This window comes from Vigna unguiculata, chromosome 2, assembly GCF_037176805.1.
Source record: "Vigna unguiculata cultivar grain cowpea cultivar isolate G323 ecotype 2 chromosome 2, ASM3717680v1, whole genome shotgun sequence".
Classification (NCBI taxonomy): Eukaryota; Viridiplantae; Streptophyta; class Magnoliopsida; order Fabales; family Fabaceae; genus Vigna; species Vigna unguiculata.
The window spans coordinates 28,450,494-28,522,582 of NC_140793.1; the positions used below are offsets into that span (position 1 = coordinate 28,450,494).

Consider the following 72,089-nt stretch of genomic DNA (forward strand, 5'->3'; position numbering starts at 1 on the left):
GCAGCATAAGAATTGCAATATCATTAACAATAAGCATTATAAACCATTTCTTTTGACATCATATTAGCTGCACAGACTATCCTTTAACCTCTCATTTCTTTTTGGGCAATAAACCAATACAGTCAAAGATATCAAAATGCGCTGTTGAGGAAGTAAGGTGAAGCATCAGCGCCTCTTGCAGTCTTGCTGATCAAATCACTGTTTTCAGCGCCACAGGCATGTATTTTTGGTTTCAGGTGAAACACACCCTTAATCAGTTTTCAACGATTGTAAAATAATAAGATCATACCATCTAATTTGCATTAGGCTTTGACACTTTTGGCGCAACCAACTCATGGTTTTGTGAAACGTCTTAATCTTTTAATTTTATTGTGAGCATTACCTTTATGGCCCAAATAGTTAATTTATATGGTAATACAGTGAAATGCTTACTCTTCTTTTAACATTCAAATAATACATCAATGAGAAATGCCCTTTTGGTGCCTTTCACCTTTAGATGTAAACCCCTACAACCTTTTGTCATTTTACTACCTTGTCTTTGAAAAATCGGCATTCATAAAATAATAATGTTTTCAAGGGAATACCTGTATTCTTGCAGGGCTTCGAACTTCAAATGAGGCAGATGCACTGAAAGACAAAGATGCAAAAGGGCTAGACAGTGTTGTGGAGTTTATAATGGTGAAGCTACTGGTATCAATTGTTTGAGAAATCTTTTCCACCTTCAACAAAGGCAATCTTCCTGCTGCTAGGAGAGGCAACAGTTCAGAAGATGCAGTGTACCTGAAAACAGTTTGGCAAGCAAAGAAACAATGACTTTAATTAAGAACTACTAATACAATACATTCTAAGTTTATTTCAATGTAAAAATGAAAATTAAGTGCTGAAGCAAGAGCAACGCCTTCAAAGGTTTGTAATTATGAGTTTTTCCTGTAGAAAAAATTACTTGTTAGTTGTTACACCGATTATTATCCTCAATTTCAATCAGCCAGCAATGTAAGCCCATTAAATTAAACATGGATCCAATAAAAACCCGAGAAACTTTACGAAACCAAAATACAAATGGCAATCTCCCTTCTATGTTTCATATAATGATGAAAAAGGAAAATAGAAAGAAACAGAGAAAAACATTATCATTCTTCCCCGTGGAATGTGGTTAACTAGTTCATTAAGTCGGCATTTGGTTCTGAATACTGCAATACTAACATTGACACTTTCAAGTAAAACTTCGCCATGACCTTTCAAACTCGATTTGCTGGTTGTAAGCCATTTCCAGGGCTGATTAGTTGAATTTAGAATAAAAATAACTGTATACTATAAAAAATGTCAATTAAATAAAATTTACTTCATCGAACACAAGAAACAAAATAAATCACACACAAAAATGACAACTCCTAAAGAAATTTATACTTACAGCAAAACCCAATTCCCATCCAGAAGTGCAGGTTCCTCCACGGGGGCAGGGGTAGGGTTCACCGCTTCCAACTGAGTCACCAACTCGGACACCTCAGCACGAACCTCCGACCCGGCTTGAATCCCTAACTCGGTGCCATAGACAGTATCCACCAAAGCACGCTTCAGTCCCTCCACCTTGTCATCCACTCCCTCCTCCGCCGGAGCCTCAGCGACCGGAGTTCCGTTACCGCCGTCGATATATCCGCCGGCGTCGGATGCTTCACCTCCTTCCTGCCATTCGTCCTCGTCCTTGGGAGGATCCGTGTCGGGAAGCTTGGACGACGACGCTTCGGCTTCAGGCTCGTAGTCTTCGCCCCACTCGTCAGAGATCTTCCCAGCCGGCTTGCCGGCGTCGTCAGCGGCGGAGGCGCGTATGCGGCGAGAAGGAAACCTGGGAAAGCGCGGTGAGATAGAAAGGCAAGACAGCGGAGAGGGGAGAGAAAGCGGTTTAACGTTCTGGGGAAATATGAAGGGAGTGGACGAAGTGACGGCGACGACAGCCATCGGCACAGGGTGGCGATAGGATGAAACCCAAACTGAAATCTGAGCCATTTTTTCTGCCTCTTCACTACTTAGTGTAGCACAATTATCCTTTCTAACCACAAACAACTAATTGAAAATGAACCATAAATAAAGGATCCAAATAGTTATTTAGATAGAAAAATACTATTTTATTTTTTTATTTTGGTTAAAAAATAAAAAATAATTTATTTTAATTCTATTTATGAAAACTTTACCAAATTTATCAAAAAAAAAATTGTCAAAACATAATAATCTCAATAAAATTCAACATATCAAGAGTTTATTTTACATTTATTAATAATATCAATTAATTTCTTTATCCTAACTTCATAAATTCAATCATCATTATTATTATAATAATAATTATTATTATTATTATTATTATTATTATTATTATTATTATTATTATTATTATTATTATTACTTAGTAATATATCACATTTTTGGAAGACTCCTATTTTATCTTTTTTTAAACTTTTATTGTAGATACATCTTTCCTTAAAATGCATGAATTCGACCTTATTTATTTAAAATCTTTGAAGTTTTCTTACAATAACGGTGTGTTTTTAGTAATGAATTTTATTTCTTAGGTTAAAATACTTCGTTGGTCCTCATTTTTGTTGCAGAATTTCAATTTGGTCATCGTATTTTTATTAGTCTCAATTAGGTCCTAATTTTCGTAAATTAGTATCAATTAAGTCCTTTTCGTTAGTAGATAACTAACATCGTTAAATAGGTGCCACGTGTCAGCGTTTTTTTGAATTTTTTGAATTCTTTTGAATTTTTTTAAAAAATTTTTTATTTTTTTTAAATATTTATGCCACGTGTCACTTCTGTAGTGTGCCACGTGTCAATCTAATATGTGACACGTGTCAAATTAATGTATGAATCTCAATTTGGTCTTCATATTTGTTAAATTGATTTGATTTAAGTCCTAATTTTTTTTAAAAAATTTCAATTTCAGGCACTCCAAATTTAGACCAAATTTTACTTGTATATAATGTTATGATTATTTTTATTAAAATTGATATTTTTATTAAATATTTTAATAATATTAATTATATTTAATATTAAAATTTTAAATATATTTATTTTAATTTTTTATAAAATTATTTTAAAATTTTACATTTGAATTTATAAAATTGTTATTTTTAAGCCAACTCTAAAATATTGTTGATATTGAATATTATACAAATATTTTGAATATAAATTTATTAATCTATATATTTATAATTTTAAAATAAAATTTAAATCAAGTTTAATGTAAAATATAAATTTAAATAAATTAAATGTTGTTAAAAATATGTAATAGAAATATCACTTGTAATAAAAGTATCATCATTACATTTATAAAAAAATTAAATTTGTTCTAAATTTGGAGCACATGAAATTAAAATTATTTTAAAAAAATTTGGGACTGAAATCAAATCAAATTAACAAATATGAGAACCAAATTGAGATTCATACAATAATTTGACACGTGTCAAATTGAAATGTGGCACACTACAAACTTGACACGTGGCATAAATATTTTTTAAAAAAAATTAAAAAAAAATAAAATTATAAAAAATTATAAAAAATTTAAAAAATTCAAAAAAACGAGAAGCTGACACGTAGCACCTAACGGTGTTAGTTCTCTACTAACGGAAATGACCTAATTGATACTAATTTACAAAAATGATGACCTAATTGAGACTAATAAAAATACGATGACCAAATTGAAATTTTGCTAAAAAACGAAGACTAACGGAGTATTTTAACCTATTTCTTATTTAATTTAAATTAAACAGTGTATCTTTCCGGCATTTAAAAGTTTAAATAACATATACTCTTATGATAACATTAACATTTAAAATAAAGTTTACTTTCTTGTAAATGAAAAAAATAGCATGTAATTGCAAACTTTTGTAAATCTTCCATTAAATGTCGTTTCAAAATTATCATAATTATGAAACTTTATTAAATGATTTATTATTTAATAAATGCACGTGAAAAGCAAATGATTAGATATCTACCAATATTACTCGAAATCTATAACATTAACCACATTTTAAATGGATGGACAGAAATAGAGGATAGAAATGAAAGAGAAACATGTGAAAAAACCTATTATGATTATAAATATAATTATTGATATTTCTAATAATTTTTTAAAGATTGTGAACATAGAGTTAATAAAAACTCTAAAGTATAATAGGTAAAGTTATATTCTTATGTCATACTCAGCAACAGAATATTCATAGTTTTTTTTTTTTTTATAATACTGATGCAATTCGATTTCAAATTTATTAAAGTAGTACAATTTTTTATTTTTAAATTTCCACGAAGGACAGAGTCGTGAAAATTTATTATGACTTCATTCTAAAAAAAATCATATCGGTCTAAGACAATTTCGATTAAAATAACTTTAATTTGTGATAAAATAACAAGATTTTTCGATGGAAAAGTGAAATTGTGTCATTTTTATATGACTTTAATTAAGTTAATCATTTGTTCAAAGTCGTGTGTACGACTTCAGTTAGTCTTCTAATGCATAAATTGTATGATATACGAATATTTTTAGTGTTAATGACAATGTCATATTATTTTTGGACGATTTTGGTGTTAGAAAAATAAACAAATGGGATTGAATAAAAATGAGATATTGTTTATTTAGTTAAATAACAAAGTGTGGTCAATAAATATGAAATATAATTAATGAAAATATTTTATTATGATTTGTTCATTATGAAATGGCATAAAAGTTATCTATGAGATCTTGTGTCACAAATAAGTCTTTTTCTTTATCGTCTGGGTTTCATTTGAGGAGGTTGAGTTGGATCGTCATCATTATTATCTTTATGTTGTGGTCTTTGATTGACATCTTCTAGCATTTGTAGCAGCATTGTAGGCCGATAATATTGTTAGAAGGATATGTGATATGTGGATGGAGGTGTTGATATGAAGTTGCAAACAAATTTTGTATAGGATCAGACAAAGTATTTGTTGTTGATGAAAAGTGTTGTATGTATATGGAACTTGCTCTAATGGAGTCTGTGAAGACATTGTTTGTGACACATCCATGTATGGTGGAAAAAACAGTGGTTCAAAACTATATTGATCAAACGACTAATATTGTGGTTGTTGGACATATGAAGAACACGTAACATGCTGATAAGGAGTGTATGGTGGAGGTTGGGTAGACTTTTATGGCCTGTTGTACTGTAATAAAAAAAAAGGAAAGTGTTAGTTAAATGAAAATAAATCCCAATAAATTGTTGAATATATGTGACTTACTTTATCGTTGGATGATGATTGTAAAGGCGAAATATAATGGATAACATGGTTGATGACATGTATGTTGTTGTTCATGTAGATGGCCATTTTCAGTGACATTAATACTTTCAATTGGATGATTATAGTGATCGTTCCACATTACTATCCATGCAGCATGGTACTGAGGTCAATTTCTTTATGTTCCGCCTCTTATGTCTTTTTAGTGAAGTTGATCATAATTCAAATGGTCAATTGGAATACTTTGGCAAAATTCAAATTACTGCATGGCCCAATGAGCTTAATGAAATTCCTATGTAGCACGTTGCCCAAACTATGGAATTGACTGCTAATTTAGAATTTGAACTTCATTTAGCAAAATCTAGAGACAATGCGAAATCAAAAATACAGAGGCGCCATATATATATGTTTGTCAATATATATTTTTGATGATCGAGTTAATTTAGACTTTGTCCAAATTACTACAATCATCGTAAATTTGGTAAAGTCGAATCCTTCGATCCTTATTAAAAGTTTGGTTGCTGAAATAAAAAATCATCTAGGATATACTGACATATAGAAAAGCATGGAATGCGAAACAAAAGGAACTTGCCATGGAATTCGGTGACTGAGAATAATCTTATAATAATCTTTTTAGATGGTTTTAAGTTGTGTAGAATAGAAATACTGACACAATTGTTAAATATGTCAATCGTCTTTATATTGTTGACAGTGTACAAGACATGTCATTATACATCTTACAAAGGGTTTTTTGGTCTTTTAAGCCTCACATTGATGGATTCAACTATTGCAATCCAGTAGTGCAAGTTGATGGTAATTTTTTGACTAGAAGATACAATGGCACATTATTGACAAAAAATGGTCGAGATGACAACTGCGACATCTTTCCATTAGCATTTGCTATTGTTGAAGGTGAAACAAATGAAGCTATGATTTGGTTCTTTCGACTGTTACGAGAATATGTGACACCTCAACCAAAAGTATGCTTGATCACTAATAGAGGCACAACCATACTTTCAGCACTACAGTCTTTGGAAGTTGCTTGGGAAGGAAATGGACTCATATCCGTTTATTGCATTTGTCATGTTGCCTCTAATTTCAACAAATGGTTCAAAAATGCAGGATTGAAGAGACATCTACTAAACATGGGTACCTATAATAATTATTTTTCAATTTTCAAATGCAATAAACTTTGTTATTTTGTTGCCTAATTCTTATATTGAATTTGTCACGGGTTATGAAATGAAACAACCCACACTTCAAGCAAAGATATTTGTTATGAGAGTTGAATTTCAACAAGCAACTTATTGGATAGACCAATTATCATTGGAAAAGTGAACTAGGCTTATGGTGGGGGAAAAGATCATTGTCAATTTGTGCTTTTGTTAAATTTTTTTTTGAAAAAACTAAAAAATGTTTCATGGAATGAGGGACAAAGATTGAATGCATTTTATGAGTTGGCCATGGCCACCAATATCTGGAGGATATTTATACTTTATTAAGAAAAAATTAACAACAATATGTCAAGTGCCGAGTCTAGAGATATAATCAGCAGAATTCAGTCTTCAATGTTTAGGGGATTTCCACTTTCCAACTTGGACGTCGTCCAATGCAATACCCTGGTAAGTTAAATGATTGGTGGTGTGATTGCGGGGAGTTTCATGTTTTTCACCTACCTTGTCCTCATATAATGTTTGTTTGCTCATCCTCCCATTTACCGCCTACAACATTTGTGGATCCTGGCATAGTCTCCAAAATATTTTCAAGGCTTATGAAGTGTAATTTCAGCCTGTTCAAAATGAATATTATTGATCTAAATTTAATTCCTGACCCCCACATGTGACACAAACAATCATGAAGACCAAGTACAAGTTGTATCCACAATGAGATGGACCAGTCACTTCCATACAAATCAAATAAATGTTCACTTTGCACAAATATTAGTCATAACAGAAGCAACTGCTCAAATAGACAGTTAAATTTAATTTTGTGTAACTCTTATCAGTGCATTACATCAACTTTGTTTACTTTAATTTCAATGTCATCCACTAATTAGTAAGCTGATGTACTTTGTATGAAGGAAATCTATTTTTCTTCTTCACCTATATATTTACTTTCTTCTCGTATTAATTATTCAACAAAATTTGTAATCTTTTATTAAATTTAATATTAAAAAATGAGAACATGAAAAGATTTATTTACAAATAAGTCGTACTAGATAACGATAACTTCAATAGAAATTCTATTCCATTAAAGTCATGGCGTTTTCAAATGACTTCATCTCATCAGAAGTGGTGTCTAATGTAAAAATTAAGTTAAGTGAAGTCGTTTATAACTTTGAAAATTTTTCTTTGATCTACTGGAATCGTTGTGAAATGATATAATTTTGAATATGCTTAATTGAAATTGCTCTTATTCCCATAATTTATTCATGACAAAGTCATGCCATTATCGTGCGACTTATCTTCCTATAATATTTTTTCCAAAAATGAACTTATATTGTAATTTCTTTTCAAATTACCTAACATGGTAAAAAAAACCAATGTTCACCACTACTTTTTCTCTTGCATAGTTCCCCTGTTCATGGCGAATGACATTTGATCAAATAAAAAACTCTCACTTTCCTTAAAAAAATAAGCTAAAATAAGTACTTATTTAACCCTGCTTCATGCACATGGTAATGGTCCTTGCAAAGTTTCTAGCTAGCTACAATGAGTACTTATTTAACCCTGCTTCATGCACATGGTAATGGTCCTTGCAAAGTTTCTTGCCACTGTACTCTGCAATAACACGTAAGTTTCAACCAACGAAAAAGTAGAAACATCAACAAAAGGTTCCGGTCTATTTGCTTCAAAAATAAATGCTTCTAGTCTAGATACCAAAAGATTGTGAACAGAGAGTAAATAAAAAAGAAGCTTTAAAGATAAAGTTTCCACACCACACAAGGCCTTTTATAAAGAAGTCCTCATCAAGTTTTATTTAGAAAGACAGTAGAAAAACAACTTTATAAAAATACGTTTAAATTTGTTCAATATACAAGTTATTAACACAAAAAACATCTCTATTAAACGTTGATAGAAAATATAACTTTAAATTTTTTCGTTTTATACTTTTAAAAAATAATAAATCTGTTTATTTTGTTTGATTATTTATTTGAAAAGTATCATGAAAGCAGTCTCATCAATTTTAGAAAAAAATATTATTAATTTTCTCTTTTAAACTCGAAACAGTTGAATTTTGTACTACAGAAAAATAATGTTACATTACTTTTTTCTTATAATTATAATATCAATAAGGTTTATTTATCATAAAGAAAATATTAATTTGATATTTTAATTTTTGAATATATGTTTTTTTAGAAGCAAATTAATTTTACATTATTCTGTTCTTATAAATATAATATTATTTCATAAAAAGTTGTTAATTTGAAAGTTTAATTGTTGAATATATGTTTATTGGTTGTAGAAGCAGGTTATACTTTCCTTCACAATAGTCAAATAAAAAGAAAATCCAAAATAATTAGCGATGGTATCGTAAAAGGAAATGTATTATAAATACTTATCACTTTTAACTTTTATATATATATATTTTTTAATATTTTGAAAACTAATTTTTCACTGTTAATTTATATACATTTCCATCGCAATAATTAAATAGTAAGAAAATCCAAAATATTTAGCTATGGTAGCCTAAGAGGAAATGTATTATAAATACTGTTAACTTTTATATGTATATTTTTTAATATTTTCAAGACTAATTTTTCACTGTTAATTTATATATATATATATATACATATATATATATATATATATATATATATATATATATATATATTTTTTTTTTTTTTCAAGACTAGATTTTAGTGAAAAAATCAAATAAAAGATATGAGTAACAATCTTAAAACACGTTTACCTTAACATATTGTTTAATTTTTAATTATAATGAACATTTTGAATTTGTGTTTCATTTTAAAATTTGTATACAAAGACTATTAGAAACATTTTTTTTTAAGATATGCATTTCTTTTGTCAGTTCAGTCAATTTTTTTTTATGATTATAATATTGAAGGAATATCTAAGTGCTGCAATTGAAAAAATATAAATGGTTAGAATTATATGCATGCATCTTGTGAATCTATATATTCAATTAAGGTCAAAATACTCATTTGGTCCATATTTTTGTTGAAAAATCTCAAATAGGTCCTAAGATTTTTTTTAGTCTCAATTAGGTCCATATTTTTGAAAATGTGTAACAATTAGGCCCATTCCGTTAGTATAGAATTAACGGTGTTAAAAATGTGCCACATGTCAGCTCCACATTTTTTTGAATTTTTTTGAATTTTGTTTTAAAAATTTTTTAATTTTTTTTAATTTTTTTTTTGAATTTTTTGAATTTTTTTTTGAAAATTATTCATGTCACGTGTCACGTAAGTATTGTGCCACGTGTCAAGTCAGTAAGGTGACACGTGTCAAATCATTGTCTGAATCTCAATTTGGTCCATATATTTGTTATTTTTATTACATTTCAGTCCATTTTTTTAAAATTTTTTAAATATATTTATTTTAACTTTTTACAAAATTATTTTAAAATTTTATATTTAAATTTATAAAATTGTTAATTTTAAACCAACTCTAACATTTGTATATAAATTATTTAAAACAATTTTGTAACAAGTTAAAATAAATATTTTAAAATTTTAAAACAAAATATAAAATAAACTTAATATTATTAAAATGTTTAATAGAAATATCATTATAAAATTTATATAAAAGTTAAATTTGATCTCAATTTGGAAATGATGAAATTGAAAATTAAAAAAAAATGGACTGAAATATAATTAAAATAACAAATATATGGACCAAATTGAGATTCAAACAATGACTTGACACGTGACACAATATTAATGTGACACGTGGCATGAATAATTAAAAAAAAATTTAAAAAAATTTTAAAAAAATTTTAAAAAAATTTTAAAAAAATTTTAAAAAAATTTAAAAATTTAAAAAAATGAGAAGCTGACACGTGGCATATCCTTAACACCGTTAACTCTATACTAACAGAATGAGCCTAATTGTTACACATTTTCAAAAATATGGACCTAATTGAGACTAAAAAATCTTAGGACCTATTTGAGATTTTTCAACAAAAACATAGAAGAAAGGAGTATTTTAACCTTCAATTAATATTCTCATTATTATAAAAATTAGAAAAACATTTAATTGATGCAATTGAAAAAGAACTGAAATGGTTGGAAGTATTTATTTCCTTTATTTTATATCAATTCAAGATAATGGCAAATAAAAAGAAACTAAAATAATCCTATAACATAATTACATTCCCTATTGACAAATCATCATCAACAGTATACAAAATTTGATGACTGATCTTGGGAGGAAATAAAATCATATAATTTAATTTCTTGAAAACTTAAAGTCCACGACTAAAATGTAGATGATAAAAATTGGGTAATTACGTTTTTTTTTTTTTAATTTTCAAAATGCAGCCAATGAAAAGGGACTGTGAGGAAAGCATCATGCCACGCTGGTAAGTTTATAAAAGCTCTAGAATGAATCTTGCATGAGTTTACTTGGAAAAGGGGTGTTAGAGAGAATTGCAGAGTCTATAGAGGGGAAACTTCTCCACCATTATGGTTGTACTCGTCTTGCTTGGATTCTACCAAATCCTGCCATTTGCCGACTCAACGACTTAGGTTTGTTCTTCAGTCGAAGAACACTATCATTTCATATCTCTTCATCGTAGTTGAAGCACTGGAGTTGAGAATACCGAATAATAAAACGAAAAAAAAAACAAAAAAAAAAGATTTGTCTGTGGCGAATAGGTAACTCTGTAGTTTTCTGTGTTTCTACTGTCGAGGTAATTATGAAACCTTCTCTCGATTCCTCTATATGTTTTTTTTTAATTGGTGTTTTGAATAATTGCGAGGGTTTTGGAATTTTCCGCTTTGGTTTGGATTTGGGATTAGAGGCAGTGATTTGGTAGATCGAGGTTGGGATTGGTTGTTCTATGTGTTTGAGCTGATCTTGATGGCTTTTCCATGAATTTCTAGGCTGATTTTGCTATTGGAATTTGGAAGTGATTCGGTGATATAAGCGCGGAATTCTTTTTGGCTTTGTTGTTTTGTTTATACGATGTCTTTGGCAGCGGTTTATTAACTGCCATGGATTTGTTCTTTCGATTTCGTGATGTTTTTTCTTGTCTTTTATGATTTTTATGCTATTAATTTTCATCATCAGGAGCAGAGCCGATTCAGGGAAAAACATGTTGAGTATGCAGACTAGCTTCATGCATGGCTGGGTATGCTCAAGTCTTAAACTCATTTATACACGTGCGATTTGTTAATTTTGTCGTAAATCTTATGTTTCTCCGATTTGTGAATTTGTTGATGTTTATGTCTTGCTGGTTGTCTACGTTGCATAGATAGTTGTTCTGGTTTGGTGAGAATTTAAAATTATAACCCAGTTGCTACATGGAATTTAGTTTATTATTTTTTATTCTCTTAGTTATCCATTTATCGCTAATTTTATACAGCTGGTTTTACGAGTGCCTCTAAGTATATGAGAAAAAGTTCATGTAAAATTGAAGAAATTTCTTCTAGAATGAATAGGCAATGGATAATGGAATTTTCCTGTTCATTGAGTTTATTTGTATTAAAAGTCTTCCAAGTCAACAGACTGTCTTTTGGATGTTGTGATTGCTCTTTCAATAACTTTTTATTAGTTCAATTCTGTATGAGATAGTACTTTTGTGATATTTTACATGTGCAAGTATGATATTACTTTGTTTTGTTCTGCAGGGAATGCTTTTATTGATTTACACCTTATTCCTTATTTTGTTAACATATGAAATGATCCTATATATTAGTTAAATATTCTAAAATGTTTTAAATATCCAGGGAGTGCCAAAGATTCTTGATATCGTGAAGTTGCTCAGGGTCTAGGATTGTATTCCACTAATGCACCTAAGACTGTTTAATTAGGTTTGTAGATAATTTTCTAGCAGACAGAAATGGAAGTGAAAACTGCAAAGGCATTGGATAGGATTGCACTCAAATTGAAGAGAAAGCGACCTTCCCAATATGCTGCACAGGTATGTGGAGCTTTGCAGCCTTCAGGCAGGATGGTAAAACAGATAAAATTGGGTGAATATAGAAAAAAACGTGCAAATGCTGGTTCTCATGTTGGGAAGTCCTTGAGTAACCGGTTTTTAAGTTATAAAAAAAGTGGGAAACCGGCTCGTCTGATGTTCTATAAGAATGGTGAGTGGGTGGATTTTCCAAGGGATATTCTTGACTTGGTTAAGAAAGATCTTGAAATCAAGAAGTCGGTTGTGGAGGTGGAGTTAAATGGGTATCATATGGTGTTAAATTTTTTCCATATGTATAAGTTGAATATGAAAACTGGTCTGCAACAACCAATGGCTTGGATTGACGAGGCAGGAGGCTGCTTTTTCCCTGAGGTCTATGCTTCTTATAGTGAAGAGCCTTATACTCTCTGCAAACAGGGCACTGGAAAAAGTACAGAGTCATATAATTCTAATGAAATAAAATTACAATTAGAAATTGAAATAAACGGACTGGATCAGTGGAAGTTGAGGGAGTGTTCTGACGAGTCCAATTCCTTATTTAACGGTATTAGAATTGATAGTAAACAAAAAAGCTGTCCATATGATGTAGAAGTAGAAAATAGCATTAACAAAGAGAACTATGGAAATGTTGACGAATCTATACAGCAAAATCAAGAAATAGATATAGAAGCTTATACTGAATCTGTATGTGGAAAGTTGAATTTCGATTCTGTACAGAAGATTTTTCTTAAGGGAATGAACAATAATGGCATTACTGATTCTAACATTGTTGGAATTGACCGGTGCTCTGGTGCGGCAATGCAAGCACGATTGGAGCTATTCTTGAAGCAAGCTGAAATTACAAAAAAATGTCATGGGGAGGCTAATGTTCAGTATGCCTGGCTTGCTTCTACTAAACGAGAACTGTATACAATGATGGAGTATGGGCTTGGCCACTGTAGACTATCTGCATCTAAAGGCTCATATGGCACTGGTGTTCATCTTGCAGCTGTTACCTGCCCTGACACCAGGTTAATTTTGGTATCTTTAACTTCAACAAATTTAATCATTCAAATACCTTTATTTTAGTCTTGATAAACATATATGTGGCTGATCTATTATCTTGGTAAAGTAAGATGAATGGTGGTATACGAGCTTCTCCTGATTTCTAGATTTAGCTGCAAAGTTGATTGTATTTGTTCTAATGCAATTGGTCACTAAAATCTATCTAAATTATAGCATGAGTCATGGTCTCCACTACTGCAGTTTTATGTTAGAAATTTCTATGCTGGTATTTTTTCTCCTCGTCAATCTTACTTTTATTCATGACTCCATCCATGTGTTCTTTCTCTGTACTCTATGCTAATGAAGAAGTATTTTATATTTATATAACTTTTTAAGTTAAACATTAGTGTCTATTATGTGGTAGGATACTGGTTATAAAGTGTTCTATGCATAACTGCTGGATTTTTCTTCATCCAGTTTTTGCTGCACTACTTTTAGTTTCTGTATGGAGTTGTGAGCATATTTTCTTCCTGGTTTTGTTCTTTTCCTAATTGTTATAATTACGACTGTCAAGGTTTTTTTGTCGAGATTGTTTTATTATATGTATTATTGCACACAAAGTACTTTCTTTCCATATTTACTTTTAGCGTATTATTATGTTTATTTCACACTTTATTGTGCCTACTATTATGTATTTTATGTCTATTGTTCTTTTGGAATATTTGGAGAAGGATTAAATTTTGCTGTATGTACAGTGCACGTTATTGTGATGTTGACGAAAATGGGGTTCGGCATTTGGTCCTTTGTCGTGTAATAATGGGAAACATGGAGATTCTCCGTCCCGGCACTGGTCAGTTCCAGCCCAGTAGCTATGAATATGATAATGGGGTGGATGACATTCAATGTCCGAGATATTATGTGGTGTGGAATATGAACATTAACACCCACATCTATCCAGAATTTGTTGTTAGCTTCAAGCTGTCTTTTGATGCTGAAGGTGATGCATTGTTCCTTTAATTTTACCTGTTACTAAATTTTTGCTTTCCTGCCTCTTGCTAACAATAATTTGTGCATTTTAATATTATGTACTTAGTACTCAATGAGTAGAACAAAAGGCAAACTAGTTGGTACACGTGGTTTTTTCTTTCCTTTTTGTTGAAAAAATTCTATAAGATGTTCGTATTAGGAAACATTGTGTCATCCATAGATTGTTGATATCTCCTCGTGGGTGCTTTTTGATGCGAGGTTGTGTGACCGCCATTCCTTTCTTAATTTTTTGTCTTGATCATTAATACGTGGTGCATTTTTACAGGTCTTTCTTGTGGAAGTGAAAGGAAGAATGATGTTTCTGGGGTTATGACAGCCTGCCATGGTCCTCAAGGACTGTTACCTTCTTGTGCAGAAGTCAAGGTATGTTACTTGATATTTGAGTTTTGGACTGATTCTTTCCCGGGCTTTCTATGTTAAAACATATTCTATAACTGTTGTTTACCTGCAAGTGTTATCTTTGTTTGTGTTTACCGTTTTTGCCTTGTATTTTCCTTCAATTTATTATTTGAAAGTACATTGTCTGTTCTAATGGGAATACAACTCAGAAGGAGTTGGAAGTTTCATGAAGGTTTGACTATTAAGGTAGTCTGATATGGTCTGAGTTATTGGTGGAAAGACAAGTTAGAGTTTTGGGGGAGGAAAAACAAAATTTCCGTGACAAACATATTAGGGTAGGTTTACTTTCCCAAAAATCAGTTGGTAATTTAGATTGACGGTGATCGGGATATTACGGTTGCTTCATGACATATTTGAATGTCTGAATGGCAGTCCGTTTTCTCCCCTTTAAGGAATTCAGTCATTATTGTTTTAATATCTCATTTCGTTTCCTCTAGTGTATTCTTGTGTACCCTTTTTTTTTAGGTCCTGTTTGGTAGATAAGAGAGAAATGGAGTGAATTGAAACAAAAATAAGTGAAAACAGGGTTAGAAATAAAGTGGAAGTTAAATATATTTGGTTGAAGATATACAGAGAAGAGTGGGAATAGATAAGAAATAAAGTAGAAAAATACTGATGGGACCCACTTATTTTTAGTTATTTCATCTCTATCAGACGGTCTTAATTAAATTCATTGTTTCTATTTTCACTCTCACTCCCCCAACCAAACACACCATTAATGTGTTTGGTTTAGTGCAAAATGTACAGTTACCAGGAAATACTAGTTTTACTTTTCTGTTTACAGTTACCAACAAACACTTTTTGAGATTTGTCTGAGATGAATATTGTTAGCATATTGCCCATATATATAAAGATCATTATAGTAACCATTTTGGATTTGTGGGGTATATGTCCAGGGAACAGCTCCCTCAAGAGGTCCAACATCGCCTTGGATGTCTTTTCCTTTGCTTTTTGCTGCTATCAGAAACAAGGTTCCTCCTAATGATATGGAACGTGTCAAAAAACATTATGAACAATTCAGGGTATGTAAAGTATCTCCACTTGTTGCCCACGCCTTGATTGATGAAATATCTCTAATATATCGTGCCGTTCTTGTTCAGTCAAAGCAGATATCCCGGAATGATTTTGTGAAGATGCTGAGGTTAATAGTTGGAGATGCTCTATTGAAACTTGCAATGGCAGAACATCAATTTAATGTATATATGACCTTTTCTTTATGAATTTCGTATTTCTGATAAACCTTGAAATCATAGGCTACTGTCTTCTGCTATGTGGTCATACCTCCTTAATGATGTTTAATTGGCTGCACGCAGATACCATCCTATGTTAAGGAAGGCTAAGGCTTTAATATTAGTAGCATGAGGAGATGGATATTTCTTCTCTTGGAGGCAAATATTTTCAATTTTTTGCTGGACAGGTCAATTATTAGATCCTAGAGATTCTTTTTCATTTTCTTTCGTCATTTTGGACCTTGAATTGTAGTTGATGCTAGAACTTCTTCATTAGTTTACTTGAAATCATCTGTTTTCAGATACATTGTCGACCCACCTATTTGTAATAAACATCATTCATTAAATATTTCCTGTTGTCTTTTTCACTACCACTTCTCATCCGTATTTTGGATTTGTTCATCGTATCATAGAAAAAGTACTTGGTACATAAAATAAGACCCCAATTTCTTAAAAGATTGGCCAAACTTAATCATTCTCAACTCAAGGGACCTAATTATTTGAAGAGATAATAAAAATTAATACGTACAATTATAATTAAAATAATTTATTTTATCTATCATATCACTCAAATCATTTATTAACTCTTATAAAATTTATCTTCAAATCTATTTACTTCATCCTCTAAATTCATTTAAAAAACACACATATTCATCTACTCAAATTCATATAAATGTATCTTCACACACTCTCTCAAATTCATCCACACGAAAGAACACATTTAAGGATGTGTTATGTGTTCTTATGTGGGTGATGATTTGAGGGAAAGAGATGATTGATTTGAATTGATTAGAAAGTAATATTTATCTTGTTCTTTTTTATGGATTGAGGTGATAGTGGAGTGGATTTGAAAGTAATTTTTGTGAAAGTTTGTGAAAAATTTGACTGATGTGACTAAAAAAAATTAAATTTGATAGATGAAAAAGTTAAATTACCAAATTGCCATTGGTGTTAAATATAGTATGAAGTGATAATTAGATAAGTTGAAATTAATTTTGTACATAAATTTAAATATTATAGATAAATATTAATTGAAAATAATATTTTAATGTATTTGAATGCAAAAATAAAGTATTTTAATTTTTTATTACAAAAAAATGAGTAATTTTTAATTACAAGAAACTTGGATTCGAATAATGAAGCATTTGTAACCGGATACATGAAAAGCTGGAATCGAATACAACTATATTGTATCTCATTATTCTTCGTATCTCATATATGAAAAGTATGCAAAATGGAAAATCAAACACACCATAAAATACAAGTAAAGTGAAATTAGAACGAATGAAACAAAAATATAATTGTAATTTGATACATTTATCTCGCATATCTCTTCAAAATAGTGAAATAAAAAATATGCTCTAATATTGTAATACACTGACTTTTGCTTTCATCACAAACAAAGAATCTTTTATACACAAAATCATCGCTCTTAATTCTTCTACTACAATAAATTTATCCATAAAAATATGCCCCAAATTTTCTATCTGTCATTAAAGTTTGTCTATTCGTTAAGTTTTATCGCATCTTTTCGTAATATTTTTAAGATTTCAACCTATATCATTACTTTTAAGATATTCATTACACTATTTAGATCGTAATTGCATAGTTTTATAGATCGTAATTTATGGTAAAAAAAAATTAAAAGTACATTTAGATGGTGAAACTGTTCATCATAAGCTAAGAGACATGTCCATGTAACCTCTTAAAAAAATTACATTATTTTATTTTTTATATTAAAAATATGAGAGAAGAAGTTCTAGAAAGACGTGAAGATATGGATGAGAGAATTGAGAAACAAGAAATCGGAAAAAGAAAAAATAAATGAAAGGTGACACAGATGGTGAGTCAGCAAACAACACGGTCCAATAAAACGGAGGCGGTGAGGAAAGAATAGATAACAGCGGGTGAGCATATGAAATCCTCAGTGTGAACTTGTGGGGGTTTACTTGGAAAAGGGGTAGGGAGAAATTGCAGAATCTAGGGGAGACGCCTCCATTACCAGTTCTTTTCTACGGGCGTTGTATTTACGTAACCCTACCATTTGCCGATCTTCCAGTTAGGGTTTTTCGCTTTAAGCGAAGAACGGTGTAAATAGTATCCTTATCCCTCCGATGCACCAAGGGAATTGAAAATAGAGTAAAAGGAAAAAAAAAAAAAACAAAAAAAAAAAGAGGTGAAAAATTTGTCTGTTTTAAATAGGTAATTCTGTTGTTGTGCATGTTTGTGCACTCAGGTAATTTCTGAAGCTCTCTGGATTTTGTTTTTTTCATGTGCTTTTTGATTCAGAATTTTAATATATGCGAGGGTTTGAACAATTTTTTTTGTTCCTTTGACTTTTAGATTTAGGGCTTGGATTTAGTAGATCGGGCTTGGGTTTGGTTGTCCATGGTGTTTGAATCAATTTTTTTGTTTATCTGTAATTTTTGGAAGCTAATTTTTATTTTAGAAGTAATATTGTTAGTTTTTTAGGAGATGGTGTTTTAATTTGTTGATTTTGGTACTGTGTCTTTGGTCGTCGTAGACCACCTAGACTTTGCCTTGTTATACAGTTTTTTTATATAAATTTTTATGAATTTCATTTTTATTCTGTTAAATTCGATCATCAGGAGAAGAGCTGTGCCGGGGAAAAGCATGTACAGTATGATCACTAAATGCAGTGCTGGGTATGCATAAATTTATTTAAATTCGTGTGTTTGATCTATTTCGAGGTATTTCTTAAGTTTGTTTGATTTGTGAACTTCTTGTTGTTTAACATTATCTGTTTATACGAGCATTGGTACGAGGATACAGCCTTTTATGTTAAATGACTTTGGTGTTGGGTGCAGTAGGTGCATTTGGAGGCCTTACTTACGAAAAATTGTTATTTGATTTTGCTTCAACGCCTGACACACGATCCTTTTCTAAATTTAAGAATAAAGAGTTACTAGTGTGCTACATGGAGATTTGCCCAGATCACGTAATCTCGGAGTGTGTAATAATTTATCCTCAAATACATCCTTTTAAAAGCTCCCTCACAAATATTTTTATGTCTATTCTTTAGTTTCAAGCATTAGTACTAGTTTGGTTTCTTCGGTATAGCCCTTTCATGGATGATGAAGAATAGAACAATATCTTGAGAGTTGAAATTTGTTTACTCCAAAGGTTGCATTAGATTCTTCCATATTTGGGTATACTTAAAACTTGTATTTCCTGCATAACTTTGCATCCAGTGCTCTGTGAAATAACTAAAGCCTGTCTGGCAGTTTTATGCAAAAGAGTTTAGTTTTTAGGTGTTTATTTTGCAGTCCCTACTGTGAGGAATAGGTATGGTACAGTTGAAGCCAGGGAATGAATTTGTTGGTTGGTGCCGGTGCAATAGAAAACAGAATTTTTATGAGTTTATTTGGACTGTTTTAGTGAGTATTTAAAATAATAAAATTGGGATCCTCTTGGAATTGATATTATTGTTTTTTATTCCCCACGTTATCTATTTATTGTTTGATGAACATTCTAATCATCGGCGTTTATTATTAGTCCCCTTACTGCTCTGATTGAATTTTGTGATTTAGTTAACTAGCATTGACCTTTTAATAGGTCTGGTCCTCAAGGTTATTCATGTTTTGCAAGAGAACTGACCAATCTTTATGTTGTAAACCAAATATAAATAGTTTCAGGGTTCTGTATTAATAAACCTTTTTAGTTTTATTATAACATTTTATACATATTTTGAACTTGTATTTTCTTGAGGTTTGCAATTTTTGGTCTCCTAAATATCATTTGAAATTGACATTAAAAACTAGTCCAGAAATATTTTGATGTAAAATTGGATAAATTCAGCTTAGACGAATTAACATTACTTTGTTCATTGTATTTGTTTTGAGATTATATTGAGGAAACTTTTCGTAGGTGCTTCAAGGAATAGGAAGGAAAAATATTTTTATTTAATGAGCTAATTTTGGCTCAAAAAAAGGTTTTGTTTTCTTTTTTTCTTGAAATGCTCACGGGAGATGTATGTCCAAGCATGTCCGTTACAGTGTTTTGGGTGTTGACTACTTTTTGTGTATTTTATAAGTTCAGTACTATATTTTATTTAATCTTGTTGGAGATAGCACATTGCAATATGTCTCCTGTCCTGTGCATGTGTTTCAGACTACTTGTTTTGTTATCCAGGAATGCTTTTATTAGTTAACCCCTTGTTTTTTATTTGTCAATTTGTTAATTATGTGTTCATTATCCTATATATAAGTTCAATATTCTCAAAATTTTTAAACATTCAGGGATTGCCAAATATTCTTGATGTCTCGGTCTTCACCATTGGCACCACAGTTTCTTTGAAACTGCTCAAGGTCTAGGTTTCTATTTAACTGCCGCACCTGAGCTTTTATATTTAAGCGTGTTTATAGATATTGGGTTAGTAGATAGAAATGGAAGCAAAAATCGCAAAGGCATCGGATAGGGTTAATCTGAAGGATAGGGTTAATCTGAAGCGCAAGCGAGCGACCCGATATGCTGCACATTTTAGTGGAGCTTCACAACCAATTTTAGGCCATTGGCCATCGTATGTGTCACCAACGAGCAGGGTTGCCAAACGGATGCGATTTGGTGGATGTAGAAACAAGCTGACAAATGCTGGTCCTCATATTGACCAGTCCTTAGTTAGGCGTTTTTCAAATTATAAAAAGAGTGGGAGACTGGAGCGTTTGATGTTCTATAGGAATGGTGAATGGTGTGACCTTCCTAAGGATGTTGTTGACTTGGTTAAGAAGGATCTTGAAGTCAAGAAGGTAGCTGTGGAGATAGAGTTAAATGGGTATCATCTTGTATTTGATTTTTTACATCTGCGCAAGGTGGACCTAAAAACTGGCTTGCAACAACCTATAGCTTGGATTGATGATGCAGGTCACTGCTTTTTCCCAGAAGTCTATACTTACTCTGACGAAGAACCTTACAATACCAGCAAACAGGAAAGTGGAAAAAGTCCCGACTCTTATGCGTCTAATGAAATAAAACTACATTTAGAAGTTGAAATCAATGGAGTGGATCAATCCAGACTGAGTGAGTGTAGTGGGGAGTCCAATGCTCTAGTTAAGGGTATTCAAATTGATACTAAACAAAACTACTGTCAATATGATGTAGAAGTTGAAGATAGCATTAACAAACAGGACTGCAGAAATGTTGGTGAAGCTATTCAGCACAATCAAGACATAGGTTTAGATGCTTATACTGAATCAATATATGGAAAATTGGATTTGAATTCTGTACAAAAGATGTTTCTCAAGGGAATGAGTAGTTTTGGCAGTTCTGATTCGGACATAGTTGAGATTTACCACTGCTCAGGTGCGTCAATGCAAGCTCGATGGGAGCTTTTCCAGAAGCAAGCTGAAATTACAAAAAAAATTCATGGGGAAGCAAACATTCGGTATGCTTGGCTTGCTTTTTCTAAAAGAGAACTGTCTACAATGATGGAGTATGGACTTGGTCATTGTGGACTATCTGGACCAAAGTGCACATATGGCATTGGTGTTCATCTTGCTGCTGCTTCTTGCCCTGATGCCAGGTTAGTTTTTATATCATGGACCCTGAATGATAAAATCTTAATATTATTAATAGTGATGATAAATTTATCTGGAGATTATACTTGATTGGCTAAGAGCATGGGCGTCTCATTTTAAGATTAAGGTTTTAGGTTGATGAGCAAGTTAATCCTTTATTTTCAACTGGTGACTAAAATGTATCTCTATCTACAAATTATAATTAGAGTCGTAGACTCTGCATATTCGAATATATGTTAGAAACTTAAGGGATAGCATTTTTTTCAGTCACCCAGTTTTAACCTATACTTGGCCTACTATGTTATTGTTATCTTCTGCATTGTTTTTTCTGTGTAGTGTGCATGACTTAATTATTTATATATTTCATAAAGATAAGCATTATTGTCCATGCATTAATAAAAGTTGAATAGTCTTTTGGCCGTAGGATTTCCTTCTGTAAAAATTTCATCACTTTATCTTGTACTGTCTTCATAACTTTGTTTTTTACTTGTTCTGTATTGGTCATATTGAGTTTTATTCCTAACTGCTGGAATAATCTTTAATCAGTTCATAATGAACCTTTTACATTGAGGGTGAAGTGATGACCTTCCTGTTGTTCATTCTGTCGCTGTTTTTTTGGTGTTGTTACATACAAAGTTCTTTTAACTTCTGTCCTAATATCATCTTTTTTAACCAATTTATTATGTTACTATTTGGTATTTAGATTATATATTACACTATTGGAAGGCTTAGAGAATGATTCAGTTTTTCCATTTGTGTAGTGTACGTTATTGTGATGTTGACGAAAATGGGGTTCGACACTTGGCCCTCTGTCGTGTAATAATGGGGAACATGGAGATTCTCTGTCCAGGCAGTGGTCAGTTTCAACCCAGTAGTTGTGAATATGATAGTGGGGTGGATGATATTCAGTGTCCGCGATACTATGTTGTGTGGAATATGAACATGAACACCCACATCTATCCCGAATTTGTTGTTAGCTTCAAGGTCCCTTCTGATGCTGAAGGTGATATGTTGTTCCTTTAGTTTGTTTTACTTTAACTGCTCATCTGAGCTTTCCTGGCAAAAATAAGTTTTTAATATTGTCTAACTATGATATCTATGATTCTTTCTTTTCATTTGCATGGAAATTTTTACGAGATGTTAGTATTCAGAAATAGTGTTTCACCTGTAGATTGTCGATATCAACTTAATGTCTATCTTACATTCATCAGATTAATTTCTTCACTCTGGTCAAATGGAACAGCAGGGGTTTCTGCCACTTAGCTGTTGTATAATATGATTCTTTTCCTGTGATCATTTATTCATGTTTCATTTTTACAGGTCATTTTTGTGGACATGAGGTTAATACAGCCTCTCGCGGTCCTCATGGCCTCTCGGAGTCATCTGCTATAGATAATGTAAGTTATTTGATATTTTAGTTTTGCATCTAATTCTTTTGCAGGTTTTAAATGTTATTAAACAGTTTTTTAACTGGTTTTTGTATCTTAAAATTCCAATGTTATGTTTTTAGTTTTTTCTTGATATGGTGAAATATGTAGATGATCTATTCTAAAAGAACAGTAGTAGTTTGCATAATTTGATATTCCTTATAGAAGAATTGCATGTTCGACAAGGTTTTGCCACATAAGGTACAGGGTGGTGATTAAGGATCGCAGCTTTGACTATTAAGTTCCTGCATAAACTTTATGGTGCTCAGGTCTGTTCTTTCTTAGGCTGCAAGCACAAATGCACAGTTTAGGGTTTTGGGAGAGAAACATACCACATTTAGAGATTTTATCATGCTTTTGAAAACTGTCTTATTTAAATCATGTATTGTTTTTATTTCCTATTAGTACAGCATTATCCATATAATTTTGAAATGTTGGATACCTGCTTAGGGAAAAGCTCATAGTGTGGTTGCTAGTACTCCAAAAGTCCCGAAATCCCCTTGGATGCCTCTACCTGCGCTTTTTGCTGCCATAAAAAATCAGGTTCCATCCAAGAACATGAATCTTATCAAAACACATTATGAACAGTTCAAGGTATGCAAAATAAGTTCCAGTTGATGTCCTTCTAGCTTGATTGGTGAAATGATATCACTAATATTTCATCATATTCTAATTCAGTTGAAGCAGATATCCCGGGATGATTTTGTGAAGATGCTGAGGTTAATAGTTGGAGATGCTCTGTTGAGAGATACAATAAATGATCTTCAATACAAGGTACAGTTTTTTTTTTTTAAATGAATTTGGCTTTGACATCTTGTGATTGGTGATATACATTCTAAAGATGTTACTTGCTGTTATGTATATTAGGCTATATTTTCATATTTCTTATTTCCTTTTTCTAATGTTGTTCACATCTGCTATGTGGTTGTACCTCTTAAATGTTTGACTGACTTTTTGCAGATACCTTCCAATGGGGGATTGGATGACTCAATCAAGAAGGAAGGCTAAGGCTTTTTTCCTAATGGAAGGTGAAGGTGGAGATCTTTGGCCTTGGAATTGAATATTGTAAACTTCTGGATAAATGAAAAAAATGGAGTTGTGATATTTTTTCTCTAGGCAAACTTTCCTTTTCATTTCCATGTCATCCTCATTTGGACCTGCTACCCATGTGCAACTGGAACTAAGTTAGAGTTTATTTTAATTTGTCTGTTGATTATATGCCCTGTCAATTTTCCACCTTCTGTTAGGTTTTTATAATTGCAATAAATAATGAAAATTGGATATTCTCTATTTCCCCCCTTTCAAATCTCATAATTAGTTTACTTCGTATTGTGGATTTGGTGTATAGAACGACTTGTGATGTCAATGGTGTTTTTGAAGCATGTTAGGGAATTTTTTCTTTCTCCAATCTGCCTGGTGTAGACTGTTACTGATTTAATTCTTGAATGAAGGTGCCTAGCTTTTGGGCTGGTTGATCTGTTTGGAATACAAAGAGTTAACATTGCTTCTGATTTGTCTGGGATTTGTATCTATTGATGACGCAGTTGTGGATTTGTTTTCAAAAGAAAATTACAACTTCAGAGTTTGGGTTGAGGTTGACTCCTTGAGGTCAGATTTTTGTTGAAAGGGTTGTTCTTCAGATCATCGTTGCACTCTTCTATTCAATTCATCGTAAGCTTCCTAGATCATAATTGTCACTTGACTACGTGATTTTTGACTGACTGGTTAGAGGTTAGACGGTAATGCTGGTGTGTTAGTTTTTATTTTCTTGGTAAATCACCTCTCTAGCTCATTTGAGTTACTTAGCTCTTGGTGGTGTAGTCTTGTTGAAACGTATTTTCTGGAGTCTTATTTTTGTGAAATAGTAAAGATATAGTTCTTTGCATTAAAAACACAATGCTTACTCGTGCTTATGGGTCTTGTACTAATGAAACGTGCGTCTGACTGCATTTTATGTGCGAAAAAGTTGGAAATGAAAATCTATCATGTAATAAGACGCGGGAACACCTTTACGACTGTTGAAGTATTAAAAATCTGATGGATTGATTCTTTCTGGCATCAAAAGTTCCTTTGTCATTGGTTATGGAAACTTTGGGAATGAGTCAGGAATTATCGCGCATGAAATTCTTTATTACAAAGGGAAAATAAGTTATCTAGGATTTTTATTGGAATGTGGCCATCAAAATTTTCTTCTAGATCCTTTCTGCTTAAAGATCCATTTCTCCGTGTTTGTGGAAGAAGTTCGAGAATCTCGATCTTCATATTTTTTTTTTCCCGGGTAAGAATTTTTGCATTTAAAATATCTGTTTTCTTCTACGAGATTCTGTAAGGAGACGATTCATGTTTATTTGATGATTCTCCTAAATCAGGTCATGGCATGCCAAATCATGATGTGAAGAAAAAAATTGGAGAACCTACGGAGAGTGCATTTAAGCAACAGTTGGGAATGCCAGACTCATTTTTGAGAGGTCATATTCAGGAATGCATTGGCAATTCGAGTTTTGAACAAGCTCCCTAATGAAAACCCTATTATCCGTAGTTTTAAAGCTGATTTTAAGTCTTGATTTTGTGGTATGATTATTTTATATGCAATTAATGACAATGGGGAGCAGAATAGTATATGGCATTTGAAGGAAATCTTTTTCTAACCCAAGAATCAGATGGATGCAATAGCTTCTGAGGATTGGTTAAATATAGTAAAGTATGATCATTTCGCAGCTTTTTTTTTTGTTGAGTCGTAAGTTTAAGGTGTGCTTGAATGAATATTATATTGGGCGTATCATTCAGTTGAAAGTACTTGAAAACTATTTTAAGTTAAAGAAACATATTCAGTCGTTAGATAGAGTCGTTAGAATTTAATAAGTGGCTCACAAATAGTAAGCGTTTGTTCATATGGTTTGGTGGATGGCTGATGCTTTGGTGAGATGATTTGAATGTACTTCATGACAAATGTGCATCAATAAACTATAATATGAACATCCTTCATTTGAGGAATTTGAGGCATTTGAGGAATACTCTATAATCCCATCTTGCCATACCTTAGAAGAAAATACCTTTCAATGGATCTCTATAAAAGAACATACTCTTACATTTATTTTATAACATAAAATAACAATACTGATATTTAATTCAGGGAAATGAACATTTTACGAAAGAGTTTATCAGAAAACAAAAGTTATTTATAAAAAATAAATACAACACCGGTTTATCAAAATTGTCGAGTTTCTTTTACGAAAGACTTTATTAAATACAAAAATTATTTATATTAAATACAATACGTAAGAAAACGTTTCTGTTAAAAAAAGTAGAGAAATCTCCACCAAATACACGGGTGAATAATTTACTTTTAATCATGTCAATGTATATATTTATATAACAGTTAGGAATGAACATGATAAATTCAAGTATGAAGTAAAATTTAGTTTTAATTTATTAGTTAAATAATTCAATTATCACGTAAAAGAAGCTACATGTTTTATAAAAGAAAATAATATCATGAAGTTTTGATTACATAATTTTGTTTTATGGAGCTTATTTGAAAAGGTAGAAAAATCCGTCTTTTAAGTTAATTTCATCTGCATAATAATATGAAGTGATCGAAATTTAGAGATATATCATATTGTACATATACCTTTTATTTTCAAATATTTAACTTAAAAAGAATTTAAAGAAAAAATGACACAAGACTGTGGATGTTTATAGCTGTTAACAAAAAAGTTGATATTTAAATAATGGATAATGATATCTTAAAAATTAAATTTTGATAATTTTTTCTTACGTTTTTAAGTGATTTAAGAATATAAAAATATAAAATAATAAAAATAAAGAATCACTTAAAAATAACACTTTATGTTGTAAAATAAAATTGTTAAAAAATTATTATTTTTTTAAATGGACAATGATATTTTATTATTAAATTTTAATAACATTTTTTTACAACAAGAGATGATATCTTTTAAATAATTTTAAAATATTAAAAATATAAAAATAAAAAATTACTTAAAATATCACTTAAAAAGTAATATTTAAAATTACGAGATAAAGTTATCAAAATTTAATATTCAAAAAATTATTATTTTTCTAGTATACTAATAGGACTAGTAAAATAGGCATCCAACTCTTGAACCGTCAAAATCAGCTTGGAGTTGTTCTGCCATAAGCAAGAGTAAGAGTTATGATCAATTCATTAGCTCTTTCTTTTCCTTTTTTTTTATAAAATATTTATATATATATATATATATATATATATATATATATATATATATATATATATATATATATATATATATATATATATAACATTCTAAAAATACACTTAACAAGGTGAATAATTTTGTATACTTCAACTGATTAATTAATATCTCTAACTAAATAAATTGAGCAAATTATTACTTTTACATATTAAATTATTAATTATCTAATTGGATAAGAATTAAGACTATATCAAATGGTTATGTTTAAATTAATAATTTGCTCTTTTAGACATTAAATACTTTCATAACAAAGTAATTTATATAATTCATTATAAATTATTTATTAATAATATATTTAATTTTATACAAGCCCAGAATTGCATTTTATATCAGTTTCCAATTCTTGTGTTGTCCATTCAAAAGCTGTATCACCAATTTTGCAACCAGCAAGCCCTTAATTATGTTACACCATCCATCACATAGTTATAAAACTGAAGTGCATTGGTTTTTCTGACTAAAATAACAGCATGAACAACAGAACCTATCACATGAATTACCTTTGTGGTAGATAAACTTGTATGAACAAATTACATGCTACTCACCAATTTCAAGCATCATCAATGAGTGCCAAGAGTTGTGTTACCTTCACTTGATGGATCCCAACCAGGGGGTTTGACGTTTGGCCAATCACCACGACATCCCAATCTTACGTAGAGGCTTTTTTTACCTGCATGATGACAGTGTCAAAGAATTTAAGGCAAACAAAAATTTGTCTACTTTGTTGTTAAATATATTTTTAGTCTATAAATATGAAATTAGATTTGTCATTGTTCAAAACTTTAATACATTCTGATCTCTCAACTTTAAAAATAATAGATATAATTTTCTTCAACTTTTGTTTTTACTTATTAAACAATCTTCAAAATAGACATTTGAGGTAGAACGTGCCAAATGATATAAAAAACTCAAATGTCAATCCATTACGTCACTTGACATATAAAAATAATTTAATATAATTGAGTTAAAAAGACTGTATTAATTCATTTTCAAAGTTTGAGGATCAAATTGTATCAAAATTTTAAATAAAGACAAATTCTAATTTTATGTTAAAGTTTAGTACTTAAAATATATTTAACCTTTATTTCATATCGAAAATCTCCTCTTTTCACTTGTAGAATGCCCTCAGTCATTTTCATTTCTACTTTTATTCTTTATCTTCTCATCTGGCTACTGTTAAACTATATTTTCAGTATTTTCATTTCACCCCATGAAATAACAAATCTTCTAGAAGTACCTGGAAGTTTCTTGTCTGACAGGATTAACTGTTTAAGGGCACTTAAACATGCTTGTGCTACACTTTTGGCATAAGCAGGATCCCAGCCTTGTAGCTTAACAACTACATCTGCATTTGTGTATGAAATTGTGCCATCTTTCACACTTTTATGGGTCTCCTCCCTTGCAGAATCCTCATCTGCATTTTAAGTTTTCCAAATCATTTTCATTCAAAACAGCATGCTGAAGCAACCAAGGAATCAAAAGAAATCCTCCGAAGAACTCCAAGTTGGTGAAATAAGATGTTCAGAAAAAGAACGCTATAGGGAGTTACACATTGTAATCTCACACTTCATTTGTAATAAAACTTCCCAGATAAGAGGGACATTTTGAAACTCATGCCTTCCCCTCCTTAAATCCACAACCTCAGTAGTAGTAAAAGTTTCTTCATGACTTTTTAGTTGTGAATAAATTTGAAGTTTCAAAACAAGGTTGCACCGAAGACATATAACATGTATAAAACAAAACTCAGATCGATCAACAATCACCTAGTGCTTCAGTTTGTGACAACCAGACAGTAAATCCAGCATAAAGATGTTGCCATTTATTAGATCTTCCAGAAGCACCATGTTGCCCTCCTAATGTTGCAATCACTGCCCTAGCATGACTGGAGAAAACCACTCATGCAGCAAATAAATCTGTTAGGTCCCTATAACTAAATGATCCAGCAAATGAAATGAAGCCATTGACGTACCTACTTATGCTTTCTAGTACAGCACTTTCTGCTTCTGCTACTGAGTCAGAGCCTTCAGCAAGAAGCCCTGGAATATAATGATTTATACAAATGTGTCAAAGGACAAAGCTTTAAGTCGATACAGATTTTTCAATCACAAGATTATAGGAAAAACAGATTTTGCATTTTCCTTTTGTAACACATCTTCTGTCAACGAAAGTAACGACCAAAAAGCTACAAAAACTGGCACTATCAGGTATCAGAAGTTTCCATAAGAAGCTGATTGAAGCCATTGACTATCAGCCCTTTAATTTCAACAACTAGAGTGAGGTGTACCTAAAATTAACGTAATCCTATTTTGTAAGACACCATTGAAGGCACTCCTAAGATTGATCCCAGATCACCTTTTAGTAGTATCAAACTATTAGTAGTGAGAAAATTTAAGTTCCTATGTTTTCCAGAAATCTGCAGCATGAGAGAAAAAATAGAAATGCGCTCACATGAATCCACGGTCTGCTTGGTATATGTTTCCAGTAACTCTTTTGTGCTAAGTGGTGTGTACCTGAGAAGAACACCAAACACTAAAATTTATACCCCATTGATGAAAGTTGCACACAAATCACAGCATCAAACATTGAAGTGTATCCTTTGATATATAGTTTTGTATCCGTTAAAGCTGACATAAGCTGTTAGCATTTTTATTATATCCACAGCTGGAAAACATATTTACCAGAAGTGATAACTGATTTATGTAAAACTGGAAACAAGATTCATATTGATAATTGAAATCACAGATTGACTCATGGTAATGGTACCCTAGACCAGTTGCCAGCTCTTGAGCCACTTTTTGGTTGATTTCAGTTGAATCACCAACAAGATATATTGATGTTCCTTGCAAGAGTTGTGAAGATCCTGCAGCAAGTGATTCCCACGATTCCATGATGTCAGGCCATTTCAAATCTGGATCCTGTTTCTTGCAGTTCACGACAAGTTCATCATCATCTATATACCTGTCCAAATCAGACAAATCAAGTAAGACAAAAACTAGAAACATCTTTTTAGTACTTCCAAATTCACAAACCAACCATATTGTTTCAGAGGATTTAATCCTATCAAAAAGAGGATTAGTTTCTATAAGTGTGATGGGAGCTCCTGGCCGCAACACTCTGATAGCTAAAGAGGTATCGTTTGCATCAACTGATATGTCTCTGGAGCTTCGAATATCCAAACCTTCTAGCTTTAATCTTAACTCCACCTCTGCAGAACCATCGGAAAACTGCATTTTGAATTCGGTAACTGGCTAGCATCAAATATAATCAAACTCAAATGATAAAAAGAGAACTTTTAATACATAAATAAAGCATATCAATAAAGTTAAACACTGTTACTAAGTGGACTTTAGACCTAAGTCAATTCCACAAAACAGGATTCTTTGATAATATATTAAGGAGTGGACTTTAAGTCTAACTCAACCTTACAAAACTAGTTTGTAAAGTGAGTTTTGCATCCACTTATATATTATGAAATTAACTTATCTCTAGTCAACATAATATTTCCAACGAGCACTAATATCTCTGAAGTGTATTTAACCATTAACATCACATGTAGTAGAGAATTGTATACGATCAAACTTGTTTACTCTTAACTACATGTATTCGCGAAACATATGTATACGAGTATAAATTGGTAATTATATGTACACATTCATTTACCCTTAACAACTTGCTATGCAAAATTAACCGCCATTACATGTCAGTAACCTCCTACCATGACAGAATTAACCCTTGTAAGGCATATATAACCATAATTAGTACAAGTACAGATAGACAATCACATTCATTTACTCTTAATCACTTGTAAAGCAAATATAACTAACTTTACCTTTGTGATGAACTAATAACTAAATAAACTAAATTAACGGACAAGTGACATCATAATCAACTACCCTTTTTTTCTTTTTCGAAAAGAAAACGAATTTAACTATTTTGATGTTTTTGTTCTGCTTGTGATGGAGAAAAGAGAAGGAGGGTATCGATGTTACCTCGTAGGTGGTGGTGGAGACGGGGGCGATGGAGGAGCACCTGCATGAATGGAGAGGAAGATATTGTTTTTGAGAAAGAGAAGAGGAAGAAGAAGGAGAAGGGGAAAATGATGTGAGTGACAACACATTGGGTTTGAAAACAGAGAAGTTGAGGTTTGTGTGGTTTGGGAAGAGATAGCAGAGACGAAGAGGAGCAACTGCCATTGCAGATAACAATACTAGGATGCTTGGTTCCCCCTTTGTTTTTGTCTTGGAATTGGACCTGGGCTGCTCCCAGTAACCCCATAATTACTTTATGTGAGAATTTTTAAGATAAAAGAGGGAAAAATTATTTTTTATTTTTCTCTCCCATATGTTTCTTCAAATACATGTCGGGATATGTTTGGTCCAATTAATATTTTTAAGAAATAAAAAAAAAATACTTATCTTCAAGTTAAAATTAATTTTTGGAAAAAAATAATTTTTATTTTATTTTCTTTCTCTTAAAATGAGCTTATGGATAAATTTGTTTAGATTTACTAATGTAACCATGTCATTTGAATCATGATATCTTTGCTTTGTCTTAATCATAAGATTCCTCCTGCACTTTGTTTCCTCCCCAAAACATACACGTCTTTATTTTATTCCTAAATTTGGGCCCAAAGAAATCCTTTATGCTCAGTTACACGGCCCTATATAAATCCTGACGCAACTTTGGGCCAGGATTGTTGGGCTCGCAGGGTCTATCTGTCTGTTCCACAATTGTGTGTGTCGGTGGCTGAGATTCTACTTCATGAAAGGAACCTCACTCTATAAGAAAACTTTATTAATAATAGCATAAATACAAAGATGATCTGTTATATATATAAAAAAAAATAGGAATCTATAATTTGAAAAAATCAAAGGTATTTTTAATATTTTTGTCCTTAATCTCCCCCCTTTTATTTTTTTGGTTGATACTCTTTGTCACCCACTTCAATTTGAGTGTTTGAATAATATTCAGCCTTTAAATTATTCACTCCATGCTTTTTACATCACTCCAATATTTCCCCCCCTCTAGAAGATATCACATTCCAAAAGGAAAGCAGGAAAATTGGAATCTGAAAAACCCTAAGGCAACAAAAATAATATATAGGGTATATATGTTTGCATAGCAACAATATCTTCCGTGGAGATTTTGCCGAAAATATTATTCATGTAGCCAGGTAGTGGAAGGTGAATTATAATATTGTACTTAGAGTTTAAAATAAATGGATGTGACGTACACACACACACACATATATATATATATATATATATATATATATATGAATGAATGAATGGGTCATTACATTATTGACATAAAATGGACCCATTTCTAAGTCCACACTATGTCACTGCAATGCTGACCAAATTTAATAAATTTTGGCGTGGGAGTCAACCATGGTGAGTTATATTAGTCACACGCATAACAGACAACAGAGTGCAGACTGCAAACAAAATTGATGGATCCAAAAGAAGTGTTAATATGTGAAAAAGAATAAACCAAAACCAACGTAGGAAATGCTAATGCATGTTTTTTTTTTATGTTTGAATTTTGAACGATCCAGGGTCTGACATGCATGTCTGAAATGCTTAGGGTTCTCTTCTCTTGAGTGAGTGTGTTACTTAAGAAGAATGATATTATTATATGGGAAAAAGAGTGGTCCAATGAAAAAAAATGTGAATAAAGAGAGAGAGAAGAGGAAAAGTAGATTGCTATATATTACATGGGCAAAGCATTGGTGTCATTGTTGTCGCACAACAGAGATAAAATGTTTGAGCAAAGGTCACATCGTGCTGTGGCCAAAAGCATTAAAAGGAAGTAATTATGAATGAATGATTCACAGTTCAGACTCTTTGGGATAAAGATAAAGTCATCACTGACGCTGTCTCCTGACACCTTTCGTCACCACCTACCCCTCTCACACCATTACCTTTTTTTTTTCTTCTTCACAAAAATTATTCACCAAAAATAAAAAGGTTCAGAGAAATGGGCCTACCGAAAATAGTATTGGGTTTTCGCAACCCAATGAAGTTAAACCTAATCGAGCCCAAATAAATTAGTTAAAAATATTTTGATTGTGATTTGATGAAGGTAAGAAGAAAAGGTTGAAAAGTTATTTATTGGTTTAATTAGTCGAATGATACCCACTTTCATTTAGATGTATTAATTTGATATTCATTTTTAAAATGTGTCAATTTAATTTCATCTTTTGAAAAAGTTTCTTAATCAAATCCTTTTTTAGACAAAAAATACTAAAGTCGTTTTTAACTGTATTACTAATTTTTTGCCAAAAAAAACCTAATTATGACATCTAAAACTTAATTGATATTTTTTTAAAAACGGATACCAAACTGATAGATACGAATAAAAATAGATATTATCTTATTAATTAAACTTTATTTATTTATTTATAATATATTATAGAAGAGAGAAGAATTAATAATAAAGTAGCCCGGCTTGAATGCTGGGCAGACAAAGACTGGACTGGGGTTGAATAGAAAGGGGGAGGGGACTACCCAAACAAAGAATGGTCACCATCGCATGAAACACAGTGTGTGGGTTTCTCTCTCCTGCCCGAAGTGCCCGGGGATGTGAAGTAACAAAGTTCTTCTCTTTCTTCTCTCTGATACTAAAACGACAGTGCGGTGGATTGGCATGTGGTGAGAGAGAGGAGAGAGAGGCGTCAATCATAAAGCAATGGATTGCAAAATGATTTTGCCTCGTTCCTTGTGCTCTCATTTCTGTTTCCTTCCACTTCAAAGCAACACTGTTTTATTACTCACATTCTTATTATTTACTCTTTATTCTATTCCATAATTCCATTCTCTCTCACCTCTTTTTCACTCTTTGACATGTCACTTCTGTGGTCACGTGGGAACCATTTCATTTCATTTCAATCCTCAAACGCAACAACAACAGAATGATGCCTTCCCCTCCCGCGAGAATCTCGCCTTATTATGCGTCGTCTTCTATTCTAACACCCAGCTAGCGTCAATTTTTGTTAATTTCTCTCTTTTGTCTTTTCTCCCAAATCAACTTCCACCTATCTCGTTTCCCACATCCATTTCTTCTCTTTCACTGCATATAACATTACACATTATCACATCAAATCAAACCACATTTCATTAATTAACGCATAAAAACTTTCTCCAATATACCTAAACCTACAAAATGGGGTTTCCGATTAGGGTGTTTCCATTAATCTGCTTCACGCAAGTGAATCAACTGCCACACTGATCATTCTGCCAAAAAGCAAAATAAAGAGAAAAATAATTGTTAATTTAGTGTTTTTGTTTGTTTATGAATTAAATTTGGTAGCTGCACGGGGTCTGACACCAATACTGAACATTAAATTGATTGCATGAAAATTGGATGGCAGCGCGTGTGAGGTAGTGGGCTGAGAGGGGCCCGTCTCACACAGTGTGTGAGAAACGTTTCGATGCAATGCAAAACAAAACGACGACGCATGGGAAGAGGTGAAAAGAAGGGCGTGAGCTCACTGGTCCTTTTCGACCTTGTCCATACGGCATGCACATCTGACGGCTCACAGACAAACCCTTCATTCATTCATTCAATTGTCGTCCACGACATTGACGTGACACGTGGGTGCAGATCCTGTGCCCAGGATTCAATCAATGAATCATAGCGTAATCATGAATAAATTATTTCAACTCTCCAGTACTATGACATCAACACTGCACCATTTCCATCACAAAAAAAAAAAAATACAATATTAATTAAAAAAATGTTATTTGAATAGTATTTTGAATTTTGTTAAAAGCGTAGTAACTACTAAGGTTGACTGTGTTGTTGAGTAGCTCAAGGCTTGAAGGGTTGTTCTTCTCTGGTTGCTTCAGTTATGAGCACTGTTGTTTTTGCTGTGGAAAACGTACTCTCCCTAAACCTATGCTATTGCTATTGCTATTGCTATTCACCTTCTACACCTTCCAGCTTTCTTTCTGTACCTATTTTTTTCAAATCCAGTTTATTTATTCATTAATAATAATCAATGTGTTTTCAGATTCAGCTTCAGCTTCAAGCTGCTTCTTTTTTTACAATTAAGTATTAAATAATATATAAGTGAAGGTACTGATCCAAAGGGGAGGGTCCTAGTACAGAAGTGACGCTGCCAATTGTAACACTTGCATGGCAAGTTTTTCAAAAGCAAAAAGTGACACTCATGAAAATGAGACAACGTCAAAAAGAGAAACGAAACAAAATGTTCCCAACTTTCTTTTCTTTTCTTTTCTTTATCCCGCTTTTCCTTTTCGTTTTAGAATGAAGTGTATCGGTTTTGCTTTTCCACTGTTGCTATGATTAGTTTTATATATTCATTTCCTTCCTTCCGCTCAATAATTTTTAGCTCATTATTACTACGCCAACCTTTTAATTACGAGTGAAATGGATGTAGACCATATATGGAAACTTTAGCATAATGGATAACTTGTTAACAAATTAATAATTAATGTACTTATGTGTACCCAGAACAAATCATGAGATCGCTTTGTCGTAAAGCAAATGGGAAAACAAGGAAAGAGTGTATACGTTGATTACGAAAGCGAGTCCATCTCTGTCAACAAACATTTTTTCAGCTTTACTTTAAAAAACAAAACAAATCGCTCAAATTTCACCTTAAAAAAATGTTCGAATTTAATGTGTCTAATGATATAGAGACCTTAATGATGAGGTGTGGGACTTGCGTGAAGAGATTAAAGTTTGGAATCTAATAATTAAGTTACCATAAATGATATATGTTAATTACTTCTTCATGGCTACTTCAAATTCCTATCTTTTATATTTAGAAGTACCAAAAGCTTTATTTAGGTAAGAAGCTTTTAGCTGGCTTTTGTCAAATCTATTAGGGCAACCATCCTTAAGATTGGTCTTTGTTCCCTAAACAAGAAGAAATATGCCTTTAAATAAGAACATCATTTTACAGTCCTTATATATATATATATATATATATATATATATATATATATATATATATATATATATATATATATATATATATATATATATATATATATATAACACATGTATTTTAAGGTGGTTTAATTCTTTATTCTGAATATATAACACAAATTTGAAAAAAAAAAGAGGAGAAATTAGGAGTAAAGACAAAGAAGAACCAATATTTAAGAGTTTTAATTTGAAGGATTAAATATACTTTTTGTCAATTTATGTTGTGTTTTTTGAGGTAGGAGGTTCACCGGAGAGATATAACACTAATGAAACCTGAGTCCAATCACATAAGACATTGACACCATTTTCAACCCAAAATTTTAAGGCAATGAATTTATGAGTGTTCATCCTTATATGATGCTTCACTTTTTCATTTTTACACAATGTAAGACTTATACTCATCTTTGATTCCCAACAATTTAGTATCCAACTTTAGAAATGCATGAATTTAGTCATTTTAATAAGATTTTATTAAGTTTATTTGATGTTTCAAAAATGTTTCATGATAGCATTTGAGTTGTTTACCTTGTTTGACACAGTTTCATGTTAATATTAGCTGAGAAACGTGTTTTAAACTAAACCCACGTATTTCTAAATATGAGAGAATAAATTGATACAAAATTTTTTAGAACGAAACTAATTCTAATTTTTACTGAAAATTAAGAAATAAAAAACATATTTAAAACCATTTAAATGATTTAATTAAAGAATGTGTGGGAGGAATTTATAATAAGGTGGGTCAAATAATGCAAATGATCCAAAAGTTAAAGTACGTACTTGCATGTCAAAATATAGAACTGGCACTATTGGAATTCCAAAAAATAAATGAGTTTTGTGAGTTGTTCCCACTTTTGAAAATGGTGTGAGATGATTGCCAAAGAAAAGACATGGATGACATTCAGCAATTAAGCAACAATACTATATATCGTCACATGCATGTGTATATACAGTGAACTTTATGATATTGGAAAGAAGCATTACAGTGACAAAATCACGTGCTTACATGTATATACTTATAAAGGAATAATTTATTGCAGAAATTGTTGCTGCAACTGCAAAAGTGATTACAGCAATTATAAAATTTGCAAAGCTGTTGTTAGAAGAATGGATTGTCAAATCTAAGAACTTTGAATTTATGCATTTATGTAAGTGCATCAATACTTACGGTTCTGACAACACTTCACACACCTATTGTTTTGGTAACACATTAAATAAGAGAAGTGTCATTAATACATTTTTTAGGGCTCATAATGGTGAAGACATGCGTAGTAACTTTTGTCACTTGTGCCCACTTATCTTTAAAATATTTGCTTTTTTTTACCACACAGTTACATGCCAATTACAAAGGTATCTAAAAATTCTATAAATATCTGGGGATATTTATTGGGACTCATGACTGTTTAAAAAAAAATGAAGAATTTAAAAATACATATGTTATGCTTAAATTAATTAAACTGTATTCATATTGATATTTGCATTATTCTTTGTAGTATCTCTTTCGACAAATTTTATCACACTTTTTCCTAACGCGCTTTTTTTATATAATTAAATTCATATATGGATTTTATTCCTAAAGTAGTACATTTCATATAAACTTTAATCAATGAAAGAATGTGTTGAAAAAAAGTATCGACGAATGATATTTTAAATTCTACTGCACACCCTCCTACTATTCCTCTTACTTGCCTTATAAGGTAAGTATGAATGGAATTTTATATATTTTTCTTTTTAAGTATTATTTTATTTGTAAAATATTGGAAAGATTTTTATATATATGGCAGTAACAAAGTGACTACAATATGATAATAGAAAGTGTCTACATACCAATATCAAGATTTGAAAAAAAAAACATATATATCATATTTTCTCCAATAAAAAGAAATATTAATCTTCATCCCCACATATGTTATATACTTCTATATTTACATTTACATTCGTTACCCTCATTTTAATAAATTGAAAAACAATTCCTAAATAATCCAAACACAATTTTAAATTGAGTACCCCAAGTGCTATGTTATTATATTTTTTTTACTGAAAAAAATATAATTTTAAATTCTTCCACTAAAGCATATTTTTTGTAATAAATTTTATATGATGAGAAATGATTGATGAATTTTGAGACATTTTTTTGTAGTGTAATTTATTATAACATTTTCTCTCTTACGTAATTAGACATGTTAAGTCCTAATATCATTCATTCTTAACTACACATGGAGAAGTAAAAAATATGTAGGGTTTCTTATGTGTTTTTTTTATTAAAAGCAAACCAAAAAATGACTTTATTTGCTTCCTAGTTAATTGTGTTTTAATTAAATATATACTTTACCAAACAAGATTAAAAAAAAAATTAACGACTAGAAAAGCACACCTATTTGACATAAATAATTTGTCAAAAAATAAATAAAATTTTGTTATAAAAATATCTATGACAAAATAATGTCGTACAAATTCAAGAGTCACAAAATTTGTGAAAAAAATAATTTTTCCTTAAAGTAGGAGAAATGACATTTAAAGCAACAAAAATAATATCTCAAATAAAGTGAGTAAATTAACATCTTGCTTAAGGTGAGATAATCGTTGTTAAGACAAATCTTTGTTAAGACAAAAAATACAAAAATTTCCTAACCATTTGATAAGGGTCAATTTTAAGTGTAAAAACTATTTAAACTAACATCGAAGTTCTTCTCGTGAGATTGAACCAAATTCTAAAGCACATGAAATATAGTAATCAATATAATTGAAAAAATAGTCTATAAAAAATATCAATACAATTGATATATTAACGATAAAAAAGACATTGGAGGTGTACTACACTTCAATTTGATTTGAGAAAATTGGAAAATTTAGATAGTAAGTCAACAGTTCAATTCTTGGAAACAAAATACAAATAACCAAAACATTTTATTTATTTGTTGTTTTCGACTATTTAAATTGATTTTCAATTTGTATTATGCTGTTTGTTGGTGATCACCCTTATATTTTGATATAGATAGTGTTAGAGAGGGTTTGTGAGGCTCACCTTAACACATTAAAAATTATTTCTAAAAGGATTTTTATTATGGTGTTGTTAAATTCATAAAGAAAATAACGTAATTTAGGAAATTCAGAAGTACATTACCATGCAAAAGGTGGACAGAAGACTTGTAAGATAAGTAAAATTGAAACAAGACATCGAGTTAAACATGTCGTTGGAAAATCGAACGAAACATGATCAAGATAGAGAAAACATCAAAATTGAAGATATAGTAATTGAAGTTGAGATTTGAGGCTAGTTGGAGAAGGAAGTTACATGAATTAACTATCGTCGATTATGGAAGTGATGATGAAATATGATGAAATGTGGATAATTTTAGATCACTTATTATGATTTATGTATTTTTCTTTATTTTTTTAATTTAGGTAATTTATCAAACAAGGGAAAATATAAATGAATAAGTCAAATGCAAAATTGAAGTGACAAATTGCAAACACAATTACAAATACTAGTGAAAACACTTGTGTGTATATAATTAATTTTTAAAATAATTGTTAAATGTAAAATTAGAAAAATAAAATATGTACACAAAATAAATTTTTAAAATAATAATTTAAGATAAAAGAGATTTTTAGAATAACAATAAAGATAAATTATTTATAAAATAATTAATTTTAAAAATAATTAAAATAAAACTGAAATAATGAAATGTAAACACATACAAGAATATTTCTTTATATATTGTTACAAATATTTACTTTTCTGATTTCTTTAATCAATTATTTATGCTTTATAATTTACTTTTTTCGCAATTTACATTTATGTATACTTTTCACCGTCATTCTCCTCTTTATCTATAACTAGCATAAACACATGCGTTATAGCGCCTATGTGTATGCATTTTTTAAATATACATAATATTATATTAGTAGGTGATGATATTGTAATGTTATTAAATTAATATATAAAATAAAATTATATTTATTAAAAATAAAATGAAATATATCAGAAAATATGAAAGAATAATGGTTGATAACTAGGAAAAAAAACAACAGAACCGTTTTATAAAAAACTTCTAAAATAGCGGTCAATTTTCAAAAATTTAATAAATAATTATATTTTAAAGGGTAAATTGGAATTTTGAAATGTGAACACAAAATAGATATATTATTATAAATTCTTCACCTTACTTTTCTCTTTTATTCCTCCATTATTTAATCTCTAACAATAAAAAATACCAAAAATATTATTTCTGGAAAGAAATGTGCAATTTGTTGATTACACTCGACTAACACAAGAATTCAGTGAATTGAAATTAATTCACAACTTAAGCAAATTGTATATGAAATTTGTTCTAACAATGATGCAAAAAACACTTTAAATAAAAAATTGAAAAATGTTAAATTAGCTATGCCATTGTAAACTAACTCACGCCAAGTATATTAGATTCATCATAAGGTAGTAAAAGAACATCAAATCCTAATCTTTGAGAAACATGTGTACTCACTGATGCTATAATTTCATCTCCTGTTACAATTATTTTCCAAAAACTTTATAATTTCATAAAATAAATTCGGTTATTGTGAGATTGATGTGGTGACAAAACAATATTTTCTCGTATTTAATGTTTAGAAGCCAAAAACATCCGTACAGGAAAAAAAATTCAGAACATTGCATTAATCGGGCTACATATTTTTTCAATTGATCATCAAGTATGTCTAGAGCAATAAAGCTAAATTATTTTCTAGTGAATACATCTGATTTTGCTTTTGAAAATAAAATGAAAAATGAACTCATTTCGTGATATTTGAGGAAACTAAAAGGATTTTGTTTTTCTAATTCGCGAAACCGAAAGTGAATCCATCTTATGCAACATTATGCAAGTTTAGTTTAGACTCTTTTTCATATCTGTTTTTTTTTTTATGATTTTATTAAATTTAATATTAACGATATATGAGTCTAATTACATAAGATATTGACAGATTTTGAATTCAAAATCTCAAGACAACTAATTTGCAAATCTTTATTTTTCATCTACTTAATTTTTTTATTTTTATCCAATATAAAACTTAAACTCACACTTAAATTAAAAAAAAAATTATCACAAATACTATTACAAATAATACATTATTAGCAGTTTCTTCTCACACACAACTAATGTAGATACTGTTTATATTTTAAGCAACCAGGATATCGAAGTGTCATAATTGTAGAAAATTTATAGGTTGTGTTGTATATATATAATTTAGTTTTTCCATTATAATAATGAATGGACATGCAAGTAAATTATGTTGTATGCTTTATATAAAGGTAGCCCAAGTCTATGAAACAGTGAAGAGAGTGGTTTGAGAGGGGTCCTGGGATTGATTCAGAAAATGTTTGTTTGCAGAGAAGAATGATAAACTAAAAAAGTTATATGAATGTGATTGAATTATGGTTTGATTTATAATGTTAGTACGTTATCTCTTTTTGTTTTGTATTGGTGCCAAAATTATTGTGCCCCACACTCCTATCTTAACACTCATCACTCCATGCATTCGTGCAAAACCAAAAGGAAAGTTAATAAAGCTGAAACAAAAACAAAAGCTAAAGCACCTCTTTGCTTTTCTTCTCTCTCTCTCTCTCTTCTTTTGTTTCTTCTTTTCATCAAACCCTCACAGCAGTAATGAGTACTATAAACTCAGTTCTCTTCTTTCTTATCTGTTTCCTTCTATTAATTAATGTGTCTTTTCTTTTTCATACCTTCTTAATTGCCTCCTCAAAGCAAATTAATTACCCGTGACTCGCGAATTTCTCTATAGTCAAACACCGCGTTATTTTTTTTTTTAATTAGATTTACTTGGTGGAACAATTTACTTAATATTGAATCATTGGAGCTACTTTTCTTAGGTTTATCATTTATATTCTCAAATAGTGAATCATAATTCTTTGACAACTAGTTCTTTTTTATTATCAATAACAACTTTAATAATTAAAGTCTCTTTTCAAAGTGAAACCTTGGCTATGTTTAATTAGTTGTTTTTTATTGAAGTAAAGAGAACAAGATTGAAATATAGAGCATCAATTTAAAATACAATTAAACAATTCGTAAAACTAAAGACATTTCAAGGGAGATAAAAAATAATAATTAAAGGGGAGAATATAAGAAGTTAGTGCACAATGAAGCAAAGCAAGATTATTTTGCCTAAAATAACATGTTATTTTCCAAAGCACAACTCCATTATAATCTCTAACAAATAAAACATTCAAACATCTCTCTTATTTAGAACGCACAACAACAAGGTAAAAAGTTAAGCAAAATAATAATAGGAACATATGATTAAACTGTTAAAAGTTATTTAATTTTTGAAACTTAGGAAAATATATAGGATTAGTATATTTTTTGTGTAACTATTGAATTTTAACTTATTTTTATTAATTTTGCAGGAGGAAGTAAAAAAAAAAAAAAAATCTTTGGCATATCTTAACATTGTATTTAAAGAAAACACTTTTATTCTTTAGAGGTAGGAACGGAAAATAAATTCAGATTCGTAGGCGTTATTATATATAAGAATAAATAGTATTTAATCTTTTAAATTAAGAATGTGGATGAGTGAATAAGTACACATTTACTATTATAATTAATATTTTTATATTTATTACTGTTTTAACTTATTAAAATCAGTAGTTTATTAGATATATTATTTTAAAATTTATGATAATATCTTCATTGTTAATTGATACTAAAGAAAAGGTGTATTTTTTTTTTTACAATGAATTGTTTAAAACATCATATTTTTTACTAAATTTGTTTGATAAAAATTATTTAATAAATATTTAAGAGAATACTATTTATGATATACATACATATATTATCTGATGAGAATGGAAATAAAAAACAAATTTTATACCTACCGCATATTAAAAAAAATTAATGAAAACTATTACCATCATATGTTGATTCTTTTTCTACCATTTGATTGAAAGCAAGCAGGGAAGTTATAATCTTTAGAGTGTGTATCTATGGTAGAATTTATTTTGATCCTACCTACATGAAGTTATGAAAAATATAATTTAATATTTATTTGGTGGTAAAAGTACTTAAATGGTGCAATTTTTAAAAAAAATATATACTATAATTCTATTTTTTGACTCTCATCCTTTACTCTCCACATGACTTAGTGTGCACTAATGTATTATTGTCTTTTTTAAAATAATCAATGACTTATACTAAATCACGTCACAAAATAGAAGATAAGAATCATAGTATCATTTTTTCTTTTTTAAATTATCTAAAAAAAATCATAAAAATGGTCGAGTCGTGCAAGTTTGGTGTAACTTCATTATGAAGTGATTATTACAACTTGACACGACTTTTTAGCTCACTAGGACGAAGTTATGCCAACTTGATATGACTTCAGTACGTTGTAATATATTTTTTTTTTTTAATTTCAATTCAAGTCGTGCCAACTAAATACAACTTCACCAACTGAGTACAACTTCAGTGTATTGTGATATAAATTAAAGTTATATCTTACTGTGACTTTGATACGTTAAATTTTTTTATTTTTAAATTTTAATTGAAATTGTGTAAAAGTTACAATAAAGTCGAACAAACTTAACATGATTAGTCTATTTTTGTGATTTTTTTTAAAAATATGCATTGGATAATTTTGAAAAGAAATTGCACTATTTTGATATTTTGGCCTCATTTAGTGCAGCACAACAAAAATTCCTAATAAACAATCAATTTAGTGACAAAAAATGTTAGTCACTATAGTGATTAATTTTGATATAGTAATTTTACAAAATAAAAAATTATTGGTTACTAAAATAGTCATTATTATGAATAAAAAATTATAATTGGTCTTTAAAATTTAACTATCAAGATTTCTGCTAACAATGAAATTAGTTTATAATTTTATCACTAAACATTAACTACAAAGGTTTTGACTACCAAAATAATTAGTTTTTAATTAATTAATAATAAATTTAGCGACCAATTATAATTTTTTACTCATTATAATAAAGAATAATTTTTTATTTTATAAATTAGTATCTAAATTTTTTATTATAGTAACTAATAATTTATAGTCACTAGAATTAGTTATTATTTAAAAATTTTATTGTAGTGGTACAACTGTCCTCAATATTCTTTTTATGATAAAAAATAGAGTTCTCAAGTTTGTTGATTATTATAAGTTATTATTATTGGATGATTTCAAAACAGGAAGCCTTATAAACAATAAAAATAGAACTACTGTTGCTTAATATTGAATTTTTGAGAACAACGTTTTCAATCATATATATATATATATATATATATATATATATATATATATATATATATATATATATATATATATATATATATATATATATATACGAGAGAGAAATTACATTAACAATATCTAAAAATACTTGTTTTGTTAACATAGTTTTTATTTTAATAAATTAAAATAATTTTGGGATTTGATAGTATTTGTGACCTAAACAATTGCCACTGTTTTTCAAGATGTATAGTGCAAAAGGCAAATAAATAGTAGTTAACAAATAAAATTTCATGTGAATGAGTTGAGATATATTAAATTCACAAGTTTAAAAACAAATATCACATGAACAAAAAATAATGAGTTTAAATAAATTAGATCGAGTTACATTTGAAGAATACTAATTAAAAGTCCAACCAAAATGTTGTAGGTTATTTTAAGAAATTTTACAATTACTTATAAATACAATTTATATTTTTAAATATATGATGAAGAACATTAAACAAGAGTCCAAATTCTATGAGTTTTTTTGTGTTGTTCCCGAGCCTTCATATTACAATGATATATATAGATTTTAAAACAAAAACACCAAAAACTTAGTAAAAAATCTATATTTCATGAAACACCTCAATCTTTCACATTTTAGCAAATATGAATATACTATCCAGATTAATTTTGTTAATATTTCAAAGATAAACCAATAATTAAATTGTGAATCTTTTTACAAGTATACCCGAACCCGAAGAGATTTTGACTTCACAAACGTTATAGTTCCTAGCTATTCTGGTGACATTTCCTGTCCGAGACAAATGGATGAATGTGACAATGATGTCCTTTTTAAATATGAGTCGCAACTTTATATTTGAAGTGTTTATGACAACTCAAAGTTTCTTTAATTAGAAAATAAAAGGTATTTATTATTTACATATAGATAAATGTGATATAACATATTAATCAAACTTCTAGTACCTACTCCACCTACAGGAATAACCATCTGAGAGTGGGTACACGATTTGAATAAATGTTTATCTTTTTTTTTTTACGAAAATGCTATATAAATGATGTCACCTCAAAGTTCTTTTCATCTATTAAATATATGTAGTAAAATTAAAAGAATTCATCTCTCATTTTCATTTAATATATTGAAAAATTTAACGACAAAATCACGTGAAATAAAAATATTTGAGAGGCTTTAATTTTAAAGAGAGATTTAAGAAAGAAAAAAAAGAAGTCTACATCGGTTTCGCATGAGTTAGCAATTTCCTCGGAAAACCAAATTATTTAGGCATATAAGAAAGGAATGTAGATTCTTTTCTTCTTTAGGTTTCGTTTTCTTAAAGATATCAAGTGTTATGATTGCCACTTTATTTAAATTTTTTGGTGAGTTCATTACCACTTTATATGTATCTTAAGCTTGACTATGTTCGTATTCCTTTTGACACTTTATTCAAAATTTTCAGTCTTTTCCTAAGTCCATATTCTCAATTCTTTCTTTTGTTCCTAAAGTGTAAAGCATGTGCCTAGGTGTAGAATTGAACATAGGATTAGGAACCCAACTTCTTTGGTGGAAATATCTAAATATTTCATAAATGTAAAGTGCTCCATTACAATTACCAAGGATCACTTCATACTTTTAAGATAACTCTCTCTCTCTCTCACTCTCTCTCTCTCTCTCTCTCTCTCTCTCTCTCACTCTCTCATGTCTCTTTCTTTCTCTCAGATTGCAAAAACATACAAATCAATTAGATTTCATATATTTACCAAGAAAATATAATATGTTGATTTGGATCTCACAAGAGCTCTGATAGGAAGGCCATGCTTTTTTCCCTCACCCCTTTCTTTTGTTGCTTTCTGTCTTTCTTGTCTCCTTGTGTTCTTTAGCTCCTTTTACTTTTCTTTTTTCTCTCTTTTGTTTTCTTTTAGCTTTCTCTTTCTCTGATTTTCTCAGCGCCTTCCTCATTCTCTTTCAGTTTCATACTAGTTAATCAATAATACGTATTCAGAGATCAGATCAGATCCTTGTTAAAGTGGCTGCCCCAAGCTGAATTCCAAATCCAAATTAGGCTTCTTCGGGCTTGATCCTGACACATTTGAAGATGAACTTCCATCTGATATTCTCTCATAACTCACACACTTTGGATCCATTTCCTTCTGAAAACCCAAATACAAATCAATTAAGAACCAAAAATATCACACTCAATCTATATTTTAATGTAATGATGAGAATGGGAAACAAAATAATGAACAGGTTTCGGGAATCAAAGAACATTTGACTCGGAGAATAATTACAGAATATTTATATCAATCAAGGGAAAAAATAAAGAAACCTGAGAGAGGTACACCTAAAAGCCTGCTAAGTGGTAGAATTTGCATGTTCATGTGCTAGATAGATTTGAATTTTCTTTTTTGCGTATGGCATTAAGATTTAGTAATTGTTATGTGAGTGAGCTACAATTTGGTAGTTGATAAATGAGTCAAAGGGGGTAGGTTTAGGGTTATATAGATACCCTTTTGTGTGATGATGATTAATAAATCTTAAAGGGACGTCTTTTACTGCACAAAATTGTTCTTAAAGCGTTGTAATTAGTGTAAATGCGAAAAGGACTGGTCTACCCATTTGAATTTGTGAAGGACAAAGCAGCTTTATGGAAAGTGTTTTACTTTTCTCATCTTTATAATGTGCATGGCAAGATGAAAAAGATCAAACGTATTTCCTTTCACTCTCAACTCCCTTTCATGCCATTCCAAACGCAGCTTGGTATTTGTGTATAAATACAACTTTTCAAACAAAAAGGCCAATTTTGCAAACACAGGCAATAAAGGGGACTTATAAGTAATTAGCATTTTCATATATATATATATATATATATATATATACCTCAAGAGATGGCACGTTTCCAACAGAATCAGTCTTTGTCTTCCCATGCAACCAAGCTTCTCTGTAACAACAAAAACATGGAAAGAATATATCCCATTACTGAAAGCCATGTAGTAAAACATAAAGGGAGAAAAAGAAACCCATCTTTTACTGCCTTAATTATCTATACACACTTTTACATATTTTGCTGATTGAAATAAAGTTGAAACCACCCAATTGAAACCCCATTGTCCATGGTTATATATTATATATAAATATAGGAGCATTCAAGGAAGTTTCAAAGGGCATATATCGCTTTGGCACCAGATTTCTAATTATGGGTCTACCAAAGGCTTAGCTTTGACACTAAGTTTCTCAATTGTAGGGCCCATATAATAGCCTAATGTCTGAACCCCACAAAATCCTAAGGAAAGAGATATCTCTATTTTTAAGGTGGATTTTGGCAAATATGAAACTCCTGTCTCTTTGAATGGTATATATGTAGGAGAGTGTGTGTGTGTGTGGGTTCCTTTTTTACTCCCTTTTCACCCACTAGAAGAGAGTATATTATTACCCCATCATGGAGATTGGATGCTCATGGTTTGTGGACAGACAGAACAAAGCAAACTGAAATGATTTATTCTTTTTGTGATTTTTTGCGCCTAACCATGTTTGCATGTGAGGTTGAGAGAGAAAGAGAATGAAAAGAACAAAGAGAGAGAAATCATAATGTGAATAAGACATGCATGAATTGCTCGGCTTTTTATTAGTATTTTTGCACCATGACTGCCGGAGAAACATACAATGGAATAATATTAAATTAAGCAAAAAAGCGAAACATAAAAAAACATTGGTTTCAACTTGATCATAGTTTTGTAACATTCACTTGTTAACAGGAAAATAACTATGTTGCCAGCATCACTCCAAACAACACATCAGTTATGCATTCAGACCTCGGTAAAACTGAAATTTTCCTTCAATAGCATTTCGACAAAGATCCTTCTACGTTATACTTATATTAATCAAACCCAACATAAAAAAAACCTTTTAAGGGAATGTATATATAGAATTAAAATTTGTATATCTACACACAAAAAAATAAATAAAAATTGGATAAGTGTTTTTACCTGGAAGAGTTACCCCAAAGACCATGATAATCCTTATCTTGATTAACACTTGATCTTCCCTGCTTAATGGATACATCAGACGTTCGAGAAGATTTCATATCAAACATTAAGTCATCAGAAGTATCTCCAGACGACCCATTATCATACACATCCGATTGCCCTAGTTCATGATCAAAGAGGGAAACAAAAACCAAGTCAGATAAAACGACAGTGAATCATAAAAAATGCTAACTTTCACGCGGCTTAATCTTCGGACAATGTTTGATGAAACAAGAATAGATACCAACCTGATGAAGCCGCAGCTCTATCTGTAGTTTTCACCGTCCGGTACATCTGGATTTAAATTTTGCATCATAAACATTAGATAGTGTAGTATTAATATAAAGTAACTTAGAAAAACACGATAAAAAAAAAACCCTGTTGAAAAAAATCATAATATTACTAAGTACTTATTGTTATCATTTTACTAGTGTGTAACACAGCAAACTGAGAGGAAGATTAGCGGAAACCGAAGAAGTTTGGCTGAAGAATAAGAAATGCTTAGGAAGTTGCAAGTTGTTAGTATTAAATTAATAGGAAGAAGAGTACAAGTTGTAACACAGAAGCATTTATGGTTAAGGCAATATGAATATATGCATGGAAGCATGTGACTAACCAGGGTTAAAGCTGGCATGGTAAAAAAAACCCACATCTGAGGAACGGATCATTGAGAAATGATGGTGTTGGGTATATACGTACTTGCTTATGATTTATTTTTATTTATTTTTTCCCTTTTTAAATGAAATTTATACACATTATATTTCTTTAATGGCATGGACTGAACTATGAGCTTGTCTGATCTCGGCTTGGCTGCGAGTCATTTTGGATTCATAGAGGCTTTGTCCTACTTGTTTCAGAAATCGATAAGTACCTCACACTTTCTCTCTCTTATTTTATTTTCTCTTTTTCCCCTTTAACTCGGCTGGTTCATTCTTCCAAAGCAAAAAGCTGTTTATTAGGTTGCAGAAGCAGAAGCAGAGACAGCAGATCTAATAGAAAAAGAAGCGCTAAGAATTTGTGAGACCCTTTGTAAGGAAACCATTGGAATTTGAAATATGTATTCACGACTTAACTGCTTCCTGTAATGTAAATGTAGGCTCTGGATTTTAAACACATATATGCATAGTACGTTCTTACAACCACCATTAAAACCCCAATCAGAACCGTACCAACTTCAAGCTGACTCAAGAACTCCATAACAAAAAATTAATAAAGAAAAGAAAACACTGACCTTCAATATTATTTAATATGATTATTTTATTAATCGCTACACTACACACGTATTAAGGTGTTACAAACAGGTGCAATCAATTAACGGGTTTAATAGATTACCTGTAAATGAGACTTGACATGTGCTAAAGTGAGATCCTTCACATCCATTAGCTCAAGAACTGATTTGGGTGTAGCCCCTAATGAAAATCAGTAAAAAAGAATGATTAATTCCGAGAACCAAGTTTTTGTTTCCATTTTGTGTTGTTGGATTAACTTCCAGAAAGGGTGTAAGAAGAAAATTAAGCAAAAAGAAGGGAAAAAAAAATGAAGCATACTTTCGTGGCCACCTAAGAGTTCAACGGCATGGACAAAGCGAGCGTGGAGGGTGGAAGTCCAACGCATCCTGGGTGCTCTCATGCTACGCTTAGCAGGGAAGCGTGACAAGAACCTTGATCTCATAAGGGCCTGGGAGTGGAAAGGGGTGGAAGAAGTGTTTGTGGTGGAAATAATAGAAGAAGGGGTGGTGGTGGAAGGTTCTAGAGGGAGGTGATGGTGGTGGTGGTGATGCTGAGTGAATGGTATAGGAGGAGGGTTTTGGTAGACCGGGATTCCTCTGATGGGTCTGAGAAAGCCGAGGTCTTGGCTGAGGCTTTGGTGCTGAGACTGGAACAGTGGCTGGTGGAAGTAATGGTTGTGGTGAAAGGGTTGGAAGGGGTTGGTGGTGGCATTAGTGGAAGCGTTTTGGAAGTGGTGAATGAGGTTAGAGGAGTTGGAGTTATCCGATGAGGTTTTTGGATTGGAGAGGGAGAGGGCGACGCAAGAGTCTTGTTTGGCCATTGATGATATGGAGTTTCTAGAGTCCAAGGCTCTCTTCCAGAACCCCAAATCCATGTCTTCTTCTGTGCTTCTCCTCCAGGTTGATGTTGGTTTGGCGTTTGGAGGGCTGATTTGTAAGGACAAGTCTGGTTGTGCTGGGAAAAGTTCCATCCAAACAAGCCTTTATGTGTTGCTGCTTTGGCTTCTTCTCTTGTGTGTTCTCTTCCCCTTGCTCAGTTTGGTTTTGTCGTGCAATACTATATATGGTTATATAGTAAGAAAAGTTTGAAGGATTGAAGAGAGTGTGGTTGAGGTGAGGGGAAGAAGGAGGAGCTAAAAGGGTGCTAGGTGAGGGTAATTAATAAGATTTTGTGGAGGTGTGTGGATGGAGTTTGGAGCATTGAATCAATTTGGAGTAGTTGCAGAGCAGAGATTTGAGATTGAGAGAAGAGGGCATGGAGAAATAGAGAGAGAAAGAGAAAGAGAGAGAGGAAGAAATGACAAGGTATGTGAAGTGAATGGCTGTTTCTTTTGTGTAAAGTATATGTGAGAAAATGACACTTAAGGGACTATACTATAGGGGGGTGGTGGGCAAGAGAGAGATAGAGAGAGATAGAGAGAGAAGATTGTTTCTTTTGTGGACGTGGGGGGTAGGGTACTGGGAAGAGGAAAAAAAGAATGGAAAAGGGAAATAATCAAAAAATTCAGATAAAAGAAAAAAAAAAGAGAAAAGAAAAAGGTAATTAATTAACTTGTAACTTTTATTCCTTTTTACAAATATACTTTTTTATTTTTTTGCTCTTCGGATTAAAAATGGAAAAGGAGGACATTTCTCAAACACCTTTAAGGTGTGTGTGTGCTCATTGTTTTCATCTACAAATCCAACTTTCTAACAAGCACACCCACACACACGTACACTACACAGAACCCAGAACCCCCCCTTTCACTGGACTGAAACCTAGGGCTTGGTTGTTCTTTTCATCTAATCCTTAAAAAAATTAAAATCCTGAAATTTACAGTGACATGATTGCACGCAGATTTCAACATCTTGGGGATTTGTTTTGTTTTGTTAACAGCCCAATTATAAACCACTCATTGAGGTGATGATGAACCCTAATTCTCCGCAAATCACATCATGCATTCTTCTTAGCATAAATTTGGACCCATCCATCCTATTCTTGTCATATTCTTTTTATAATCAACCAAGAAAATCAAAGGTATATTTGTGGGTTGTATCCAAAATGAGGACAAATTAGAAAGTCAGATTTACCCTATATTTTATTTCCGTAAGGACCTTTCTAATGTGGGTAAATTTGTCTTTAAGCATTGCAACCCTTAAGTCATCAAATAGACATCGGAACGTACTACTGAATTATACACACTCCACTCACTCTCGGAGACACGTACCCTAGACCTACAAAAAAAAAAACCACCAAATTAATAAAATTTTAACAATTATTTTTTTATGAAACTCGTAACAGGAAAACGCTAAGAAATTAATTAAATTCCTGGAATAATCCATTATTCCTGGTCCTTCAGAAATGTTAGTCTGGTTGACTCGGAAGAATATATATTAATCTAAAAGTTGGGAAATTACAGATACATATATATATGGTGGGTCATGCGAGTCTATCAAAATTAAATTTTATGGTTACGAGTTTTGGGATTGAAACGGATGGTCCTAATAAGAGTCCATAAGAAAATAAGATGGTCCTATGATACACTCTAGAGATAAACGACGTATGAATAATCTCTGTCTACCAATCAATGTGAGTCACTGTCATGTTTACACAACATTATGTGTGTCATATAGCTTCATCATATTAAACTGTGGTGAATTATAAGCACATAAATAGCAAAATCAACTAGTCAAAGGTGACCAATCACTCTTAATTGGAATTAAGTTTTGTAATGATTTTATATTTGCGTCCTAGAGGAAGGTTTTAGGGTTGCCTCATTTTGGGTCCAATAATGTAAGACATGACATGGTTTTCTATTTGTGCTAGGAATAGGGGTGCAGATGTTTCAATCACCTTTCGATATGCAAACTCTTCATCAACAAAATTCGTTTACTCTTCTTCTCTCACTTACCCTGTTTTTGTACTTAGTTTATATAACAGTCTCTTTTCCTACACAAAAAAGGAAACTATATATATATATATATATACCTTCATAACATATATTTTTATTATTTACTTACCTATGAAAACTATAATGGATATGTTGCAACATAACATATACCACTTTCTTTTAACAAAATACTTTATTTTATGGATTGCCAGTTCCTTTTGTTATAACATTTTTAATTGGGATTACTCCCTTGTTAAAAATAGGCATAGACCAACGCGTACAAAACATAATTAGGTTAATTTTTATTATAACACACTTTTTTTATGTTTTTCAATGTTGTGTGTTTCCTACAGATAACATGTCGTTTTAAGGATTTGTTCTATGTGCACTTAGGCTTAGGTAAAAGGTCAAAAAGGTTCATTAATTTTTAGGCTGGTTCATGTTTAGCAATATTTTTGCTATGGTTAAATTTGTACGCTTCTATTTTAGATATAACAATAAAAGTAAAAAAATAAAAATAAAAGGAAAGTCAGCAAAAGATATTATGGCATTCATCTAGCATTAATGAAAGATTAAACATCATCAATCAAACTGCCGGATTAATCTTTTTCTTCTAATTTTAAAGATAGTTAAATCATGAAATAATTTCATAACAAAAGTATTTTAAGTAAAATACTTCATGATTTAAGTATGGTAAGTTATGTAGTTACATAAAAATTATTATGCTTTGTTGATTTAGTTGAGTTATAAAAAATAATATAATATAATTGATTTAAGGTTGGTTTGCTTTCAACAACATATCGTTGAAGAGGAATAGAATGATATGATATCTGTAGTTTATTTCAAAGGATTTGCAGATATTTGTGATGATTGTTTTGGAGGAAAGGGGATGAAACTCATCTTCTCCTACTAGGAAAGATTTGAAGAGTAAGTGACATCATCATATACTATTTTACTAATTTATCCTTAACTTTTAATTAATGGTTTGTTTGTTATTATAATCCCATTTATATATTTAAATTATAAAATATATTAAATACTTTAATATTTACAAGTTATAAAATAAACTAGTATTTACATCAACTTTAACTATTTTTCATATATTAATATTAATAATGGTCATAATAATAATAAATAATAATAATAATTTCTTATAATTAGTTTCAATAATAATAATAATAATAATAATAATAATAATAATAATTACAGTCAAAATCATATAAATTTTATTAATAACTAATAAGTTTTATTATTATTCTTATTCTTATTAATAATAATAATAATAATAATAATAATAATAATAATAATATGAAAGTATTGAGAAATTAAAAACACATGAAAAATAATTAAATAATAATAATAATTATTATTATTAATCATGTACATAATTAAAAAAAATAATGATAATAATGATACTAAAACTAATAATAATAATAATAATAATAATAATAATAATAATAATAATAATGATAATGATGATGATGATGATGATGACAATTGTAATAATAATATATTAATTTTAAGTATGAGGGTAAAATTATAATCTAACAATTTTATTTATTAAAACATGTTTTTTTATCTATCACATTTATAAAATCATTACGAATTTCTTATAAATATTATTTTCAAATCTTTTCACTTTCGTATCTTTATTCCTTGAATCAAATATCCTCACTTTCTTTTCTTTATACCCTCACATTCATTTACTCATTCTTTCTCAATTTCATCCTTAGAATCAAATACACCCTTAATGTTTTACGTTCATAAATTTATTTATATCATTTTATAATAGATATAATTTGTCTATGTATCATGAAATATAATTTGCTTTACTTTTTCCTTTTAATAAATTTTCATGTAATGACATATGATTGATGGGTTTGGAGTGTCATTGTATAACTATGATGTCAAAGTTCATAATGATGTCTACGATGATTTTATTTTGAATAACAAAGCATCGAAAATTGATTTCCATATTTAAAATAAAAAATATAATGTAGAAATATTTTTTAATAAAAACATATATCACTAAATGTAGAAATATAATTCATTAAAAGTATAATTTTATCAAGTTCTCAATTAATTTATAGATACTAAAGTTATCATATTACTATTAATCGTTTATCTTTTTTAAGATAAAGTTAATCAACCCACACTTTATTTTCTAAATAGAAAAATCAATCCCAAGAAATAATTATGTCTCCTTTTATTGATGTAATATTTTTGGGTTAATTTAATTTAGAGTCTCTATTTGTTAAATTATTTCGTAAATTTAACCAGTTTTAGTTAAACGTCATCTATCAGTTTAACCTGAAGTGATTAGTATTAGTACCAAGTGTCTTAGACAAATAAATATATTTATACCAAGTGTATATAATCATGATCCAAAATTTTACAATTTTAACCAACAATAGGTTGAATCACTTCCAATTCCTTTTTCAAAATAAGTAAATTTTTGTTTTTTATTTAATTTTACTATTTAAAAAAATAGACTATTGTAATAAGAAAGCTCTATTTACTTGTTAAATAAGTTATTTTTCTAAAATCATTTTCATAAAACTTACTTTAAATTTTACCAAACTAATATCATCCTATAATGACGTATATATAATACATATATACACACACATATACTACATATCATTCGTTTTTCTTGGCCTCGAGGGGTTTTCATTGACACGATAGTTAATGAGCATTAATTAATTAAGGAAATAAATATATAGTTAAGTTTAATATGTAGATAATTGAATCCTTAAATTTGGATCAAACAACTGGTAAGATGTTGAATCATTGATTATGTAAGCAAAGTAATGATTGGTCAATAACTAAAAAAAATTGAATAAGAACATTAGGTTGTATTATGATTGGATTTTGATGGAGGGACGAACCTAGAGCAGTTCCTATATATAGGCTTGACTACTTTATGTTGGGTAAATAATTGGTAAATCATGTTTTGGTCTTCTACCATTCTTTCCTAATTGCTTCAATGACCAACATGCTTTCTCAATTAGGTTAAAGCTAAACTCACTTTTTGACCCTAATTATAATACAATTAACACTTCTTCTATTTGATTAATTAATCGGTAATCTGTCTTTCAAATCACTTTCAGTTGAGTAATTAACCTCCAAATTTAATAAAAGGGTGAGGTAAGATTTAAGTTCAACTTCAACCTATGTAAAAGGATATCCTCCATAAAACTCAAACACGACATAGTTTGAGAAATTATTTGGTAAGCATGCCCACATAATGATGAGAAGGTAGAAGTTTATCTAGAGCTTAGGGTTTAATTAATGCTTATATTATTATTTTGATGCAATTAAGGAGAAGGGGTATTTATTCTAAGAATTTGTCCTACAAATAAAAAAGAGCTATTTTTTTGAGAAAAGAAATGAAATGGTGACAAAGATGTGTAGATTTTGTTATATATATATATATATATATATATATATATATATATATATATATATATATATATATATAGGTTGTGAGAAAACAAAGTAAAATTTTCTTCTTTTCTTTCCCCTTTTGATGAAAAAAGTAGAATCACTAAGAGTGTGTTGGGCAAATAGAAAGATGATGCAAAAGCATTGGTATGCGTTACCCTTTGCTACGTAACTTTTCTTTTGATATCCCTTCCTTAAGTCATTGCTCAACACCCAACTAATATCTATGCTTGATCACCTTCTTTTTTGGATAAAGCCTTCATAGGCCCCCCCACCTTTCCACCTTTTACATTTCTTCTAAATTCTTATTTCTAAACCTAAATTCAATCAAAATTTACATTCTTTTCATATTTCAACTACTAGTTTACTATTGGTTAATCAATTTTCAAAACCTATAAAAGATTAGCTTGTGTATGTAATTTGACCATTCACCATAATCCATATGTTTAGACAAAATACATATTTTAATAATTGTTTTATATGGTACTAATATCACCTTGAAGAGTCCAAAAAGTAGTGGTTTATTTTTTTTAAAGAAGAATGGGAATTCGTGTCTCGATTAACGAAAGTAATCTTAGAAAGTTGTGTTTGTTTTTGTATGTTTTTCTGTGCAAGTATGATGGTGATAAATTTGTTGTAGTATTTAGTATTATTGTTGGATAGTTAGGTTGGTGATAGGGTAATTTTGAAAACGTAATTTAGGGTAAAAACAAAAGGATGTTTGAGTACGTAGCGTTGAAGCCCAAATGGGTGATGGCATGGGCTATATTTGTAGGGCTAACAAGGTTTTGGGTAAGCCGCGACTGCGACTTAACTTTATTTAACACGCCTTACGGTAAAAACTAACCAAAAATCCTTCTACACACGTGAATCTCCTCACGCATCTGCATATTTCGCTTTAATAAACCCTAATTTTTTTCTCATTTCCAGTTCCTACTTTCTGTCACACACTTCCACGTATATCTTTGCTTAAACACCAATTTTTATATATCTTCTTTTTCTTATCCTATTTTCTTTTTAAATACATTTTTATTTAGAGTGATTAGTTTCCCTTTTATTATCCAAATTTATACACTTTTTTTATACTTTAATATTTTTAGGAGTAATGTTGAAGGTATGAAAAGACATTGAAGATTATGGTGAGCAATGCAACACGTCCTTTTATTAGCACAGGAAGGAAGCACCTATATGAAGGAATATAGGGTCCCTACCTATGATATATATTCTACATATATATTTTAAAAGTCTAACACACACAGTAATCACTGACCTTTGATCCTCGTGTTTCTGTTTAATTATTCATTAGTGAGTTAATTTTGACTATACTAATCTAATTAACACCCACCTCATTTTTGTCATCAACACAATCCTACATTGAGACCAACAAAATATTCCAAACTAATCAATCAATTTCCCGTGGGAAAATGACATCTAATCTTTCTTCAAAACAACATAAAAAAAATGACCAAATCACAGTGTTGATTACCAAGTTCAAGTCAAACAAGGTGAATCCAAAATTTCACATTTTTCTATCAACCATGGAGCATGCAAATATATATTTTAATAATAATTGAATAATTAGCTTAGTGTCATAGATGAGTTAGTAGTGCTCATTAATATACGATAAAATCGTCTTCCGAGGGTTCCCCGACAACATTGGAAGCACTGTAACACAAACAAATGTATATAGAAACATAGTAATATACTAATTATTTGTAGGTTGTGATATCTGAATTCTTATGTTTTTAATACAAAAATGGTAACGGCGAAGAGCATGGTCCGGGAATACAGCCCTGACATTTCGTTTTCTCAACTTATCAAATTGGTTGTTTCATTAAGGACATGGATTATTATATGTCCCAATTTGTCAACCATATTCCTAGAAAATTAAAATTAGGGTTCGGAGTTTGTGAAGATTGGAGACAAACTATAGTTTTTTGTGTAGCACAATTAATGTTTTAAGAAAAAGATAAGAGTTTAGAACATAAATGTGTTGTGGTTGTGTGTTAATTATTTTGCTAGAGATTTGTGCCTTAGAAGCATCTAAACTTTGTCTCTTGTCAAATGTATATTTTACATTATAAACTAATCCTGGTCGTCCATGTCCCGTGCTCAAGGAGGAATCTATTGTTTGTTCTAATTCAAGTTCTTACCTTAATTAATTGTCAATATAATTCTTCAATTGGATTTATCAATATGTTGCTATCTTTTAAACAATATTACGAGTACGTACATTTATATTATACTTGCTAGTGGAGGTATTATAATATTTTAATAGTGTTGCGAAATCAAGTATGATAAAGCAGAATTATTTTGGTCAATTACTTGTGATGTGGTTCGTTTTAGAAATTGATGCTTTAACGACGTTTTATCTTGAAAATATGTATTAATGGATTAAGAGATGAACATATTTATATATAAAATATTATTTATTTTAACTTTCAAATGTATCTGGAAAATAAATTATCTAATTAAGAATATAATGGTAAAATGACTTGTAATGTTTCTTTATAAGAGAGTTGAAGTCACAACAATATTGATAAGGTTTATGAAGAACGAGAAATTAAAAAGTTATTAAAAGTCATATAAAACCATATTAAATAACTTCTAGTTTGAATTGATTAATTAAATTTGTATTTTATATAAAATTATAAAGCAATGTAAACCTAAAGATATCTCAATTAATCTTCATTTTTTTTTCAGAAAATAAATTAAATCAAATAATCCCTTTGAATGATCGAATTTGATAAATTAAAAGATTCTCAAATTTTGATATGACATTACGCACACTCACTTGCATATAGCTCAATAATATAAAAGAATCTAAAGCTATATAATGATGGTATAGGACCCAAAATTAAAGAACACTATAAACTACCTTTTATCTGGTTGGCGATCGTAAAGCTTCTTCTTCTTTTTCTAATTTTTCTACATTATTATGCCACTGCGTACAAAGTGCAATATATAAAGAATTGAGAAAGAAGTTAAAAGAAGAATTATGTACAAAAATCCCTAAGCAAATATTATATCTCCTTATGATTAAGTTATACATTTTAAAGAGTCTAACTTAAAGTTATGGTTTGTCAAATTTTATTAAAACATATTACTAAAATTATTAATAAGTGGGCTTTGTCTAGTAGTAATTAATTATTGGGAACCTAATTATGGTTACACTAACAAATATTATGCAAATTAGTCAACTTTTTCTTAATTTAAATGAAGTGTAAGAATGAATATTAAAAAGGAAAAATATAAGGAGTTATGGAGTTAAAGTGAATTAGTAAAACTCAGTTGGTTCATTTTGTAATCCAACTTAATTGATCATGAGTTGGTGGATTATATTAGTTAATTAACTTAAAGCAATTTTATTCTTTTAACTTATTTTGTATATTTATCGTTATATAATGAAAATAGATTAATTTAATTCATAACTGTACAATTAAAGTTCTGTTAATATGACAAAACATTATTAGAAAAAACAATGCGAAAAATAAAAATGGCAATCTATACTATTGGATAACTAAATAAATTAACTATTAAATCATTTAAACATTTGTTCAATTATAATATTTCAAGTGATTAAATTTTCGATCTACATAACTAGAAATAAAAAGTAATTATAATAAAAAATTATAAAAAATGATACAAATATTAAAAGATTATAATTGATAGGTTATAGCTCAATCCACTTAAATCCAATTCAAATTCATTTAATACATAGATTAAATGAGTTGAGTCCAATTTAATTCATATTAAAAAAATAATAATCTTTTGCTACTTAACCCAGTTCGAGAATGAATCTGATTAATTTACGAATTTGATTTCATTTTGACACTTCTCATAATAAAGTGAAAAAAAAAATTATTTAAATTGTTGAAAATATTCATTATTATTATTATTATTATCATTATTTATATTAACATTTCAAATTAATAATGATGACAAAATAATACTTTCCTCAAAAGATTAGAGTATAGATACTTGTTTGAATAGAGTTTTAATGATTTTTTTAATAATTAATTAAAGAGCGTGTTGAAGTGTAGTCAACTATCACTCGTTCACACAGATCAAATTTGTATGAAATTAAATTTGGTTAAGGATTGTATTTTAACTTAGTAAATTTTAATTATTTTAAATAATGATTGCTTAGTACAGTTATTTCGTACTTTATGTTTTGTATTGTATTGATTCATTGATTCTCAATGGATCGTCCACTAGTATAATTGTTTATTTGTTTATTAACTTTATTTATATTTATCTTGGCTTTGTCGGGATTAGGTGAAAATAAATGGAAGAAAAAGGAAAAAGAGTGGAAATAAGATAATTTGTATTAAAAAGAGGGGATAGATTTGGGTGAAAAATTTATACTAAGTGCAATTGATGTGATTGAAAAGAATTATTATTATTTATTTCATTAATATTATATTAATTATTTATTATAATATTAATTATTTATTTTATTGTAAGAAATAAAAACATTCAATAGTGTATTGATAATTTTAAGTGTACTTTTTAAATTGATATATAGTGTTATTATTTTATTTAGGATTAAATATGATTTAGGTTTAGGGTTTAGTAAATATTGAAATTAGTTTTATTTTGAAATGTTGAACCAATTTAGTTCCTCATTTTTAAAATCTAGGTGAATTTAGTCTTGATGTTTTAAATGTGTTTATATGTGTTTGAAACGCCAAATAAATTTACAAAAATTTGGTTAAAATGATTAAATACACTTATTTAGAGAACTAAATTAGTCCAAAGTTTCTAAGATAGACTATTTCCAAATTTCATTCAAAGTTTAGGGATCAAAAACATATTTAACCATTCTATTTAAGTCTACGTCACAATTGGAGATAGTAATAGGGCATAACGCATACGAGTTTCATTATCTCATCTATTCTCATTAGGAGAAAAATTCATCCCAAATCCAAACTCAATAAGATCAATATTTTGTCTCTTTCTCATTCTTATCGGATAACAGGCATATACTCGTATTCACTTTCTTACGGTGTTAATATTAATTAATAATATCTTATAAAATAATACAAAATTACAATAAATAAAATATAATATTATCAAATACTCCATATTAGAAGGGTGTTTATTTTTTCAATATCAAATATTTAGAAATAAATTTTAATTATATATATTTTAAATTAGAATACAAAATAAGATTTCATGAGAACTAAATAACTTAATAAATTTTCAAAAGTTAGTGAAACCTAGTTGATAATTTAAAAATATTTTAAAAAAATTATAAAAGGAAAACAAATATTCAAATTGAAATATATTTTAAATGTTTGTTTATCTTTTTAAATTATAATGATCAAAATCACACAAAAACAAATATTAAACTAATAATAATAGAATTTTAATATAAAACTTTTATCTTTTGAACTTCAATATATGTTGAACGATGATAAAAAAGATTCATGACAATTACATTAATTTATTATATTATAGTAAATAAAATTTTGTTTATACAATTGTAGTGATAGATTACACATACGATAATGAGTTATAAAATAAAAATAGTTATATTTTAAATGTTTGTTTAACTTTTTAAATTATAATGATCAAAATCACACAAAAACAAATATTAAACTAATAATAATAGTATTTTAATATAGAACTTTTATCTTTTGAACTTCAATATATGTTGAATGGTGATAAAAAAAATTTATGACAATTACATTAAATTACTATATTATAGTAAATAAAATTTATTTAAACAATTATAGTGATAGATTACACATACTATAATGAGTTGTAAAATAAAAATAGTTATATAAAAAAATATTAAAATAGTATTTTATATAATAAAAATAAACAACAAATAAAAATATTAAAAATATGATCAAATTTGTGTTTTAAAAACAAACAGAAACAATTAAATGAAATCAAAGAAAAATAAATTTATAATTAAAAGTATGATAAAAGCCAAAAAAAATACCTTGGAGATGGAAGAAAAATTTTTAAATAATAACCTAGTCAATTGTTGATAGATCACGAAAATATCTTTAGAGATTTATGCTATTTAACATTTAAATTGAGAATGTTAAATATTTTAATATAAAAAAAAACATATACAATAAATAAATATATTAAAAAATAATAAAATATTTAAATGCGAGAGATAAAAAATGTTTAATCATCTATAATCATTTAATTCATGAATCAAGTGTTAAAGTTTTGTTCTCAAAATTGTCAGGAATTCTCAAAACTTACTCGTAAGCTAACGATTGGCGCATGAGTTTATATGGGCCCACTTTGAATTATTCTTGGGTCCATTCCAAAATATGATTTTTGTTTGTATGAAAATTTTGTAGAATTTTCTAAAGTACTTTGTAGTTTTAATATTATACTGCAACATTTTTATTCATATTGTAATAATATTAAATAATTTTATTATACTGTTTGAAATCTTTCTAAGAAATTGACTCTCCAAAATATTTTATTTAATTTTAAGAGTTTTTTCCATATGTTAATGTTGTACTCCTCAATTTTGGGCCTGACTTTTTATTAATGATTATAATATTAAACAATTTTATTGTATTGTATATTCTGTTTGGCCAATTAACTTGGATGGTCATGTGCTATTTTGAATAACTGTTTTTTTTTTTTCCTTTGGTGTTTTATTCTTAATTTGTACATTAATTAATAATATTCTGCAAGCTCACACTGATTTATTGAAAAATTGTAATATCAGTTACTGTAGGAACAATTATATAAAATATGTGTAATTTATATGGTATAATTATGTTTGATATTGTACTGTAAAAAATTGTGTTTTAATATTGTATTCATAGTCATTATACCTTATTGATATATTGTTATTTATGTGATTTATGAATGATACGGATATTTTGGTTTTACTTACGACATTTTTGCTGTGGTACACTGTATTGGTGGTAGGATATTTTGACAGGAGTTTATACATTTCTTGTTACATTTCGTAATTTGGAATCTCTTAGGTGAAATTATAGTGAACAAGAAATTTTATTTTTCAGGATGTCATGTTTTGTTTTTTTTTCCCTCACTTTTATATATTTGTCAGAAACTAAATAAGATAGGATGGAATTTCTAAATTATATTTGGCATTTTTTTTAATACTCATTATAATTTATATGAGATGAGATGATTTGTTATTCTGTTCATAAATCGAGAAAGTTTAAATAAAATGTTAAACAAATTACTTAATAGGTTTCGTTGAGAACTATCACATAGAATTGATAAATAAAAGTAAGGACAAGTCATGGCTTATTTGAGTAGAATTTCTTAAAGAAAATCAATTTATTCTTCCTCTTGGATTTTGTTTAAACATGAACATTTCGCTCCGCAATTCTAACAGGTCTGAGTCCAAATCTTGAGCCACTATGGGCCAAAGTTAAATAGAGTTAGTGTGAGTCAATGTTCATCTAAGTAGGGACAATCCCATGTTGGGTTGTCTCAAATGGGTTTTAGTCCGATCAAGACCAGATCAAGTATGCCTTAGTCAAATTGAGTCGTCTTGGCCTAGGTTTAGATGAGTCTACCCTGGTCTAGGTCAGGTCAAGTCGTCTAAGGTCCATGGCTAGCCAACTTGGTCTAGGCTTAGTCGAGTTGGGTTGGTCAAGGCGGTCAAGTTAAGTTGACCTGAGCATAGGTCGAGCCGAGTTGATTTGAGTCCAAATCAACTCAACTTGAGTCCAAATCAAGTTGAGTCAGGATAGTACCACATTTAGTCGTGTTGAGTTAGGTCTATGCCTAGTCAAGGTTTGGTTAAGCCAAGTTTAGATCGAGACACCGAATCAAGGACATGTCAAACTAAGTTGAGTTGATCCTATGTTAGATCGAGCTGAATCTACTCATATTTAAGTCGAGTCGAATAAACTTAAATTAAATCGTTCCAAACCAAAAGAAAAAAACAAAATATGAACTTGAGAGTAAGAAAACTTTTAAATTCTTACTTTTTAAGTGAAATTTGCAATTCTTTAATTTTTAGTAATCCAATTACTTTAATGAAATTTATTTTTTTTTTTAATTTCTTATCCAAGCAACATATATTATCATAAAGCATTTTTAATTCTTTGAAAAAATAATTACCATATTAAATATATTATTTAAACACAAGGTACTAATAATAAAAGAGATAATTGAAGATCTCTCAATCTTTAATAACATGTCAATCCCTAACATGGATTTAGTTAAGAGAACTAGAGTCATGAACTTGTAAGTTTAATGTTGCTGGAACAGTGTTTTATGAGAGATGAGAGTAGTCGAATGTAGTATAGCTAGGTGACAAATTACACCATTGAAAAGTCTACTACATAGAGCAGCATGTGAAGACTTTTTGTAAGGCATGTTGGTGAAAAGTTTTGGTGTTTAAGGTTCTGAAAAATCATTGTTTCTTCTTATTCAATAATAATGGTGTTAAAGTACTTTTGTATGAAAAATAATTATGTTTTTTATGAATAATTTGGAATAAAAAGCAGTCTTAAATGAAAATAACTTTATCACAAGTTTTCAATTAATCTAAGTGATACCAAAATAGAAGAGGTGATGATTAATTGAATTAATTTTAATGGAATAGTCCAATTAACTCGTTAATGGTGTTGGATGGGATTCTTGAATTTTAGACATAAAAAATCATTTAATTTATTGTGATGAATGAAAATGTATGACCCAAAACATTAAGAACTATTTGATCAAGTACTATTTATTATTCGTAAAATTTGTAAATTTAGATCTTGAGAAAAGAACCAATTTAACGATGCTCAATGAGTCAAATTTCTACGATCCTTGAGAAATTGTGCCTAATTTGACCCACCTATAACCTTGACCCAAGAGGCTAAACTATCTCTTCAAAATTGAACTATTATTATTAGATAAACTTGAGTCTATTATGTTCTAAATTTTAATAAATTTAATATCATATTCAATTTAAAATGTCGAAGATTATAAATATAATTTACAATATCATGTTTTTTCGGATAGATCAACGGAAAGATATAACATCAATGAAACATGAATTCAACTCTAACTCATATAAAAATGATTGACATCACTCTCAACCCAAAATCTTAAGATGATGCGTTTATGGATCCTCATCCTTATATAATCAGTGGCGGAGCATTGTTGGAGCAGGCGGGGGCCACGACTCCCTCAACTTTTTCAATTTTTTTAACCTTTTTAATTTTTTTAAAATTATATAAGTTTAAAATTTGTTAAAATATTTATGTTTTTAAATTATATACATATATATATATATATATATTTAAATTAGATAATAGTATATTGAAAAGTTAATGAAAATAAAATTAGGTATTTTTTATTTCTTTTATAGCATATAGCATTTAATATTAATAAATAATAAAATAAAAAATCAAATATAATAAAGAAAAAAATTTATTAAGATAATTTTTATTTTCTATTTCCATTCTCTTTTTAGTTTTTCACATGTTGTATTTATCTCTTACACCTACCCAAATTCTTTTTGTTACGTTACAAAAAAAAAAATTCTCATGTCTCACTTTGTAGTGAATTGATTGTCATAATTTTTGTTAGTAATTATGTTTTTCAATTATTGATTATATTATGATAAATTACTTTTTAGTCTTAAACTTATTTTTTAAATAGGTATATTGATGAATAAATTCATTTTTTAGAATTGATAAAAGATGAGTGAAGATAAAAACATGACAATATGGTTGCTCATCGCATAACAATGAAATGAAATGCGACTTTTGAATCGATATGTGTATATTAGAAAAATGGGAAATGATTATTTTGCAGATAATATAATTATTTATATTGAAAAAAAAAATAGCTGAAAAATTTAGTTATAATTGAATTATTTGATAAGTTCAAGAATATGAAAAAATAATGGACAATTCATTAGATAGTGTAGTTTGTTTTATAGTTATAATTATACTAAAGTATTATTCATTTCCATTAAATGAGTAACAGTAATGTTAAATATGTAAATTTTAAATATATTATTTTAGCTTTCCCAAAAATTTTGGTAAAGATTCGCAATTTTGGTCAAGATTAACCACTCTATATAATGCTCAACTTTATCATTTTTACTTAATGTACTCACACTTAATTTTCAACAATCTTTCCCTCAAATATTTCGTTTAACTTTCTCATTATTATTCAATGTGAGACATAGACTCACAATTTCCCGAATCCAACATCTTGACATGAAAACAAAAAACAAAACTTCCCACATAAAACCACCAGCAAAAAAAGAAGAATTAGAAACCAAACCAAGACTCACCAAGGTTTACACCAACAATATGCAGATAACTGAATTTGATGATGTGACAGTGTTGCTTAAAGCTTTAGCTTAACGATCAGAAATTTCCCAGTAATGCAGAAAAACAGATTAATTATGAGATTGTTACTTGGAAAATAGAGTGTTTGTGTATTAAGCACAGTAGTTTTTATGACTTGGCAACAAGCTTATTGTTATGTGAGTGAATCACGGAAAACATGTTAGCGTTAATTAATCCATGTGTTTCTCTTGACAAGGATTACAATAAGTTTATGGTTACAGTGAAGAATTCCTTTTCAGTAAATCCTAATCAACAGTGACGTTCAAATCTCACTCAGTAAGAAAGCAAACATGCATCATCGTCTTCATTTGACAGCTTGCAACTATTGTTCTCAATCAATTACTCATGTCATCACATGCTTATATATATTCTACCTATTACACTAAAAGCCATGTCACATTCATGTCATTGTTCCTTTCTACCATGTCAGTGTGCTTTGCCTTTCACTAACAAAACCAGAATGCCATGATTCGGAGACAACAATTGCAATCAGTAATTTCAAACAGAGGCAAACATTGAAGGAACTGTAACACATGAAAAGAACAAGTTCTTTTCTTTTCTTGTTTAAATTTCAGAATATACAATATTGAAAAAAGAAAACAAATCGAAATAGACATGGTTGTTAATTTTTATTAACAGGATAGTTGAATTCCCAATTTCTCTTACTCTCCTTTTGACCTTTTTCACCCTTTTTTTAATAAATTGTTAGTTATTAGTTTTTGTTAATAGAGAAGTTGAACTCGTTAGCTTTTGTTAGTGGTAGAGTTAAAGTTATATGATGACCGCTAACGAATCACCCACTAATTTTTTATTTTACTTATCTTATTAATTAGACACCACTTTTACACTAAAATCTTAAGACAATAGTGTTATGGGTCTTTATTCTTATATAGTGTTTAACTTTGTCTATTCTATCCAATGTGAAACTTTGACTCACACTTGAACTATTCCCAACATTATCCCACGTACAAAATGAATATACTTCGTTGTAAGGGGGTTTGTTGGAAGCTGTTATTAGTATTGTATGGAAAGATTTCACTTAAAGGTATGAAGTTAAAATTTTGAATACATGTGAAGAATTTGAGAACATCTTTACAAGTTATATGATAACACCGTCGTAATTGAATGGATCTATCACATTGGTGTTGAAAATTATTGAGAATGAGTAAAGAATGTGAGAGTTGGTGGTTAGAAAACACTGAAATGTGTGGTTGATTATTTGGATTTGCCTTATTGGTGTTACCGACATGATGGAAACGAGAAATGTTTAGGTCAATACGAAAAATGGGTCACAAAAGTCAAAGACACTGCGTAGCAATGTTAGAACCACACAAAAGGTTACAAACTCAAGTGAGGATGTCAATGTCAATCAATTAGCATGGGCATGGGCACGGTCTGTGATAATTTTACTCCAAATCCCCATGCCATACACTGTTATGCATGTTTCATGGGAAAAATAAAAACCAAAACCAAAATCGTAAATCGTAAATATCAATATTTTATTTTTGTATCGTTAAAATAATGGTCGGATCAGTTGGTTCTATATGCAATGGATCAAATAATAAAAATGTCTAGATCATTCTAATTTAAATTTCTTTTAAATTATATATCTTTTTATAACTCTATCGCATTCAATTTAGGTTAATTTTTTAAATTCATTTATATCTTTATAATATGAAAATAAGTAAAATATTTATTTTTTATCTTTTGTAAGCTAAGCTAGATGATTAGAGTTATGGTTTTAAATAACTTTTCTTTCCCTTACACATATTCTTCTCATGAAGAGGGGGAAATCATGTAAGCTTCAAAAAAAACTCTTCTCTTCGATTTTTTTGTCTATAGTGAATGAAAAATAAATTTTCACTGGTTTCAAACAATGAGCATGAAGGAAGTAACTGGGATAACAGGTAGGGGTCGTTCTGCAGCAGGGTACACACAATCCACGTAATTTCCCTAAAAACAAAAGCATCGATTTAGTGCATGGTTAGAAAGAATGAAAATTTGGAAAGTGGTTTTTGAGTTAAGATACAACTCCCAATGCTTAAAGCAGGTTTGTTTTTGTTTGGTTTTACTTTTCCCTGTCTACCAAGTAATTAATGAGAGCATCATAAAAATTTGTGTTTGTTGAGTTGAGACTTAAAGCATTAAAGGGTGAAATTACGGAAACGAAAAAGAAAATATAATGAGATGACCCTACTACGCGTTTCATGTGTCGATTTTTAGTCGACACGATTGTAACAGATGATAAAGGAATCTTTAAGGAACTTAGGATATTACAGGTAGAAAAATTGTCTCACCCATATCTCTGCGTTTTCCTTTTATATCTTCATTCCTTGCACTTAATTATTAATGAGTGGAATATTTGTCAGAAATTAAACGACCATTTATTGTAGAAAATATATGAAGTGGAGATGCATTTTGTTTTGTTTAGTGATTGGTGAGGGAGAAAAGAAAAAGGTTAAAACATGCAGGTAGTATATATTGTTGAGAATATATATAGAAAAGATTTATTGATTGGGCAACAGAAGGGATAAAATCTGAATCATATATATAGAAAATGTGTGTTTTTGTTTTAGATAAATTGAAAGGTGATGAGGATATAATATTGTATGGTAGATGGAAGGGATGAGTTGAATAATATTGTGTGGAAAGTTTGATGAAATGATTTATGCGTTGGAAACATAGCAGAACCCATGAATGAGAATTTTTCTTGGGTTGAACCCCACACATTAAAGACTTCAAAAGGAGTAAAGGGTTCTTTTTCCATTTGCGTCGTAGCTATAAGCACATAGGCATATAGGATATATCCGAGTTTCTTTCCACAAGAAAAAAAAAAGAAGAAGAAAAGAAAGTAAAAGATGGAACATTTTGAATGCATGTTTTGTGACAAAGAGGAGCAATGGATGATAAGGTTCCCCACATATGTAGTTAGAGTAGAGACTGAAAGATAATATGCGAGATTTTGACAAGAACCCATTAACATAAATTTTGGCTTTGTTCCCTGTCTCAATCTTACATTTTTCTTGCTTCACTTCACTTTCTATAAATTCACACATTTATTCTCTTTAGGAAAAGTTATACACAAGATGGCCCTACCAGGTTTCTTTACCTATTCAATCAAACTTGAAAATTGGTGGATTTGTCATGCAAGTCAAGTTACACACCCTCTTGATTCGACTAATTATTTCTTTCTTTTCATCCACACATAATAATATTATTATACTCCTCCTTCCTTCAGTTTCCAACTTGGGGAGGCCAGATACCTACAAGTCCCACAACACAAATTTAAAGATCTTATAACTAGTAGAATTTTTTTCACTAATATATTGAAAATATTGATTATTTCTTATCGATGAGTTGTTTATATAAAAGTCCTGATATTACTTTCCACTTCAAACTTTACTTAAAGTTAAAAAAAGTGAATTTTAGGTCTAATTAAACTTTATAAAATTAGTTTATAAGGTTATATTTGAACTCATTTATATATTGTAAATTTATTTTATTTATTGTTGATGATGTAAAATCTCTAACACACACCTTCATGATTAGGTATATTCATCTTAAACATGAGACTAAACATTAATAAGTGGTCAAATAGTGGTTCAATAGTGGGTAGAATAATAAATCTAACAAACAACAAGTTTCCCTGAGATAGGCTCTAACCCATGACTCGTATTTCATGTTAAGAAGTGAACTTTAAGACTAATTCAACCTCACAAAATATACTTGTAAAATGAGGTTTACAACTACTTATATATTATAAATTGATCTTATATATAGTCAATGTGAGATCTCCACTCACATCACCACTTAAGAATATTGTTGTCTTTACCCCCAAGAATCACCCTACTAACAAAGAAATAAGATAAAAACAAGAAGAATAATATTATGTGAAAATTTGTACAACACATGGACTACCCTACCCTCCCATGCTCTTTGGGTCCAAGTCCACCCACGTTCTCCAAAGCAAGAATTAAACCTAAACCTCACAACACTCTACTACAAGAATATAAGAAAAGTCAACTACAAACTTAAAGTATGTTTGACTAGAACAAGAAACATCATGAACTTAAAGTCCATTATATAGTCACTAATACTCACCTCCTTGGTAATCCTAGAAGATGTGAGACTTTTCAAAAAATGTTATTTCCATCGACCCAACAAACTCAGCCTTCATTCTCATATTTGAATTTCTTACTAAAACTTCTATGTCTGACACTAAAAATATCACGTAATAATGAATATCTGACACCTTAATATGTATTATAATTTTGTTTGGTTGTTTTCTTAAGAGAAACAAAAAATGTAGGAAAAGGTAGAACAAAGCAATTAGCAAGGGGTGTGGGGAGAAGTCGAAAGAAGGGTGCAAGGAAGGAAAAGGAATAAAAAGGGTAGAGTACATCATATCATAGGGTTGAGTGAAACCTTTTTCGTGTATGGTGTATTGTGTAAAAGGAATCTGAAGAAATAATCAAACTAAAAGTGTGATTGAGATGGATCATGCTAATACAGGTCCAGAATAAAATGATGAAAATCATTCCTCTTTTTATACCTTCTATTTCTGAGAAACAAACTCTTTAACAACACCTTCTTGTTGGTTCGATAACTTTAGTGATGCAGACCTCAATGTGGAGGTCATAATTTCCCATGCCAAGGAGAAGATAAAAAACTATATTTAAAAAAAAATTATGAGTAAATTTTCTGTTTTATTAAAAGAAAATTAGCTTTTCAGATTGAATAATTAATGTTTTCTGCACAGTCAAAACTAACCTATATACACATATCATGAGAGACTCAAGAAAACATTAGTGTAATAATTGAAAATTATTAGCAGAGAATTATTCATATTGTTGAGTGAGGGGTTTTGCAAATCATGTTTTAAAAGAAAATAAAATGGTGATTAGAGAAATGTGAAAGGAAAATAAAAAAGGAGATGTTGTTTATGTTTTGTTGAATAAAAAACTTTAAAGTAATGTTGAATTGGTAGTTTAAAGGGACGTGCATAAAATTTAGTGCAAAATAATGCATGATTGGTAATCAGAAGCAGAAATAATTGAGTATTTCAATGACTGGAAGTGGTGTTAATCATATCACTTCATATTTCTTCATTAACTTGTGTTCGAACTTTCTTCCTTTGTGACTGTGACACACTAAATCAAGTTTCCATTTTAATATTTGAAATAAGAACTGCATTATAGTATGATCCTTTATCTTTTCTAAGAATTCTATAAAAGTTGTGTAGTTGTATGAATGAATCTATTGCAACTTGCAATGTCAGAAACTTATTCACTCATTCCAAAGATGGCCCCAGATCATGGACCCCTAAAAATATTTACACACAAGAGTTTAATGACAGATTTTTCTTTAAGAAGTTGCCGTTGTTTTCCTCTTCATTATTTTCTTGTGCAGAGAGAATTAAATGATAATCTTTAGATCAAAATAAATTTTCCAAATGAAACTTCTTATATGCATTCATCGTTCGTAAAAAGATGTGAGTTCTGCATAATTTTAAAATAAAGTTACATATTAGTTCAATTTGTTTTTATATACCTTGGCGTATAACAATACAGTTTTCTTAGCGTAGAACACTTTTTTCATCTTTATATATAAATTGAATTAAGAATGTTTTTAGTTTTAAATTTAAACATAAAATAGAAATTCGTTTTTGTCATAAACCTTGGTACATTTTTATCTTCAAAATCTTAAAAATAAATAGATATAGTCATTTTAACTTACTTTTAAGTATTAAATGATGTTTCGATTTATAATTTAAATTTTTTATACCATTTGAGATATTTCA

The 72,089-nt window shown here is 29.7% G+C and overlaps 5 protein-coding genes across 7 annotated transcripts in view; 2 read left to right on the forward strand and 3 right to left on the reverse strand.

The window, feature by feature from the left end:
- Nucleotides 1-2,063, reverse strand: part of LOC114174168 (Plastid-lipid associated protein PAP / fibrillin family protein) — a 2,737-nt gene extending 674 nt beyond the window's left edge. Inside the window, exons 1-2 of the mRNA XM_028058950.2 lie at nt 1,412-2,063; nt 585-780 (exon numbers count right to left, since the gene is read on the reverse strand). Of these exons, the coding sequence (XP_027914751.2) occupies nt 585-780; nt 1,412-2,004 (789 nt within the window). The 5' untranslated portion in view covers nt 2,005-2,063. The remainder of the gene's footprint in view (nt 1-584; nt 781-1,411) is intronic.
- Nucleotides 2,064-10,874: 8,811 nt separating this feature from the next.
- Nucleotides 10,875-16,381, forward strand: LOC114174733 (inactive poly [ADP-ribose] polymerase RCD1-like). 3 transcript variants are annotated; one of them, XM_028059580.2, is made up of 8 exons: nt 10,875-11,121; nt 11,502-11,562; nt 12,161-13,361; nt 14,091-14,332; nt 14,648-14,745; nt 15,678-15,803; nt 15,882-15,977; nt 16,095-16,381. In XM_028059580.2, the coding sequence occupies exons 3-8, from the start codon at nt 12,274-12,276 to the stop codon at nt 16,119-16,121; spliced, it is 1,677 nt and encodes a 558-aa protein (XP_027915381.2). In that variant the 5' UTR covers nt 10,875-11,121; nt 11,502-11,562; nt 12,161-12,273; the 3' UTR covers nt 16,122-16,381. The 3 variants fall into 3 exon arrangements, with proteins under 3 accessions (XP_027915381.2, XP_027915383.2, XP_027915382.2); XM_028059582.2 differs by having other exon boundaries at nt 12,245-13,361; XM_028059581.2 differs by lacking the exon at nt 10,875-11,121 and having other exon boundaries at nt 11,282-11,562; nt 12,245-13,361.
- A 1,554-nt stretch (nt 16,382-17,935) lies between these two features.
- On the forward strand, nt 17,936-24,261 carry LOC114173655 (inactive poly [ADP-ribose] polymerase RCD1-like). The gene is made up of 8 exons (XM_028058160.2): nt 17,936-18,246; nt 18,620-18,676; nt 20,270-21,549; nt 22,306-22,547; nt 22,865-22,941; nt 23,422-23,565; nt 23,650-23,745; nt 23,932-24,261. The coding sequence occupies exons 3-8, from the start codon at nt 20,417-20,419 to the stop codon at nt 23,977-23,979; spliced, it is 1,740 nt and encodes a 579-aa protein (XP_027913961.2). The 5' UTR covers nt 17,936-18,246; nt 18,620-18,676; nt 20,270-20,416; the 3' UTR covers nt 23,980-24,261.
- A 3,338-nt stretch (nt 24,262-27,599) lies between these two features.
- On the reverse strand, nt 27,600-31,488 carry SKL2 (shikimate kinase like 2). Its single transcript, XM_028055614.2, has 8 exons — nt 31,211-31,488; nt 30,255-30,445; nt 29,985-30,179; nt 29,670-29,731; nt 29,191-29,257; nt 28,985-29,103; nt 28,459-28,635; nt 27,600-27,891 (listed from the first exon to the last, which is right to left on the reverse strand). Exons 1-8 carry the CDS (start codon nt 31,412-31,414, stop codon nt 27,782-27,784), a joined length of 1,125 nt encoding a protein of 374 aa, XP_027911415.2. The 5' UTR covers nt 31,415-31,488; the 3' UTR covers nt 27,600-27,781.
- A 14,474-nt stretch (nt 31,489-45,962) lies between these two features.
- Nucleotides 45,963-50,919, reverse strand: KAN2 (Homeodomain-like superfamily protein). Its single transcript, XM_028058728.2, has 6 exons — nt 49,976-50,919; nt 49,761-49,837; nt 48,677-48,722; nt 48,390-48,549; nt 47,284-47,344; nt 45,963-46,556 (listed from the first exon to the last, which is right to left on the reverse strand). Exons 1-6 carry the CDS (start codon nt 50,625-50,627, stop codon nt 46,428-46,430), a joined length of 1,125 nt encoding a protein of 374 aa, XP_027914529.2. The 5' UTR covers nt 50,628-50,919; the 3' UTR covers nt 45,963-46,427.
- Nucleotides 50,920-72,089: the final 21,170 nt, after the last annotated feature.

Excerpts from the sequence above, each read along its gene's own strand:
- LOC114174733 (XM_028059580.2), top strand. The coding sequence starts at position 12,274 with ATGGAAGTGAAAACTGCAAAGGCATTGGATAGGATTGCACTCAAATTG. Across the intron at positions 14,333-14,647 it reads GCTGTCTTTTGATGCTGAAG|GTCTTTCTTGTGGAAGTGAA; the intron begins GTGATGCATTGT and ends GCATTTTTACAG. Across the intron at positions 15,804-15,881 it reads AACATTATGAACAATTCAGG|TCAAAGCAGATATCCCGGAA; the intron begins GTATGTAAAGTA and ends GTTCTTGTTCAG.
- LOC114173655 (XM_028058160.2), top strand. The coding sequence starts at position 20,417 with ATGGAAGCAAAAATCGCAAAGGCATCGGATAGGGTTAATCTGAAGGAT. Across the intron at positions 22,548-22,864 it reads GGTCCCTTCTGATGCTGAAG|GTCATTTTTGTGGACATGAG; the intron begins GTGATATGTTGT and ends TCATTTTTACAG. Across the intron at positions 23,746-23,931 it reads TAAATGATCTTCAATACAAG|ATACCTTCCAATGGGGGATT; the intron begins GTACAGTTTTTT and ends GACTTTTTGCAG.
- SKL2 (XM_028055614.2), bottom strand. The coding sequence starts at position 31,414 with ATGGCAGTTGCTCCTCTTCGTCTCTGCTATCTCTTCCCAAACCACACA. Across the intron at positions 30,180-30,254 it reads AAATCCTCTGAAACAATATG|GTATATAGATGATGATGAAC; the intron begins GTTGGTTTGTGA and ends TGATTTGGACAG. Across the intron at positions 27,892-28,458 it reads GTCAGACAAGAAACTTCCAG|GTAAAAAAAGCCTCTACGTA; the intron begins GTACTTCTAGAA and ends GTCATCATGCAG.
- KAN2 (XM_028058728.2), bottom strand. The coding sequence starts at position 50,627 with ATGGAACTTTTCCCAGCACAACCAGACTTGTCCTTACAAATCAGCCCT. Across the intron at positions 49,838-49,975 it reads ACTCTTAGGTGGCCACGAAA|GGGCTACACCCAAATCAGTT; the intron begins GTATGCTTCATT and ends GATTTTCATTAG. Across the intron at positions 47,345-48,389 it reads CTTTGGGGTAACTCTTCCAG|AGAAGCTTGGTTGCATGGGA; the intron begins GTAAAAACACTT and ends TTGTTGTTACAG.